The following is a 72,089-nucleotide window of genomic DNA, read 5'->3' as shown; positions in this document are numbered from 1 at the left end:
AATGCTTGACCTGTGGTTACAGTTATTTTGTAACTATACATAACGAAGCATTTTGTAATAATATCATAACAGTTGTATAAACGGAAATTGAATATTATTACGAATCATATGTAACCGACCGTTTATAATAGTTTTCTATTTATAAATTATAACAGTGAAATATTATTTGTTATTAGATATGCATGTTATTTGGGTGGGATAGTTATCGGTTCTTCAGAATTTATTTGTCAATGAATCAGTCATACAATGTATTGAGTATCGATCATTTCAATACTTAACTGATAGGCTTTTTCTAATATTTTGTATTATATTTAAAGCAAAATTATGAATATAACTCGTTTATGAAACAATTTTCTAAAGCTTAGATAAGATACTTAAGTCTAAATTGCCATTTATGTAAGAAAACTTTTTTTATTATTAATATCATATAGAACAAATTTGCAAAATACGATTTTTAAATTATTTAAAAATATTTTGTATTTTTTTTTTTAGTAATTATATTACTAATAATTTAATAATAATAAATATTTTGAATTTTGAATAATTATTGTAATTAATTATTTACAAAATGTGTAATTTGTTTTAAAAGTTAACTAGTGATTTTTATTTATGGATTGTGCGTATGATTTTTGCAAAATATTGATTTGATTTTTTTTTTAACTTTTTATAATTTTTAATTTAATTAATATTATTGAAGTATAATTTATTTATTCAACTATTTAAATATTACATCATTAAACCTTAAATTAATATTTTATTTGGTGGTTTAGAATTATTAAAAAGTTTATTAGATATAATACGCAGACATTTATTCGCGTGAATTGATAATAAAATAGAATTTTCTCATTCGATCATATATTTTTGCAGGTCATACAATCCCCGAAGACTCAAATTGATCATGAAAATATTAACGATACTGGGAATGGTCGTTGCAACCTCAGCTGTAACATTATTGTTTATGAGATATGGTATAGTAATTATTAAAACTTCGATACATGCAGATAACGTTAATCATGTGACTGGTAACAGATCGACCACCCACAGCCGAGATAAGCTTTTAGTAGTAACCATACCACCTGACACCCCCGTAGCACTAAATACGACGAATAGCTCTATTTATCTAAATCAAAAAGATGTGTGGATTAGTCTCCCAAAATCTACTTCAACGGTTTCAGAAAGTAAAGCACAAAAAAACTATTCAACTTACAATTATTTACAACAGGAAAATAGTAGATTTCTACCAGGTATAGAGCTAGTTCAAGCTGGTGGTTTCTTAGCTGGAACATCAACATCTAGGAACGTGAAAAAACCAATTCATTTTCAAAACGCCTCAACCAATATAAATCCATATAATAAAAACGATAACATAATGGCTTTGGAAAAAAATAGTGAGAAAAATGATGAATATTTAACTAGCAATACTAACATGTATCAGTCAAATGGCAGGTAAAAATCTACAAAAACTATGTATTATGGTTAAATTTGGAATTTAGAGAAATACTATTTTTAGTTTAGAGTATAATATTGGTACATTAATATTTTATATACAAATATAATATTATACAAGATAGTGATTGTTTATAGATGTACTGATTATAACTTTTCGAAAATCCTGTAATTATTACAATAAAATTACACAAATACAAATTTTAATACAAAGTAAATATTATTGATTTATATATATTTATATTATCTACTTGATATAATTAAATTAAAAATAATATAAAAAATAATTTATACTAAATAGTACGAGTGTACATAATAAAATATTTTTATTTTTTTTTTACTCAGTACAGTTCACAAAATAAATATTCTATTAAAAATTAAATTAATTTTTTTTTATACGTAATTAGTATGTCATTAAAATATTATAATTTTATTTAAATAAGTTGAATCTATTATTGAATATTTATTTAAGTAGATTTATTCAATTAAAAACTATAATATTATAGTTAGTTGTTATTTAAATTGTACACATAAACTTACTTAATGATTATTCAATAATATAACTATTAAAAAAGTATTTTTAATAGAAACTCTTTTCTAGGCCAATAAATATATTTAATTTAGAATTATTTAAAATATATATTTGAGTGTTTTTATATTTTTATTATATGATTTAAAGTATTGATTAGGTACTTGAAAATTCAAGGAATTTTTATTCATTATATATCTGATTTGTTTAGATTTTATACTAAAGTATACGATAATAAAATATTGAATAGTCTTATAATAACTCGTTATTATAATACCATTTACTAAACACATTTAATGTAGATAAAAATATATTATTGTAATAACATATTTTTTATAAATAACCGTTTGTTTTTAACAGACAAATTAGCCAAAGAAAAATAAATCACAATCATCAATTAAATACAAATACAGCAAAATACACCACAATACCAGAAGAAGACAGTTCACATAGTTATCAAGATGCAAATGATTTAATATACAATGCAGATGATTATGGATATGAAAGTCCAACTTATGAAACTGGATTGATCAACGCTGGTCGACCCCAACAGGCACATCAAGGGTCATTTTGGTCGGGATCGAGTGGTAGTTGGCAACCACCGCCGTATGGGATTGGGGAAGGATATTTAGTTAATCAAGGTCCAAGTCGCAAGCCATTAGATCAACCATCGAGTAGCACAACTAAAAAGGATCATGACTCATTGCTTACAAAAGTAAATAACTTTGATTGGAAAACAATCAGCATGTTGGCATTTTTCAAACTTGGCCTTCTCAAACTCCAGGCAATTGGTTTTATGAACACATTATTTCTACTTGGATCCTCGTTCAAAATGTACATTTTAGCATTAATTTTTAAATTCTTTTTAATGATGAAACTCATTAAGTTCTTCAAGATATTGTTATTAGCACTTTTTTTAATACAACTAATGCCATCGTTCATACAATTACTTTTGATGCCAGGACGATTATTAGATTTGTTGAGGGGAATGACTGATAATAATATGTCATCAAGTCAATCGGGTGAACTATTTCAAAGTCAATCGGGAGGGTTACTTCCGAGTCAATCGGGAGGGTTATTTTCAAGTCAATTAGGAGGATTACTTCCGAGTCAATCAGGAATGTTACTTCCAAGTCAATCGGGAGGGTTACTTCCGAGTCGACCAGGGGGGTTACTTCCGAGTCGACCGGGGGGGGTTACTTCCGAGTCAACCGAGCGGATTACTACCGAATCGGCCAGCAGCCGCAACATCAGGTAGTATACAACGAAGTGGCACGGATAAAGACAATCAAATGAGTGAATCTACAGCAGTCAACCATAATATTGCCGGTAAAACAAACGATTCAATTTTTAAACTCGAAAACACACATTTAACAAACGTACAAGTCAACGAACCAATAAAGTTATCAAATTTTTCAATTAACAATTTTCAAAAGCTACTGGAATCAGAAAAATGTATAGAAAGAATAGCTTGTCGAATTTCTATAGCTGCGAAAACGGGAAACGCACCATATTGGATTAATTGGTGAGTCCTAACCGAACTTTTTGCGCAGATTTTATTATGTTTACCTACATTATTTTATTTTAGGGCGTTACATCATATACATAATTTGATTCCCAACGATAAACTTGAATCATATCTAAAAGCATATAAAGATGTGAATAAAGAACTTAATGCCGAGTCATCAGTTCCGGATAATTGGGCTACATGGTGCATGGAACGTTACCACTGTAATACTAGTGATAATATGTACAACAAATGAGTCAAACGCAAGGCAATAATTATTTAATTTTAAATTTTTATTGATATAATATTTTATAGTCATAGAATTTAGAAGTAGATAAAGTATTATGAACTATTATAATTAATTTAATTATTTTGTCAATGGAAAATCATTTATTTTATCCATGCTGTATTAGTATATTATAGTGGATTATCATTTTTTTTTTAACAACATTTATTGTACAATTTAAGTTTAAAATAAATAATATATTAAAATATTTATTCATGCATACACTATTTGATAACTTTAGTTTTTACTTAAAACTTTTTTATTATTTATAAAAATATGTAGTATAAATATTTGAAATTTGACGCGATTATTTACGTGTTTATCATTACTACAGCAATCATGATATCATGTATCCATTATCCAATCGCCTTTCTTTCACCCTAATACTAAATTTGTATTTTATTTATTATAACTGAATTATAATTTTAATAATAATATATTATTTTATTATATTATATATCTTAAAGAAATGTTTATTAAAAGTAGAACATCAGAATATTTTACATGTTTCGTGAAATTTCATGAATAATCCATTGAATTTATTTACTTGCATTCGTATTTGTAAAATTACTTTTATTTTTTTTCATTAAAAAATATTTTACGTTGGTAATTCTATATTATAACTTCTTTGAATATTGTGATTGACGTTATTGAGATTTAACTATAAAACTTTAAATAAATATAAATTCTTTATTTTTAACTATAACATATAAATGGTTAAGTAATTTATATTTTTAAAACAATATATTATCATAAAAGCTCCAAACTATTTGGTTTTACTCGTGATGAAAAATGTTTAAAAAAATTCTATTCTACACATTATTTATTATGTTCATTAATATAGTATGATTTATGTATATTTATTTAACTTAAAATAAATTAAATAAACATGTGAAATATATAAATTTCTATGAAAATGTGAACGATGTTTGTCTAATTTTAAAAAGTTAAAATATCTATATAGATAATATTTCGACATTATTTTAACTTATGACACTAAAATCCAAATATCAAATCGATTATTAGTATTTGTTTTCTCAGAGTTATAGTTAATGATAAAATATTTTGATAGTTGATATTTAATAAAAAATAATAATAATAATATATGTATTAAATTATAAATATATAATATATCAGAGGTGGCCAAACTGTGGCTTCCGTCATAGACTTTTGCGGCTCATATCCTATTGTAAGATGTACAATATTTTTACAACAAAAGAAATATTTAATATAAATTTATGAATTTATGTTATTTGAAAAAAGTATAATATTTTATTAAATTACAATTCAGAGTTAAAATTTACAAAAAAATATAGTGTTTTTTGATATAATATTTAAATATGTATTTATTTTTATTTTTAATTATTAATTAATATCTTATATTGTTTCGCATTCTACACATTTTATTACACTTTATATCTTATCTAATTTACGATAATTATATATAATATATATATTAATATAATATTTTTTTCATTTCGGCTCTTCCATATATTTTATTTATATATAGTCTCTTCTCGCTACAGATTTATCCTTGGTATATTTAATATATTAATATATACTTTTTATATCATCACCCTTGGCCTTCAATGAAACTCCAAATCATTTTTTTTTGATTTAAGAATAATTTATAATCTATATATAGTATATTATACTTTAGCTAACTATAGATATAAAAAGTATATATTATATATAAACGAGGCTGTCTTGAGTGACTGATTCATAATCAACGCAGAGCCGAATCTATTAGACTTATTAGAGCTATTGATTTTAAATTTTGAGAGTAGATTAACATTATTATTTCACCATGCACTAAGAAAGAATTTTCCCAAATTTTAATTTTAAGAGGTTGAAATAAACATAAAACAAATTTCTTTTATAAATTGTATACCTAGATACATCGAAGAGTAAGTGCTTATAAGCCGTGAGCCTCTAAATCACATTTTTAGGTTCTTTTTCGCATAGAAAATGTTATGCAGCATGCTCCGGAGTTAGTATAGCTACTAATTAAGTATTTTTGGCACTAAATGGAAATTCATCAAATTTGGTTTATAGAGAAGTTTTATAATAAAATTGTTCTCATAAATCTTTAGTTTTATTATAAACTTATTAAAATTTTGAGGGCAAAGCCTTGACAGGCAACTTGCTAGTCTATTTATAAAAGATCATCTGGGTAAAATGTATAATTGATTACGATAACCTATTTATTCATAAGAAATTTAGAAAATATAAATTTTATCTTCAACAATATTTAAAATAATAAAAAAAATAAAAGAACATTTTATGAGAAATAATATTGAAACCATTTTAATGATACCATCATTTTTTTGTTAACTCGCCTGTTTGCGCTGCTTTTTTTTTTTTTTTTTTTTTTTTATTATTATTATTCTATTATTATTTTATTGATGTTTTCGCTGTTTTCGATAAACAGTGTATTTATATATTTTTCAATTAATATTATTATTTTTTTATTGTTTGCGCTGTGCGTGATAAGCGCTCAAATATTTATATTATATTCACATTTTTCCTATTATTATTATTATATTATTATATTATTATGCGTATTATCTTAATTATAATTTTAATTATACGTTCATCGACAATTAACTATTGGAGTTTCGTGCCTTCTGTCACAGAACACGAGACCGACTTGGTGTAATCACTGATTCACCAGGTATCTTCTCGTGCTTTTGTCACAGAACACGGGACCGACCCAGTGTAATTGCCGATGAACCAGGTATAAAAGGCCCCACGACACGACCATCATCACTATTCTCCGTCTTTCTGAACTTGTAGTAAGACCCACCCGGGCAGATTTACGCAAAATAGGAAAGGCGGCTTCCCAGCGCACACTTATCGGACGGTTTGTCACTCGGCCAATGGTATAATAGTCGGAGTTATTCCAGCATTGTATCGATCGATCACCTGCCCTGTGGTGCAATGGTCAGAGTAATTCCAGCATTGCATCGATCGATACACCGCCCGATAAGCCCCCTCCCCCGTCGTGCTCAATCGTGTCATTTCGTCGTTTCGGCGTCTTACGCGCCTGTGTTTTTGTTATAAATAATATAATATACTTTAAATTTAAAAACCCAAATTGTTTTCTTTTTTTTTCTTTTTCTCATCGTTCAAACACTACCGTCAATATGAATTTATTATTAGGTAATCATTTGATCATTTTTATTTTTAATTAATTTTTGTGATTATTACACAATAATGCATTAATTTATAAAATATAAAGGTTTAAAAATAAAATTCATAGTAATATATTTCTTAAAAATACAATAATTAAAAATTTTTATTGATAAATAATACCTAGTTATAACTTATAACTATTTAAAGTTATTGTAATTAATTAGTTTTATTTTTATTTTTCATAATGTTTTATACTCTCTGGTATTTTTAATTTATAAAAGTAGTATATATTCAAAATATAAACTAATAACTAGCAATACAATTTATATTTAAATATTCATGGTTTCAATCATTTATATCCTAAAAAAGTCCGAAATTGCAATAAAAAATATGTAAGATTTGCTAAAAATCTACAATTCAATTAAAAGCTAAAATATATTTTGAAATTATATACTGTGTTTATTTGTATAGTATATAATTAAAATATGTAAGAAAAAATATTTACAGAATAAAAATGTAAACATATAAAAAATGTTTAATGATAAAATATTTTTTCCAATACGTGTTGGTGTCGTTTTCGTATAATTTACAAACAGACATATACGTATGTATAAATATGTATAAGCAAAAACAATTATGTCAACACACGTATATGAAATTATATAAGTAGGTTAAAGTCTTCTAAAGATGGAAAAGATTACGTAATATTGAAATATATCAGTAAGTTTATTTTTGTTAACTTTCATATTATTACATATTATCTTATGTACAATCAATGTCACATCACTTGTGAAGTGTAAAAAGCTCACTTGATATTTACTTGTCTGCTGTCAAAAAAACTTTTATCTTTGTATTCAAAAATTTCAGAGTGTGTCACAACCATGTATCATAAGTATTTATATGGTAATAATAGTGTTATTTCCATGGTCGAAAAATAAAGTTTATTTTTGAATCGTTATACTATATTATACTGTAGACATAATAATATGTAATAACTGCAGTAAGAAGTTGACCTGTAGTTATTTAATAATTTTAATGGTTATTATAGTGTATCTACATATTTTATCCACATTTTAAATATATCAATATACCTAGTCAAAACATTTATCGAAACCAATCGACAAATCTATAAACCGTTAAAGATAATGTATTGACTTTAGTATGTAATTTGTTAACGGTGCAAAATAATTAATCATTAGCTATGGTAAAAATATTTTATGTACATGTTAATTCATTCAAGTGGGGATTAAAAAATGTACAAAAACTTGTATTTCCTTATAAACTAGTAACATAGCATAACAAGCAAACAAAACATCTATAACATAAAGTTGTTCTTATAATATTTTATCATTATTGTTTGGAGATTTAGACTAGCAATCTATATAAAATCATAAATTAATAATACTGTTACATAAAAAAATCAATGGAACTTGGATGATATACTAATAATTTTTCAACCATGTGAGTAAGCCTTAAAAATTTATATAAACAATGGTTTTATTTATGAAAAGTTACTTACAAATAATTATTTTAAATCCTATGAGGATTGCTCATTTTTTATTTTACAATAAAATCTTAAATTCATACCAAAGAAATAAATCTATTTTTGTTATTGTTTGATTTATGTCTCTAAAACTTTGTTGAAAAACATGTATCTATTATCCTTAAACATTACTTTACTCAACAAATTTCATAGTTTTATCAAAAATTTTATAAATTATTGTGGTTAAGAGAAAGAATAAACATAAAAGTAGGTACAAATAATCAAAAACTAACTTTTTTACAAATTTTACGATTGCATTTTATTATTTTTATTATTAATTTAGAATAACAAATTAAACTATACATTAATCTTTTATATGAAATATTTTATAACATTTAAAACGTGTTACATACATAATATTATTAATAAGTAGTTCTATTTATTAAATTGGCTATATTTGTTTTTTTTAATAAAAAATCTTACACAATATGGAAGGGATTATCTATTTATTTTTGTATTTAAAAACTATGAAATCTAATATCTGAAAAATGTCTGGAATAAAATTTTTTTATTTTTATTATTAACTTCATAATATTTAATAAAAAATAAAAAGTATATTATTAACTAATATTGTATTTTATTATCAAATTGTTGTTAATCGTTGTGTTTTTAAATTTTTAGTATGAATTAGTCTCTTTTTTAAATTTATATCGACCGTATAAACACTGAGTGACTATAAACAATATATCTATATCACATTTTAAATCTTTATTTATTCAGTGAAGATAAAAATTAAAATTTGTTGATTCGATGTTTAGGTATATTGTTTTTATGGTATCAGATATTAATTAATAAAATGACAAAACTTTTATTTTATTTTCGTTAAAATGATTTTATAAAATATAATTATTATAGCATTATCAATAAAACAATTGATATTGTATAATAAAATTCTGAATATTTTTTGAATAAGGAATAATACATTATTAACAGTATATTGGTATTTTCTAAATACGAATAAACACTTCTCAGGTGAATATTGCATATCCTACTATTCATTTTAATTATTTATAATAAGCAATAGTGATTTTCATTATTAATAGGTATGCTCTAAATATATTATTTAATACACATTAATTTTTTTTTTTATAAATATTAAAGACATCTACTTTTATTATTTTAAATGATAATGGAAACTTACTAAATACAATTAATATTAAATTTTCACATGATGTGATTGCATATTAACTTTTCTTATTTAGTCAAATTAGTTTTAATAATTATTTAGTATAGGTAATGTAACATTATTATTCTAAGATGCTATTACTCAATTTAAATTAGCATTAAGTGGCTTCAATTATTTACCTTGTATTGTATTAAAATTGCATATACAAAGTGCCGTTTCACATAAATAAATGTTTTTATATTATATAAACATAGTAACAATAATAATAAAGATTTATCTTCACTTATTTTTTAAAATTAACAAATTCTGCCAAAATATTTGCATTTTTTTTTCTACGTATTCCATGAATATGATTTTTTTTTTTTAATTATTTGATCGCTTTGATAAAGGGGATTACAATATGTGCTTAGTTTAGCACAGCAGAAAGACCATGAAAATCATCAGTTTATATCCTCATATAAACAACTTTGAGTATATTCTTTCTATTAATCAAGAATAAGCTTTTATTAGATCAGCATCTACCAAATGTAATCTATCAAAATATCGTTTTTTGTTTTTATTAATTAAGTTGTGTTAGTTAGGGGGGGGATAAAAATTAACAATAAGTTTTCTTCTCATTTCGGTGGACATTTTTCGGTACAATTTTTATTTGGCTAACTATTCTCATCATTCTGATAAATTTTACACAGGCCTGAACCACATCGAAGACGAACACTTGTGTCTTGTATCGGATTAACCGTGATAATTTCGCTAACGGTAACAGCATTAACCGCGACGCTTTTGTACGCCATGTTTGGTCGATCAACATCCGAAACACCAACACCAATCCACGACTTCAATAAAGGTCGGTCAGTGGAGAATACGCGGGTGATATCTGTTGAGCGGATGAACCCAGAAAACCGTTCAGCTGTAGATTACCTGTTACCGTACCATCGATCAATAAATGTCCGTCCATGGTCGTCCACCCGTACCCGAATACCATTGATTGACGGGAGTACCTATGATAAGTAGATTAGTCGAAATTGGTATCCTAATAATCATAAGTTTGACAGCAGTGATGATAGTTTAGTGTTCGATACGCAGCAAAACATTAACAGGTAATGTATATTACGTATTTACAAGTCCTTTTGACGGACTCGTAAATCAAAGTAAAGGAAGATCCCTTCTATATTTTCATGCCAAAATCAAGGAAAACAGTATGCGTTTTGTTAAAGACACCTTGTATAGAAAATATATCATAATTTGTACAATTAATAACTCTATATAATATTTATTTTTCTTATGAAAATTATGATAAATTTCTACCTAGTAATTTTTATTTCTATGGAAAATTTTTATATCATACAATTTTTTATTTATATAAAAATGAAAATATTCCAATGTTTTATGTAAATATAAATAAGGTATGATTATGGTAAATTATAATACTATTGATAAATTTGTTAACAGGCAAAGTAATCTCGCCGATTACTCAAATTTAGAGACAGACAACTGGACAACCAAAACATACGAGCCAACCGGGTATCATGACTTGTATGACTCGACTTATAACATGGTTGATTATGGAAATAAACAAACTGATAATATAGTAGACATAAATGAACTAAATATAAATCACGAAAAAGAATTATACCCACACTATTCAACTATTTACGGCCCTTATAATAAAAGACCATTAAGAAACCAACCGATTATAGATCATCAACCACTGAGTATGGATTATAAATTACCAAGTAACAGTTATCAACCTCAAAGCACAAATTATCAATTTCCAAGTATGAAATTATGTACCTCCGAAAATCACGCTTCCGCAGGATTATATTCTTCCTTATCATCAACAAAAAATAGCAGTACCGTTATCAAATACAAGTAAACTCGATTGAAGATTAGTTGCTTTATTTTCACTCATTAAGCTCGGAATAGTCAAATTAAAATCAATCGCCATAATAAAAATATTATTATTTCTTCTATTCAATCTAAAACTATTATTGATAGTAAAATTTTTCAAATTTCTATTACTTTTCAAATTATTGAAGGTCGTGGTACTTCCATTGTTTTTAGTACCAAAGTTGCTTACTGCATCGACTTTTCCCATGATTTTGTTGGCGTTAATTTCAATTCCAGAACGGATAATCCGATTTTTGACCTCTTCAAATAATTCAAACGCAGGTTTAACTACCACATCAAATCTACCTAATAATATGGTTTCAAGTCTTCCGAGTATTATGAGACCAAGTCTACCAAGTCGCCCATCAATTTCAAACCCTTCGGCTGTTGTAGGATCACAAGCTCCTTCTGCTATTAATTTAAGACCATCAAATACACCAGGATCAGGTACATCATTTGCACGTGCCTTGGGCCAATTACTACTAAACAAAAATAAAACACCATCGAATAAAATTGATATTGTACATTTACCTAATATATGGGATCCTAAGCCTTTAAAGGCATCATATCCATTTATGGATGTTTTTGAAAGATTTCAGAAAAATGTTTGGAAAGAAAAGCTTGTCAAATAGCTGTGGCTATTAATCCTTATGGATTAATTGGTAAGCTTAAATTAACTTTCTATGCTATGTTAGAACATTAAAGTTACTTATAAATTATAATAATATTATTCATATAAGTACAAATTGGCATCAAAGATAATAGAAATAAAAAATAAATATATATATATATATATATTTTTTAATAAGGCATAATAAGTCTTAAATATTGTATTGAATTTTAGGGTAATGCGTGATTGTTCAAATTCAAAACTCATTTCAAAAAAATAAAAACTTGAATCATATTTCAAAACAATATGACGATATACATAATGAAATTGCTTACTAGTCTCAGTGAAAAACCTCTGATAATTAAAACACATACTGTGCTTAGAAAATTATAATTGCAATTGTACTAATTTTACACATGTTACAGATACATAAAAATATTTATAATTTAAAAATTACAATTTATTTTTAATTGTGACTTAATTTGTTATAAGACGTTTTGTATAATTTATTGAGTTAAAATTATATCACTTAGAAATTTATTATAGAATATTAATATGTACTAGTATAATTTGTTAAACTTATATTAAAATTATAATTTGTATAAATAGTAATGTATTCTAGTAATAGTAGTAATCCAGTTTAAAGTATATATTATAATAAAATATTATTAAACAAATATTAAAGTGTGTCGTTTTCCTTACGATTTTGTGTTCATACAATATATCCAATATAAAATATTAAATTATAATTTTTGTAGTGATAGAACATAATAATTTATTTATTATTATCCAATTACAACTTTACATTTAAAATGTCTGTATAGTAAACACTTTTAATAAATGGGAGAAGAAAATTGAAACAGTATGGAAGGACTGACTTTCTCGAATAATAAAAAGACGTAATTTATTTTATCACGTCTTATTTTGTAGCTTCGAAGTAAAATTTATGCCGTATGGCAATAATGGTCAGGGCAACAAGCGTCTGTTTGGCTAATTAAGCAGGTCATGCGAGTGATAGGCTTGAACATGACTGTTCTTATGATCACTCCTATCTCGCAACGTAAGGATATTAATCGTTGGATTAGTACAGGTTGTGGAAACGGAGTCGGCCACCACCAGCGCGTGATTTTAAAGCGGCTACTGCTCGGTGAATCGGATTCAATGCACTGAACTAGATTCTAGTTAAATGACTAACATTTAGTTTTATGTTATTTGTTTCTACTTTATTAAAACCATTCAATATTTCTCCATTAGTTTTTAAATTAAATATAAACCTTAAACTATATATCTAATTTTAAAAACGAAAATAAAAACACAAAAATATACAAAGAACATCTATCTAAAAGACAACCTCAAAATTCTTGTATTTTAGTTTCATTAAAACTTAAATTTTAAACACATATAAAAAAAAAATCTTAGTTATGTATCTTAAATTAACATAAGAAAAAATGTATGCGAGATTTTATCTAAATGAGCCAAAAATTTATATCAATACTAACAAATTAAAAAAAAAAAAAATAGAAAATTTCATATTATATCTATGAAATATGAATATCCAAAAATAATATCATACACAATGGCATATTTAAGCTTTTTCTACTTATAAACAATTTTCAATTCCTCCTAAAATGACTTATAAAACATACTTAAATTTATTCGTAATATTTTTTCTTGTAATTATTTACCAATAATTATACTAATATTTTATTATTTTTTGCGTATTTTTTGTTTTGGACCGTTTTGCGTGTCGTATATCATAACATATTACGAGTATAAAAATAATGTAAATACCTAACTATCTTGAGCTGTTAGTCGCGCAAGTTTATCTTATAATTTCTAAACTATATATTATAATGTATTAATGAATTATATTATATTATAATATATAATTTATGTAAAATATTTATTTTTTTTGCTTAAAAATTAATAGCATTTAAATGTATTAAATAAAAAAATACTTTTGGTAACCTTGTAAAAATAAGATGACTACATTTGCCAACCCCATAATGTCACTACTCTAAGTCGGTCCTATAAAGTCTGTGTCTTTATACGGCTCTGACCAAAAGTGAAAAATTCTCTTATAAATATTTAGTGAAAATATCTTGCCTACGATTAATCATTTTTTAATTACAACAAAACAACAATAATTATTTCATAAAAAAATGGTTTTGCATGAAAATAGACATTTATTATTTTTAATCGTTTTTTTTAGTTTTTATTAAATATTAAGAAAAGTGCTTGGAATTTCTTACTTTCAGCACTTAAATTATCAATCAGTTTCACTTACATCAGAAAAGATATTAATGTGTTAGATTGGAGCATTTTTTACTACTCCAAAAACAGACGACGGACACATAAAAATAAAAATAATTTGCCTATCAATAATATTATTTACTATTCATTGTCTTGTCCACGAAGATTAAATTATTAATAGCTCTAAAGTTATTGAATAATGTTCAAACTGATGGCTCTAAAAATAAAAATAATGTGAGCGTCGTGCCTATCACGATATCAATGACGGATTAAAATTAAATTCGTCAATTTTGTAAAATTTTAATACAAAAAAAAAAAAAAATAATAATAATAAACATTGATACCATAGCGGCATAGACTCATTTACAGAAAATCATTAGTTAATGAATTAAAGTTTTAAATATTAACAGTTATGTAACGAGAAATTTTTTTTTTTTATTTATAGATGTATTTAATCTAGTGTAATAACACATTTTTCAATATTTAAATAATACTCATGTACTCATGTATTTCAGAAAATTCCTTTGAACAAGTTAAAATATAAGAATAATTATGTGGAAGTATTAAAAAAGTTGACTAACTTTAACAAAACATAATTATATAATTATATTACCTATCTTATAAACTTGATATTATTCACTGTCGAATGAAAAAGTAACGTATATAGATATATTACGAGCAAAGACAGCCAAGTCATATTTACATTACATAATTGTACATACCTTTATTTATGCAAAAACAATTTATTGAATATATACATATATCTTCTATTATTTGTAACGGAGTCAAATTATTATTTATTAGGTATGGTGGAAATAATAGACTATAAACTGGTGGGGAGTCTAAAACATACCTATACTAACTCGTATTTTTAAAGCATTTGTTGTATACTATACATGGAGTGAACACAACAATAATATACTATTTAATTATGATTTATGTATTTAGGGAAAATTATGTACTCGAATTTTATTCAAATATCTATTCATAAATTCAATTCAGAATTATATAAATTTAACACACTGGTGGCTGAGATACCGCGTCCTATTCATAAACAATGTAAGTTGCAATTAAATACTTATCTTAAGAATTTTTTTCATGACATAGACAGAACTATTTATTATTATTTTTACGAAATTACGGTAAGTTATACAACAATATTGGACCTCGATTATAAGTATAAATTACAAATATCAACAAACTTATTAACAAATAAATAGACATCAATAATTTTAATTTAATTTTAGTCATGTATTCTATTCCAAATATCTACACATTTCAAAATACCTACATTAAATGTTTATAGTATTGTAAATGCTATTTTTTCGTGTAGTATTATTATGTAAAAAATAATCACTCTTATCAATTTATAAACTAATAATAATTAAACGTAAAATTAGCACAGTAATCGATTAGTTTGATTCAACTTTCTGAGTACTCATACTGTACTATGGTAACTATATAATTACTAACGAAATACGACTACCGCGATTTTTTAATCGTTACATGTAATTATGACTAACTTTGTTTTACCCTACTCGTTGAATATTTGGCTTAGCACGGGAAATGATACAAGGTATGTTTAGATTGATCAGTTACACACATTGTAATAATCTATCCACGTGTGTATTTCTAGGTCCGATTCCGATCGACGAAGCAACTGTTTCGGAACCGTCGCCAGGGTACTGTCGACCATCGTGTTATTTACCGTCGCTATAACATTTGTGTGGGTCTTGTCAGATCGGATAACAGCCAAATATTTAGTCCGTCACACAACTAGGGGTGGACCGGAAAAGCGAGACCATGAACTTGTATCCATGTCAAATACAACACGTCGTGTAGCGCCAGAACATGAACAGATTTTTACTTCAGCGCCGGTAGCAATTCAAGAATCCATTGAAGAACACAGTCCACGTACCGGACAATCACATGTCACTACGCAATCTCAGAACGCTGATATACTTCAAGAAAACCGTTTGATAATTGGACAGCCGATGTCTGAAAATAGAACTCCACCGTTTTTCATACGGGGAAAATCGATAAAAAAAATTCCTTACTCGACCAATAATCGTGACGGCAATACTAGCATTGTTGTTGATGAAAATTTAAACACTTCCAGTACTTCACGAATTCTACGTAAGATAAATATCAGGTAAAAATACTCTTCCACAGTTTTTAGAGAATTAAATATCATTATATTCTATTAAATTTAATTTAACGTAAGTGCACGCACGCGTGTTTACCTACTTAGGTGTTTGTTTAATATACGTACACACACATAAAAAAAAATAAATTTAACTCAGTAAAGTATATTATTTTAGAATATATTTTAATTTTTCAGTATGAAACTTTAAATTGAATGTTTTGCTTTCAATTTTTATTGTTATTTCACAAAATCAACATTTAATCAAATTTTAAAACTTAAAATAAATGATATTTCTTTTATTTTTGTATAATAATACTCTAAATTATTTATTTTGCTGGTAAGCTAAACCGTACACAAATAAATAACAACAATTATCCTATTTACAAATAGATAAAGCCTTAGTCGATAAATACATATTAAATTATAATCAAAATGCATGTGATTTAACTTATAATTCTAGTGATACAGATTCAGAAGAAAATAAAAACTCAGTTGGCAGAATTAATTGGACAATATTTTTCAATAAATCGGACCAAACTATTCCAGGAAGATTGTGGTTGTTGAAAACACCAAGAAATAATAGTTTTGGTCAACTACCTTTCGGATTAAAGACACATAACCAGAATACAAAAGACTTTGAATATAGGTTTAAACACAATGTAAATAGATATCATGAGATTCTAGAGAGACAATTAACGAACTATTTTCCCAGGACAAATAAGTTTAACTTAAAGGCACAGCTGACTCAAGAAACCCAACAAGATAGTTTAATTATTTTACCTCCTGATATCTCTACTATAGAAAATAACACCTTGAGATCATCGCAGAAGAAAATAATAGAAATACCATTAATTAACGAAAACAATTGGCGAATAATTGCTTTAATGGCCCTTATTAAAATTGGATTAGTCAAACACTCAAACTGAAAACAATTGGTTTTATAAAAATCTTATTTCTTAGTCTGTTAAAGCTTAAATTTGTCCTCATGACATTATTTTTTAAATTTATTTCACTATTCAAATTAATAAAATTTTCTATTTTACAATTATTCTTCTTTCCACTCGCTGCAATTATTTTTCTCATAATAATGAAAGCATCTTCGATCTATACGTACACCGTTAATGAATACCTTAAATAATAATGATAATCCGGGTACTTTATCAGTTCTCAACACACCTATATCAAATAATAAGGAAGTATTAATTTCTCCTGAAACGATGTTTTTTGTTGAAAATGTACCTATTCCTTCGAGCGAATCAATATTTATTCCTTCAAATGATTTACCATATCCTGCAGCTCCTACCATTCCGGGTCGATCACCAATACAGAATACTCCTAATTCAAACGTCCTATCTGATATTAATAACATAAACTCTCCTGGTGGATTGCAGTATGAGCCATTAGAAGTTTTAGATCCTACTTTAGACTTATTCCAAAAGGAATTAAATTCTGAAACATGTGTTGAAAGAATAGCTTGTAAAATTGCTGCTACTGGAAAAACTGGAATTATGCCTTTGTGGATTAATTGGTAAGAGCCACCATTACAAATTGTTCATATTATTGTTATTGTTATTATTATTATTATTATTATTATTATTATTATTATTATTATTACTATACCTATTATTATATCAATATAACGTTGAATAAATAATCACATATTAATTTAATGTATTCAAATAAAATTAAATAAATAATTTACTTTCATCTTTTAATTACCATATTATTTTGATCTTATATTTACTATGGAATGAATTGTTTGATTTTAGGATTCTACATCAAGCGTCAAAGCCTGTTCTTAACGATAAATTATTAAACTATCTCAAAGCGTACGGAGATGTAATTGATGAAATTCAAACGAAATCACCAAGTCCAGATAATTGGGAAACTTGGTGCTTTGAACGTTATGACTGCAGTGATACAGATCACTACAGATAATAATATGTCTTTTTATTTTAATAATAGTTGTTAGTCAAAATTTTAATTTATACAGAAATACTAAAATGTATTGTTGTTGTATACTAATATTCCATTAAAAAAAGTATTTATTTATTTATTTATTATTTTTTTTTTTTAGAATAATTATTTGTATAATATTATAATATACTGTTAAATATTATATAACTGCGTATTTACTAATAAATTAAATAATATATACTTTTACAAATTAACATCACAGTTATATAAAGTAAATTAGATATTTAAAAGAAGAATAACAATTTTGATTAATTTGTTTTTTTTTTTTACAAAAATATTATGCTGAAGAATAAATATTTGAAATTTTTACGTACACAACGGCATATTAAAAAAAAGTCAAACCAATTCAAGTTATTATCTATTTATATCACAAAAATTTACAACTATAATATTTTCATCAAAAAATAATTGAATCCATCGACCTATCGTATTTCTTACTAATAATAAAATTAATTTCTCTAATTACAATAAAAATATATGATAAAATACGCTTAATAATATAAGCTGACAGAACATATTTAATTACATTCCTTTTTTTTTGTAAAATTGTAATAATTAATTGAATATCAAATTTAACACCTACATTAAAGTGACATATTTAATGACAAGTTTCACTCGACATCTAATGTACAGCAGAGCAATTACCTACTTTGTTTAATTTTCTTTAAATTTTTTCTTGTCAGATATAAGTGTTATATATTTTGTAAATTACATTGTTTTTTTAATTTCTTTTTCTAAAACAGGTGAACAATTTCAAATTTTATTTAATTATACAAAAAATATTAATAATAATTCGTGAATATAAGTTAATGAAAGATATTTAAGTGTGATATCATTCAATTACCTACCTATATTTATAGTTAATTAACTTATTTGGTACTTTTTTTGTTATTTATTTATTTTTTATTTTTGTAAATTTATAACAAAAAATAAATAAATATTATTATATTTATAATGGAGAAAAATAATCTAAATGTATATATTTATTTAGGCCTGATAATTTGGGAGATAGTAAATTATATTAGATGTTTATAAATCAAATAAAAAAAGTTTCCAACATAGTTTCTAATTTTGCACCTCTTTCAATATTTTGAAAATTGCATTAAGGTTTTAATGATATGAAAAAATGTAACAACATTTAAAATATTATATCGAAACACTATATTTTCATTGTATCATTAAAACCGTATCTTGAATAATTATTTCTATAATTTTATGCAAAAAAGTTATAACAATATGATTGGAAAATTTTAAATTTTAAATTCTAACAACGTTCATTTCACAATTTACAACGAAAATATATTTTTATAGTATAGTTTTCTAGTACTAGTTCCATGAATGTCAATAAAATATATCAAATATAATATTTAATAAAACATAAGTTAAAATTAAAAACATGTTGCTATATTATATACCTACCAAAGTTGAACATCTGAAACTTTATTATAAACACAATATATTATAATATGTAATGTAGCGGAAAATTTAATGCGAAGAAAAATATTTTATTAACATTATAATATTCATACTGTATAAGTCTGCTATTTTTACACAGTGGTTTTAATATTTACATGAACATCGACATATATTCAAAAACTACGCAATGTTTCATAATATAGTATATAAAAGAAAAAAATAAGTTGTGAATCAATTCCGACAATAGATACTCAATAATATAAATGTCTCAGAAGCTATACAAATGATACAACTGCATAATTTTGATCGCTAAGAATATAACTGTAAAAATATTAACCAAACTATAGTTAGTCACCTAGACATTTTAACTATTTCAAGCTTCAAGCTTTGATTATTATCAAATACTGTGAGTTATAATATATAATATAAATTAATTACCAAAAAATTATTCTGACATAAAGATGAGCTATTTTTGAATATTTTTAGCTATATTTTAACACGGTTATAAATTTAAACGAATTATTATAACTTAAATTGAAAGAAATACAATGAAAATATGTGGATGAGATATAGATATATTATAGTATGCTTACTAAGTGAAATAATCTACAAGAAAAACTGTATACAATATGTAATATATTATACCATACACAAAATATTATTATCGAATACTTAATTTCTTTAGTTTAAAACACAGGTATGTATAATATGTATTGTATATCTGTGGTTTAAAAAGTCTCAGACTATAATTTAGTCATACATAGAACGCATGAATGAATTGTAACTATTATATTATATCTAACTAATAATATTTATTCCATTGCCACAAAATTTAAAATTGAGTTGAACTATACCTAAACATTAAAATACTATAACAGTACTTAAGAGGGATATTATAGATTATCACAAATCATATTTTTCTAAATTTTCTAAATTAAATAATTTGGTGTAATATCTTTCGAGTACTGTTATTGTAATGGTCCAATGCTATAGGCAACATTACTGTAAAAATTACGGATGAGTGGGAGTTAATTATATTCTTTTGATTTTTTTCTCATTCATTAATCTATTAGTAATAAAATATATTAAGTGAATAAAACAACTACCACTGTATACAGGATTGTAGTATGACTGCATTTGTTGAAGAATTTTATAATCACTTGTGAAAAATGTACTATATTGTTTTAAATCATTAGAAAATATCTGTATAATTTTCATAAGATACTAATAAATCAATTATGTGAGTAAAAATTTATAACTTATAAAAATTAATTATTACGAAATAAAATAAATATACTATTTTTGGATTTGGAATTTTATATTTAGAGGACCTCATGTGTTGTTTTCGTCTTATAAATGTTTAACATGTCAAATTTTCATCCTGTAGAAACATTTTTGTGATTAGCTTACATATTGTAGTGAAATAATATTATTATCAAACTTATAGGTCAGAATATTATCCATTTCTCTTTTCAGTTTTAAAAAATACTTAAATTTTATTTTTAAGCAAATTATGAACATTTTTAGACATTAATACTTTACATACCTACTCATAACTTGCTTAGAATTTAAAATACCGTAAAAATCGACAAAAGAACACGATAATGTTTTTTTCTTTAAGTTTGAATAATAAACTTCTACTAAACGAAAATTTGCCATTCTATAGGTTTGTAAGACGGATACAGTACATGTGGGTGTAGCGTCCTCTTAACACATAATTTTATAAGCGTTTATATATTAGGTGTACATAGACAAATTATGTATGGTCTACGAGTGATGATGTGATGAAAGTATAACCGATAATAATTTACGATAACTACCAATTAGTACCTATATATTTTATTAATACGATATTCATTGAGAATCCTAAGAATAGTGGTTTTATTATAAAATACATTATTATGATAAATATTTGGTTAACCATCTAAAGATGAATACTCGTCTTAATTATGCTAATGGTAGCGTTAAGAATTAATTTCAATTTTATTTTAAATGTATCATATATTTATTTTTAAATGTATTATTACATTTTTAAGCTTTGATATAGTTAATAAAATTATTTTACAATACATTAAATACCTTTATATTTTTAAGTTAATATCACACAACCATATAATTACAGTAAAATTACTATTTACTATTAATTTTTTTGTTCAACTAAATTATCATCTAAATTGTATATACATAATGTAGGCCTGAAAATGATGAATACGATGTAAGACGAAAATCACTCAAGTATATTCTACAAATATTAATCGTAACAATAATGATCACAGTGACCGTAACGATAATGTCGTTTTTGTACATTCAATCTAGTAATAGCAAAATTTCGGTAACCGTTGTTCCCGAAAATCGTATAGAATGTGTTGATGGTCAGACGGAACGCTACAGCGGTGAGGTTCTAGTAACGACTACAGCTCGAATAACCGAGATAAACGTTACAGATCACCCTGCTGAAAAAACTCAAGAAGCGCTGTTTACAAATTTCCAGAGCTTGCAGATACCAGATGTGACCAGAAAAACTGAACTGAAGGACGAATCGATTAAAGAACTTCTGCAGGTGAGTTACAAAAAGTTTTTAAACAACGGTATTATCTAGAATAACGGTTTTGAAGTCATTCCGTTGATGTCTAATATAAGCACTATTACTGTACAGCCATTTTTTATCGCCAAAGTAAATTCAACGGTCAATAATCACGATTGGTATCCGAACACTAAACATATTTTTAGTAACAATTCGACCATTGGTGATGACGACGAAAAATACAAATTAAAGGAAATCGCACACACGCAAATACATTCATCAAAATACAGGTAAAGCCAACTCAAAGTTGATCGTATAACTTTTTTTATACCAGCTCAAATCATTTATGAAAATATATAGTAATTACATTAATATATTATATACAATTTGAAAATTAATAGACTACAATTTTCATAACGTTTAGGAACTTTCAGACAGTATTTTTTATACTACCTAGTAACTACTACATATATATCGTGTGAAAAGTATCATTCAAACTTTTAGTAGTACACTCTATTCATTGCTTAAGTAAACATATTATTATTATAATATGTTGTTCTAATAATTTAACTAAATTCATAATTACATTAGTTTTGTACATATTAAACCTTTTGGGAATAGTCAGAGTCATATAAGATGTACTGACAACATTTTTTGTAAAAAATAAAATTACAAAAACTACACATGATAAAAAGTTGATTTTTTTTTTGATAGTAAGTTAATAAAATTACTACATACAAATCCATTACATTATAATTAGTAATGAATATCGACAAATCATGTATATATGTAGGCAATTTAAATATAAATGTGTGAATAGGTATCTTATTAATTACCACATTTTTCAAATAAATAAATTACACAAAACACTATTTTTTTATTCTATTTAATTTGTCTAAGTTTTGAGTTGTTATAAAAGATTATACAAAATTCCTAAATCTTGTAAATATTAAAGACTATACAATAAAACGAATGTATACTTACGTTTTACATATTACATATGCAATGAGATTTGTAAATAATTAATTTCATTCCTCAAATGGAAAACTGTTGAAGTAATTGTTTATTTTTATTTTTATTTTAACAGAGAAGAAAAACATGATAAAATGATTAATAACAAAAAATCGATGATAATGACAAATAATATAGAAGCGGTCAAAAATAGAGCCTCAACCGATCAACTTAAGTTATATGATTTACCGTACAAAATTCATGATTATGGCTATACAGAAGATCATATTTCTGCTGATGAAATTGGATGGAAAACTATAGGCCGACCTGAAAATACACAACCAGCAGCGTCATGGGTAGAAGGTATTTTAGATCACCCATCTTATGGTACTCGAAACCACGATGAACTTAGCCTACCGAATAGAGTAATTAAAGGTCATTATAGGCCCATGCAACTGAAAGAAAATAAAATCAATTGGCATACAATCAGTATAATTGCGTTAATTAAATTAGGTTTGATCAAATTAAAGACAATCGGTTTTGTAAAAATTTTATTCCTTATTTTGTTTAAGCTCAAATTGTATATGGCTGCTGTATTCGTTAAATTTTTATTAATAGTGAAACTAATGAAATTTTCCAAATCTCTTATATTACCGTTATTAATTCTAAAATTATTACCAATATTAATGAAATTATTTTCAATGAAATCATCTAATAACATGATAAATTCACCTGGAAACACTTTACCAAATCAATCTAATGGGTTAACTTCAAGTCAATTCGGCAATTTACTACCTAGTGTTACACGGCCAGTTACATTCTTTTCTGATGGAACCACTGGATCAGGCATGACAGATGGAACAACTGGAACAGGTCTGTCAGGTGAAACAACTGGAACAGGCCTACCGAGTGGAATAACTGAAACAGGCTTGCCAAGTATAACAACTGGAACAGGTCGTCCAGGAATAACAATTAGAACGGTTCAAGAGGAGGAAAATAAAATATCATCCTTTAAGACTGATGATTTAAATTTAGTTAGTAAAAAACAAAACAAATCTTCGATTATGTTTGATCCTACCTGGGAAATCATCCAAAATGTGTTGAATTCGGAAAAATGTATAGAAAGAACGGCTTGCCAAATTTCTGTTGCAGAAAAGGCTGGTCTCATGCCCATCTGGATTAACTGGTGAATATTATTTAATATTTTAAAACTAACTTCTGCTTATCTTGTAAATTCATAATTATGAGGACATCAGAACCACATATCTTATTTAGGTCCAAATTTACAATAGACAAATTTGCATTCAGCAAAATCAAATTTAGTATTATTAGCTTTAATATTAGAACTAATTGATCTATAACACAGATTAAAAACAAGAAAATTGTTTTTATATTTCGCATAGATTTTTACTATTGTTTAATTTTTAGGTATATTATGAACATTTTTAAATTTCAGTATTTAGTATAAACTATAAAAATAACTTACTTAAAAATTAAAATGTAATTTAAAAAAAAAAAAAAATTACATGTACAAGCAATGTTATTTAGTCAATCAACCTTTAATTTTAATTATAGGTTAATTCAATTACATATTAAATATATCGTCAAAATATTATATCTGCTGAAATTCAACAGCTGAATGAAAATTTAATATATTGTATGTTTAAGACGAATATAAAACGTAATATTAAAGAATTCTCTTTTTGTTTTTACTGCCCACATAATTACACTATTTTTAGAATGAAATATAAAATATAAAATTAATTAAATATTTTAATTACATTTAATACATTAAGTACCTTAATGTGGTTTTATAAACTTAAAAAATATATTATTTTATTATTATATGAAGTAAATATTTTATTTGACAAATTATTTATATTTTTAGGATTATATACTACGTATCAACATTTATATTTTATTCCTAGTGATAAGCTCGAAATTTATCTCAAAACTTATGAAAATGTAAATAATGACATTTTTAATAAGTCAATAGCTGCAGAAAATTGGATAACGTGGTGTTTAGATCGATATAAATGCCAATAACGTATCAAATGTAATGAAAACAAATAATAGTAACATTTTTGTATTTATTTATTTAATACTTTATATTAAGCATACGTTATTAAGAATATTTTTGTATCAAATGAATGATAATGAATAATGATGTATGTAAACTTATTAATAGGTCACTTAGTAGTGACGTATTTAAGACTTATAATTCAATAGACACTAAATAATATGTAAGGTCTAAAATTCTAAAAATTTTAATTTAAATAACTTTACAACATACAGTAAAAAAATTGATTTTTGATTTTTCTTTGCAGTTCGTTAATATTAAATAAATTGTTAACCATAAATTTCCAATATTCTATACATGTTGAGTAGAGAACATTAAATATGTCCTAAAATCAAATTAAACTAACATAACTACTAGTAAATAGTAATTATTTGTTTATTTAAGATGATAATAATCTATCTTTTTTCATAAATTTTCTGAAGTAACTCTATTTTTAAGTTTAACTCGTCCCCCCCCCCCCCCAAAAAAAAAAAAAAATAATTATTTGAATATTTATAACTAAATAATTCACACATTTTTTTAACAACACGATTTTTTTTTTTTTTTTAATTAATTTAAGACTTTATGAGTATAAGTATAATGATTAAATAAATAAGACTAACACAAATTTTATTATAATCTTAATCATTAAATTATTGATACCAAATAACTAATAATAATAATATAACGTACCTACACAGTATATACTCATATTAGAATATTCTTATAAAATGCCTAAATACATTAAATTACATTTTCATAAATATATTAGAGAGATCTGTCCTTTGCTCGCCTTGCTCCCATCGGTTTTCCTAAATTCACCTAGGAATTTTACTCACATGACCCAAGGATAATCTCCTTTTCCGTCGTGAAATTTAATATCTGTAATTTAAAAATTTTAATTTAAAAATCGTGAAAGATAAAATATAGGTATAGATAATTTATACAATATATTTTTATGTAATTGAGAAATAATATATAAGTGAATTGATTAATTTTAATTATTCAAATTGAATTTATCCACTACGATATCTTTAAGCGAGGAATGAAACATATCAAGATATCTTTAAAACTTAAGTTTTGCTTTTTTGTACAATAGATAGTATATGAATATGTGTTTAAATGTAACTGAAGTGCATGTTGTATATGCTTTTTGTATCCTATTAGATAACCGTAGAACAGGGATAGGCTATTCATTGCTCTACATGAGGGCCAATTTTTTAAAAGTGAAAATCTAGTGAGCCAATTTTACGCTTTTTAGTGGACATTTTAAAAACACTATACTAAACGCTAAAACAATAAAACCAAAGCAATCAACCAGCATGATATGACAGATGCGACTAAACTAATAAATAATAATCTATTAGCTACCTAGTTAACTATGTCCTCATAAATAATATTAGATAAGAATTCATATCTACATTTTAAGGTAAACATTAAATACATTTTATAAATATTATAAAATAAAATACAGAAAAATCCTAACATTTAATGTTTTTATAAAAATAATTTGAAATATAGCACGGCCCGGTTAAAAATAGTATGCGGGCCGCCAGTTGCCCATCCCTGCCGACGAGTACCAAATGATTCTATATCTATATATAATATATGATTATACCTATTAATTATTATTTGTAGTTTGTACACATTATTATAACAATTAATAATTTCTTGATGAGTTATTTTTAATTACGATTATGAAAATGTATATTTTATAATTATAATTTATAATAATAATATAACATTAAATAAAAATTTCAAAAAAAAAAAAACGATTTCTTCAATATTCTTTAGTCTATTGATATTTTAACACCACTTTCCTGTAAAAAATATATTCAAATATTTTTAAATAATATTTTTATTCAATTTGTGTATGTAGGCATATAAGTGTGTATCATATTATTTCTTATATACATACACATCTTTATTATGTGCACCATAAATGCTTAAGTGTACATTTGGAAGTTTTTCTAGTGATTCATTTTCAGCATATTTTTCTGAATTTCCATGCAAAGTAACTATGGTAAGCTGGTCCGATTTTCTTTGACACTCCAGTTGTGCTTTATTTGTTTTTTTGGACTCTACATATTTTTTATCTTTTTCTCTGAAAAATAATGCTACCGTTAAACGTGGTTATTTTTTATATTTAGCTTTTATAATTTAATAGTTATATCCTTTACTGTTACCTAAAACGTTTAAGCAACGTTTTTCCACAGTTATCAAGTATTTTCGATTCAATTACTTCAATTTGAGATTTATTAACATTGTGATTTATATTTTTTTGGTTTGCTAAATTGTCATTTGAAAACTAAAATGTAAGAAAAAGAATAATTATGGCATTATATATTTATTTATAAACCTAGTGAAAAAAATATGTTATTAATTTGCGTTTCTGTAATAGCTTACGTTATACATTACTTATTAGTTAAAAATTCATCCAAAATATATCATTAATTTTAAATAAAAGAACTAATTTTAATATTTTCAAGATATTTATGATTAATTTGTATTCATGAATAGTAGATACTCACTTAACCACATTATTTATAAAATTGTAACATAATATGTTTACAAAAATTCCCGATTTTAGCTATTAATACTATATATTGTTGTTTATATTTACTATATAATATTATATTAAGTAAATAGTACATATTTAATTTATTAAGTTATATTATTTATTAAAAATATATAATAGTATGCAGTTTTATTCATATCTAAATTAGTATTTTATCAAGTTTAAAATATATTTATAAAATAATGAATTGAAGGAAAGATATATAAGTATTTAACTCGTTTTCTTGTGAAATTATATTAGGCATATATGTATACAATCAACTTTTTTTAAATGGTAATTAGTATTAAAAACATATGAGTAACAATCACCAAACTAGAAAAAAATGTGTAAAAATTAAATTTAGTATATTCAGCTAAGCCATTTTTTGAATTACTATTTTTAAAATGTGCTCAACGCAATAACAATGTACCTCTATTGCCTACACGATAAAGTATTCAACATTCAACTAAACAATGAAAAGGATGAAAAAAATGTGAAATGATGACATTTGAAAACTTGTCTTTGTATGTTTATCTTAGTACACATCAGTAGTGAATAATTATTGTAATTAATTTTAAGCCAATGAAAAATTCAATAATTATCTTGTGAGAGTGTTGGTAAAACATATTACATAATTAAAGTCACTCAACCTAATAACTACTGTTATAGTAATATGAACATTTTCAAGTTACTTCAAAACGAATTTACAATTATATTTTGAATTTATATATACGTAAATCTGCTGTAAACAAAATATATTAAATATTTAGTTTCTTGTAAATATAATATACTTGTATATTGATAATAAATAATAATTATAAAAAAACGATTCTGAAAAAATAATCACGAATAGGAAAATGTATAATGATTTATGGTTTTTATTTCATATTAATATAATATAATTGATACTTCATTTTAAAGTTTAATAAAACAAATAATAGTCGTATGTTGTATGCATGTATATAACTTTTAAAATTAATGTTAATTTAAAACTGATCTTACGTTCTGCGTGATTTCTGGATCATTATCTGTACATTTTCTTAATATGTCACAAGTTTTTGTATTGCAGTCAGGCATAACAACATTTTTCTTTTCCTTTTTCCACTTCGTTATTGCTTCTTTTTGTTTAGTTTTAAGTTCTTCAAATTTTAAGAACCAATTTTCATGTTCACGTGCAGCATTTTCGGTTATATCTATAAGTTTTTTTTTTTAATCAAGAATATGTAATAGAAGAACAATAATCATAAAATAATATTAAAAATTAAAATATTTTAAACTATTACTAAATTCAATAAAAATTGATTATGTTTATACATATAATAAAATATTAACATAATATTATTATCTCGATATTTATAAATTCAATTAATAAGCTAGTATGTTTAAATCGCATTACAAATTAATACTATTGTATTTATTTAAAAATAATAAATAATTAAACCATTGTATCTATTCGTATTATCTTAACATCTACAAACGCATTATACAACATCGTTTTAATAATAGAAATGGTGATTTTATTGAATATAGTAAAGTTATATGTACTTATAGTTGTTATCTCAATGTATAATACCTACTAATTTGAATTGTGATACATAATTAATTTATTTCAGTTATTCTATTTAATATTATAAAATTTGCAATAATACATTTTAACAAGTATCTTTAGCTTAATTGTTGGGCATGCCTCATAAATCGGTGAGTAGTTGCAACTTACAAGAATTAGTGCGTTGAAGCAACTATGATATAATATGTATAATTACCTACATATAAAATTATATGTATGCAAATAATAAAACATTGCTCAAGCAAAACCATTCGAAATACAATTCTTTTAGAATTATACAATTATATTCTTGTTTTGAATTTTATTTAAAACATTTGTTCTTAAACATGCTGTTTGTATAGGGAGCAAAATTATTTGAAATTTTAATATACCTTTTAAATTTTATTTTGTAAAATTGTAAATTATATTTTATGATTTGTAATAAATATTTTACATATTTATTTTGATGTAAAACGCCACAAAACTCTTAAAAAAAAAATAATATAGCTTATAGCTGTAAGTAAAATCTTGCATTATGTATATGCTAATAAGCTTTTCAGTAAATAATCTTTTAAAAAGAGCATAAAACATCTTTTTATTAAATTATATGTTCAAATATTACACTTAATAAGTCCCGTATTGAGTTCATAAGAATGTTGGCATTTGATTTTTCAGATGTATGATAATTATATATTTCTTTCTACATTATAATACATTATGTTAAACAATATTTAAATATATTCATAAATTATTACGTGGCATTGCTTGTACAACATGATCTATGAAATCTACAGCATCGGCGTGCTTGGAACGAATCTTTAAAAATGTTTCGTGATCCTTACTAGACCAGCCTCCCGTAAGACCGTAATTACGTTCACAGAAATCATAGAAATCCGCTATTTCCTAAACGAAATTAAATTTTATAAGCTTATAATATTTTATTATCATAATAATTCATAGATAATATACGTGTACACGTATTTAAAATAATATATGTGTACTTTTGAAGAGTATGTATTTTTTGAAATCGGAACTCTTTTGATGGTTTTTGTTTGTTTCTTTTTTTTACTAATAGTATCGACGTTTGGCTTTGAAACTACATCATGCAGTGCTAGTTGCTTCACCCGTTCAATTTCTTCAAACAGCGCCAATTGCTTAAGGTTCTCCTCTCGTAATCTTAAAAATATTATTTTCCTTGATACTTTGGAATATGCTTATTATGCGTACACATTTCAGTTGACTTACACTCACTTTTTTGAGCATCCTTCTTTTAATTTTGACAGCTTCGACTCAAATGTCTTAATATCATTTCGAAATTGTTCAAATCCTAAAATAAATCACATTTATTTTTTATTAGCATCAAGTTGTAATTAACAAAAGTTTATTTTACTAAACATGCGTTTGTTGAATTACCAAAAAATTATTATTCATACTTTATTTTATGTGAATAATTTTGAATGTTTGATTATGCAAATCTAAGATATTAATTATTAACGAATGGATGGATAATTTTTATGAATTTTATCTTTTAAGTACAAAATATACTAATTTAATAAATTTAAATTAAAACCGTGTGATGTATTAAAATGTAAGTGAAATTCAGCTTTATTTTATCATATGATAAAAAATTATTTACTATTAACAAAAACAAGGAATTTTCAACTAGTTAAGGTAGCACTTTTATTTTATCTTGAGAAAATTGTAGTCATTTTTTACAATGAACTGTGAAGATACACTTCTATATTTTGTTAATTCTTACCACAATTATTAACGTAAATTGTTACATACGATAATTTGTTATATATATTTTTTTTTTTGTTTTAACAAAATAAGAACTCTTAAAAACTTTTTAAAAAACGTTAAAAATATATATACTTAAGTATAATATGGCTTATAATCCAAAAAAATAATAATCTTAATGATCACTTTTTATGGTAAGCATTTGCAAAATATAACAGAACTATATTAAGTACAACGATTTTCATATACCTATTATTTTGATTTTATTTACGTCTAACGCAGTCTTTTTCAAATAGGAGAGTTTTTTTTTCATTTCTTGTATCGAACTGGCAAATTGATTTAGATCAGCGTGTCTGAAACACGATAACGTAGGTACACATATTATTGAACACTGGTGTACCTGATATAAAAAAAATAGTACTAAATTTGACTAAGTATTCGTACGACACATGGCATTCGTTTCTGTTATCGAAACAAGTAGATGGATATGTTTACTACTCACCTAGAAGTGTCGAGTTCTTGCTTGTATTTTAACAACTCCCGAGATGTAGGCCATACATTAGGTTTCAAATGGTTTTTAAGGATTTGCCAATGGGCTGTATCCACGGCACGGTCGTCCGACCAAGACATTCTCAGTATTCACTCCACTTGAACCGCGTTTAACGTATTTATTATTATTATTATTATTATTTAAATATAAAATATAAATAAGTCATAATTAGAGGAAAAAAATATCTTATAGTGTATTATGTTATTTTCATATTTTATCGTTTGACAGACCGTCAGCCGGTAGATGATTTGACGTTTCAACAGACCTAACTGTGCGCGTTCAAACACAAATATGCATACTTCCCACCTGCCGGTGTTGGTTGCCGGGTAACATCCAAGGTCCTCAAAAACAATACACATATGCTTACAGACCGAATCTATATCGAATACATAACGTGAACCACTTTATTCATAACTATTATTGCCCGTGTATAATAATACAACATAATATCTATTACATTATTTTATTATACATAAGTAAATATCTACCTACGTACAATTGTACCACAGACATACACACACATATTATATTCATGTTATACTATAACTACCAGATGGTTTTTTTTTATTGACATGGTATCGTAAGTAGGTAAAATGAGAATAATATAAAGTCTATGTACCGGTTTGTGCCATGTTTCCATGGTGAAAATATGATAAAACTGTTGAGGGGTGATTCATTGCATTTTTTTAATGCTATCTCCAACGCTCGATAAATTATACGTATAATAATAATATGCACGCGATATTTATTTATTTTTATTTTAAGCACATTATTTAAAATATTTATGACCATATCTTAGTTAATTAATTTAAAAAAATATAGTTCTAGAATCAAATACAAAAATATATTTTTATTGACGTCTTTTTAAGCATTTATTAATAAAAAAATAAAAAATAATGTTTTATGATTTAAATAGAAAAAATTATAATGTTATTTTATTATTAAAATTACAGATGCTAAATATAAACTATCTACTATTAATTTTAGAGTTTGTACTACTTTTCTGAGAATATTCACTTTAAATATAGGTATAGTTAACGAAAAATCGAATATCAATCTTAAAAATGTATTTATTTAATACTAAACATTGTTAATTTTTTGGGGGGTTTTACGGCATCTAAATTTGAGTAAAAATCAAACTATTAAACATTAAACTTAAAAAAAATTTAAGCATTTCATTATCCTTACCTGATAATGGATGAACCTTTCTTTTATATCTTTAATTAAACCTTATACTGCTCCTATCTAAACATATCCAAAAATCATTTACCTTCTATAAATATTTCCTATCCCACTTAGCCATCCAATTAAACCTTTTCATTAAAAATATCAACTCAAAAAGTAATGTCATGAACATTTTTCCTACATGATTAGCTCACCAATGGTACCGAGAACTCATAAAATCAAATTAATTTTTAACTATTTTAACGAAAAAATTATCATCCAGTAAACTCACTTGTATCATTCAATTATATTATGCTAAACAGTAAACACAAACTATCCGTCAACGAAGTTATTGTAAAAAAAATAAATACATGTAAAGATTGAGTATTTTTATCGAAAAAAAATAAAAATTATATATGTCTTTATAATATTTTATTCAGTAAAAAAAAAACTGCATGATATACAATACTATGAATAATGGGTAGGTATCAATGACGGTGTGATAAAAATATGTATGTAGGTAATATTAATAATATTGAATTCAGTAGAATTTGTAATAAGATGATGATTTGTACGGATGAACTGATTCGTGATGATGGTAATCAATGTCAGAGTGTTCATTATAGTGGTGGGGTGCGTCGATTTTCTTGACTACAGCGTTGAAACCGTGTTCGTGATCGGCTGTGTATTCAACAACACGTGTAGAACCATCAGGTTCTACTAAACTGTATGATCCTTTGACATTACCATGACCGTCACTCACTTCACTTTGGCTTTTGATGTCGTGTGTATGAAGGTCTTTTACACCGTACTTGAAATGATAAGGTGTAGGCGCGTGGGCATAGTGGTCGTGATAATCATTTTCATAACTTTTGTACTCGGGCGGAAAAGCAAAGACCATTTGTCCAATCAAAGCAGCTAACACGACGAACTGAAATTTTAATAATATTTTTATAATATAATCCGATATGTTGAATAAAATACACATATACCTATATCTGATATAATATGGTTGATTGAAACACAATACCTATATTACAGTAGCTATTTGTAAAATATTCAATTGAAAATAAATATTGTCATAATAATTAGTACAATATTTAAGAATATTAAAGGTAATTGATTTAGGATTATACTATTATAATGATTAATATTATTGCACACATTTATTTAAATAAAAATAAAAGAAATATTTGGTTTAATGATTTTTAATAAACATAAATAAATGTAAATAATAATTCCTATCTGTGTAAAGGTAGTAAAAATTCAAATTCTTATGTTATTTATCTATGTTTCTAATGCAGTAATAAAAAATAAATATAAATATCTTACCTTTGTAGTCATTTTGAATGTGTTTTAGATGCGTATACACTTAACAAAATGAGATTTTTAAAATTAATGTATTTTCCCAAAGAACTAACAAATGATTAATATTGAAACTTATTTTTTACAGTAGGTATATATAGTACATAGATCCCCTCTATTATATCCTCAGTGTTCACTCAGATATTTTATAGTTTAGATAGTGAAATTATTGAATAAGAAATGGATACAACATTACATCAACTCATTAAAAAAACACATGAAATATACGTCTTCCTAATTATTAATACTCTTATTACATATTAATTAATTATACTTTTAATTAACAATATCTTAGCATAATTAAAATAAAAAATAAAATAGCTCATCATGGATTTTAATATCAAATGTTATGGTACCATATAATATATCTATATAATATAATCTTATATCATAATATTTGTAGGTATATTTATTATTGTAACTACGTTGTAGAACAAAAAACGAAATAAAGTAATATTTTTTTGCAATAATCTTGTAATATATTATATTATATTTTAATTTTACAAGCATAATACAATTAATTACCTATATTTTAAATTTAATTTTTATCATGTTTTAATATCTTTTACAATAATAATATTATGTTTCTCCATAAATTAACACCTATATATACCAACGTAAAAATTCCTATAAGCTGTGTAAGTTATAGGGATACGATATGTTATATTTTAAAATACTACTAAATATAAAGCCAATTAAAAAATATAAGGGGCAGCAGCAGTCGTCAGTTTTTTAATTGAAATTGGGCGCTATGTTGCAAGTACTGGATACGATTACAATAATCAAATGAGAAGTAACTGTTTTAGCAATCAGTATATTTAGTGATGAAAGTAAGTAACTAAGTATCTAGTTAATAAATAAGTAGGTAACTATATACGTTTGTTATGCAATTTTTTATAACGTAAATAGTTGCGCAGAATAAAATTATTGTACTATTAATACTATAATATATATTAATTATTTCTAACATTATTTAGATTTAATAATTTTATTTATTTTAATTATTATGCATGTGTTATTTTATACATCATAAATTCATAATAAATTATAGAAAAAATAACTATGATATAAATACAAAATTAAATTAAAAATTTCAAAAAAATACAAGAAAACTCAAATTTCAAAACACTTTTTTAGCTACTATTGATTTAATGTGAGTAAAAAGTTTAAAAATATAATAAAATAAATTTTCAAATATTATTAATTAAAATAAAAAGTTAAAATTAATTTCATAAGTATTTAATAAAAAAGAAATTACATTAAATCTGACAAATTTTGAAAAACAAACATATTAAAGAAAAAAGAAATACTAAAAATAATTACATATTAATAATTTTTATTTTTATGAATTATTTCGACAATATTTATGTAATCATTGCATATTTTAGAAAAGTTTCGCAGAGGCACTCAACAATATTACATTGTTTGTAATAATTACGAGTTATATAGTCATTATACTCATTAGCACTAGTTACTAGTGGTCACAGATATAAACGGGTAGGTACACTGGGCTCAGATAAACACACTAAAAATGTATTAAAGCTCGTATTTTTAATACTCGTTAATTTAATGCTCATTTTAATTGTTAATTTAACATTTAAACATTTGGTACATCTTCTTGCAGAATCAGTTCTTATCTATTTTATCCTTTCAATATTTTCCTTTACATATTTATTTTGATGTGTGGCAACTTTACTAAAATATGGTAGTCTACTAAAATAGACAATAGATAAACTATACCATTCGATTCTCAATTATAATGTGTTTGTCGTTTGTGACATTGACATAAAAAGTTAAGCGGTTAGACACGTGAAGTAGGTATATCAGACATGGTTTGAGGAGGCTGGTAGAGGCCTTCTTCGTTGGCCGTTCGAAATGTGTTTTTAATTTGGTGTACATTAAATTGCAATAGTTTGTGTTAATCTATGTTAATATATTGTTATACTATTATTCAAAGTCACAAATCTTTGTCTTTTATTTTTATAATATAAATTAACAAATTTTTGAAAACGATATTATTATTGTGACGACGGAGCGACGACGATCTTCGACTTCCAGCCGCCGAGCGGCGACTTATAGTGTTTTTTCCTAAAAGGCGAAAAGTATCTACCTACCATAATCACCTGAAATATGTTTATATATATATTAATAATATATTAATATATTTTGACATATTTGCTAGCTGCATAACAGCAAAATTGTTGTGTTGACTCAGTCAATTTGACTGTCAAAAAATATATTTTTGCTATAAACTGTGTTTATAAAACACTGGTACCTGCCCCCGCGTTATTAACAAAGGGGTAATAATAAATTTTAATTATATTAACACAAACAATTTATTGAATTAAAATTAAAATTTAAAATATCTATAATTGCAACTAATTTTTAGTATAGGTCTTATACTACCTAGGTGGTTAGGTATCTACTAAACAACTAAAGCATACTTACCAAGTTTAATTACCAATTACCTGCAAATTCGAATTGAATATGTGTCTAAGGTAGGTACCTATATAGGTAGGTAGGTATATAAAATTATTTTTTCCGTTCATGCGGAAGTGTAAATAATTTAATTATAAACGTAGAATGTACACAAATAATCTACCAAAAATGGATTTATAAATATTAAATATAATATAGGTAAGTAGATACTTCTTATATATTATTAGATAGGTTGGTACATTAATATTTATCAGATCATATAAATTTTCTGACCATCCTTAATCTGATAATCAAAACAAGGAAATAAACAGATAACTAGGTATACTTAATCAATGCGTTTTATATTTTCTAGAAATATCTCTAAATTTTATTCCTTTAAGTTTTATTATGATATTATATTATTAGGTATAGATGGAAACCGCAGACTAAGATACATTTCTTAGTCCGTGTTAGAAACTAATAATAATAAGTAGGTACCTATAATAGGTTGTCTGTAGCAAATCGTACTGTTATAAGAAGAAAAAAATTAACATTTTTGGCAGTGACCTCTAGCGGAGTCAGACACATACTGTCTTTATTTTTTCACGTCCATGACGGGCGCAGGTGGTTTATGAAGCTCTCTGTGACAAGTGTAGTTTCACAACAACAATAATCATAGTGTGGTTAAAATTTCAAACATTATCGTTCTTATCAGTCGTCTGTAACCGTTAAAAATTGTAAATTGGAATATTCTGTGATATTACCGAATAGGATGTTTATATATTCATATTGATATAGCCGGTTATCCGATAGTACTTGCTATGAAGTTACTATTTATTACCTATTTAGTATTCGTTTATTGTACTGAATACTGATGTTAGAATCTGTGTTTTTCCATGTCCGCGTCTTCGTTGTCGCTGTAAATTATTGTTATATCCACCCGTAGATGTCAATTCTACCGAACGTGATCGAATCAATTAAAAGGCACCCTCTTCTGACCAAATTTTGATTACAGATATTGATTGAGTCAACAGCCCCGAACCGGTAAGTTTTTCAGAATTTTTTTTTTTTTGTCCTACTCGTCCGCTAGAAAATGATTATACCCGCATCATTAGTTATCGGTTAGTTTTCCTGTTTAGTCATCCAATAGCTTTTAATTTTTTTTTTTTGGTTTGCATTTTAGGTACACACTATGACTAAAACATTAACGACTGCATCAGATGTGTACAATCGCATGTTAGAGTCTTTGAACAGCCACAACAATGTCAAGTATATGCCATATCGCATTGCTCTGAAATTGACCGTCTTACAAAAATACACTTGCTGTAAGTGTAAATTTCTGTATATGCTTAATTATATGTATATTTTGGTATTAGTGTTGTAATGTATTCACAGACTAACGCCATGTCCAACGTAAATGCATTCTGTTCGAATAAAAACAAAACAGCTTGTATTTGTGACACAACGCATTTATGTTGGACACAACATTAGATATAATATATTGTATATACTTCTAAACTTATGTCCTTGCTTAGATTTTATATAATTTGCAAATTACTGATTTAACAGTGTTATTTCTTAATGATACTGAATACTTGTAAGTTAGTGAGTTTTCAAACAAATTTTTGTCATACATAAATTATTATAAACAAATTGTACATTTTATTAAGTTTTTCAGATGGTTTCAAATTAAAAATACTGTTGAAACTTTAGGTACATAATTCCTTGTTTCTGTATATATATACATTACCAGTAGTATTATTTTAAAATATAATAACTATAATTTGTTGGTATCCATTTATCAAAAATTACCAAACATTTAAACACTACATTTTGTTCATGCATATTCATATTAAATACATTTATATGTATTTAATAAAATGTTCAGAAAGTATTTTACTTGCGATTATAATCAGGATTATAATTTATGCTGGTAATTTGTTTTGAATTTAAAATTACTATTTAGGAATTTTCAAATAGGTAACTAACCTTAAACTAGGCTTTTACCTAATATTTTATTACATTTATTTATATAGGTTAGTAATGCATTTTTTTTGAATGATATTTTATATCTTAAAAATTTTTTAATTATTTTTATAGCCAAAAATACTTCTAAATTTATATCCGATTTAATTTGATTCTTTGATGAAATGACATGTTATTTAAAAAAAATCTAAAGTTTAATATTGTATAGATTACAATTTACTCAGCAAAATATTTAGCTTGGTAAATTAATATGAATTAACTTAACAATTAAATAATACAATGTATGATTAGCTAATAATTGTTATTAATAACATTAAATTGCTATCTGTTGTTTAATATTTGAAGGCATTACTTGGCATATATAATTATAACAGTTATTTTCTAGTATGTATTTATAAAGTAAAATGAGTATAATTCTTACTAAGTATATTATTGTTTTAATTTGGTTAAAAATTGACATTGGTTGTTCAAATAATAAACAGGTAAAAAAAAAATAAAAATAGGTAAGCGCAGATAGAAATTATGAATTAATTAAATATGCACAAGTCGTTCATTTAACAAGTTAATCATAAATCTATTCTTACATTATTTAAATTTAATTTAAAATACTTTAAAATATCTAGTTGAGCATAATTTTTAAACATTTTTATTCATAACAAATTCATATCAAATTACAGTTTAATTACAAGATAAAAATAATAAAATAAGATAGTAGTAGGATGAAGTGTATTATAATGAGCATTTTCCAATATGGGATTAATTGTATAGATGGCACACCATGAAGACACACACGGTTATCTACTGATATTGATAATACTGCTGTTTTCATATCTGGCATTAAATCTTTATTTAAAAACTCAAGTCCCGTAACAAACATAGCATGAGCTTGTTTAACATTATAAATCATTTTTAAGTTACTTGATTCATGTATACTAACACTTCCTGAATACATTGTACCCACAGCAATATATAATCCATCTTTACGCACTGCTAATGCTGAAGTAGGCTCAGAAAACAATAACTCATAAAGTATTGTATTTTTTTCTGACCATCTCTGTAAGTAAGATTTTTGTTTAGGACCATTTGCAATTGTATATATGTTATAAATCGGTTTATTTCCAATTATACCAAATTTACATCTTTTAAAAATTTGTTTATTATTATTTGGATCTGGATGAATAAGAGCAGAATGTACATTTGTAACAGTATTCCAATGATAAGCTTTTCCATCTTTTGCAACACTTACTATAAATTTACCATCGGAACTTATATCTATATCATCAATTTCTTTAGTATGACGTTTGTATACTTTTAATGGTGTAGCATCTCTTGATTTAACTATTGGAAAGTTCCAAAGACGAATGCATCCATCTGTACCCCCAGTTACCATTAAATTTCCATCATTATTAATTTTCACGATCCTCTGTAAGGGTTCATCTTCGCTGAAATCTGTTATTACTGAATCTCCTGTTGTTATTTTAAAATTAATTTCTTTATCTGCTTTACCATTATGAAATGTTGGTTCTATTATAATATTAGCCATATATTGTCGACAACTATCATTCTCATTTGCTGCAATATAAATTGTATTACCATTTATATTTGTACAACAATTCATAATTACATTTGGACCGCTATCATAACGAATTATTTTTGTCATTGATATAGTTTTACCATCTCTATTTAACTTAAATACTTCAAATCCATTAGCTATGCCAGTTTTGCTAGAACCACCACCACCAGCCACCAGTATGTAGTTCTTGAGGAATGTTTGAATTGAATACATTGGAAGATTTGTTGTTGTGACCACTTGGGACATATTTATAAATATATTGTAAATTATTTATTTATTAACTTGAATATAAGAAAAAAAAATTCAAATTTTAATATTTTAACATTAATTACACTTTAGTATTTAGCCACCAAATAGATAAATTTATGTCCAAATGTTATCATTTTTATCATTATATATTGATAAGAAAACCAGTGCTAACATTTTAGAAGTACTTTATGTTTGAATAGTAATTAGTTTGTAAAATATAAATGTCTTGCAAAATATGTAGCTATTGAGAAAAATTTTCAAGAAGAAAATGTTTATAAAATTATACATCTATGTTTTTATAAATATATTTTCTTATTAACTACTACCCAACTACCACACATAATACAATTTTGCAATGATAAACTCAATATTTTTTCTTAAAAATAAATATTATTTATATATAAATTTAATTAAAAAAAAAAAAAAAATCAAAAGTATTAAATATTTTTTCATGAATATAATATAACAGTTAATAATTGTATTGAGCCTTAGACATAATAGAAATATATCTAGTTATAAAAATAAATTTGAATTGCTTATAGAATACGTGATAATGCATGATCATTTTTGGAAATACAATTATTTAATTTTTTAAAGATGATTGAAGATATTTGTAAATTTTTAGTGACTACATTTTTAACATAATAATGAGATAAGTTACTAATTGTTTTCAATTATATTTGCATTGACTTTATACATTAGACATTAATTGTATTGTTAGAACTTATAATAATTTATGATTAAAACTTATGTTTTTTATGAATTTAAATTAACTACATAAATAAAAGAATAATTAAAGTAGAAATAATTTTAAAACATTTTATATAGGAGTATAAAATTATTTGGGTATGCCTTTATAGAATGGCTGAAACAAATTTTCTCTTTCAAAATAAAATACCTTAAACACTTAATTCTTATGTAAATGTAATATTGCTTAAATTGTTATTATATTTTATTTTTTTTATAAATTCAAACATGTTATATAGTTAATAATTAATTTTATTGTATTTTAATATTTTACTATCCTCACATCTATTAAATTTAAAGTCTTAGGTACCTTTACTTTAGGATCTATTGTTTGGTTATAACTTATATTTTAATAATTTTTCTCTGTATTTTAGTGGATAAAGTGTCATTGTATGTAATAAATGGTGTTTATGAGCAACATAAAGGAAAAAATCTGAATCTAATCGATAAGGTTAGGTTAGATGATATTGTATCTGATATCTATTTTGCAGTCCAAAAAGAATACTCAGATTTAACCTTTGACGGAGAAATAGTATCTAACGTTTTAGTTCAGTTATTGGGTCAAATATTTTCAAAGTGAGTTTTAATTCATTTTCATATTTATACATTGTACCAATTCATGATTTAAATAAATTTTATTATTTATTAATTTATTTTTTATGTTTAATTATTATTGTGTTTATTTAACACAAAAATATAAACTAAATATTTTGCTTTGTATAGATATTTAATAGACATTCCTCTTTATTATAATATTCGTGTGTTTGGCTTATATTCTAAAATCTAAATATACTTACTAAAATACATGTATGGCCTTAGTTTTAAGTATAACAGTTAATAATAATGTTGTTTAAAATATTTTTTCAGGTATACAAATAAACAAATCAATTTAAGATCTGCTCTGACTGTCATAGCCTGTTTATCATGTGATAGACTTCGTGTACGATTGGGTTATATGTTCCAGTTAAATTGCCTTAACAATGAACTTGGTTTAACAAAAGAATGTTTTAGAAATTTTTTAAGAGACCTCAGTTTATTACTAAACTTTTTATCAGAAAAAAGTGTATTTGAATCCTCTTCAATCAACAATATAATTGATAATTGCTTCCAAAATGTAAATATGTAGTAATAGAATAAATATGTGTAATATCTAACTGTTTTATTTTTTAGTTAAAAAACCCAAATTATATGACAGAAGCTGAATTTATGCGATGGTTTATGACTGAGCCACCAGTATTAGAATGGTTACAAATATTGTATAGAATAAAAATGGCTGAAAATGGTAAGATTAATTAATGAAATTATGATTGGTAGTGCAATTCCTTTCATATTTTAATAAAAATAAATAAATTTTTAAGTCTATTTTAAGTTACACCTTGATTTATGTATCAGTAATTATATAAATTGATTGGTTTGGATAAAAACAAACAAATTTTAGGCAATTTTGAAAAAAAAATTATAGCAACTTACTGTGATACTAAAAGTAAAATAAATGATTTTAATAGTTATAGTTATCAAAAATACATATAAAATATACTTAATGATATAGGCTGACAGACCATCTCTGCTTAGAATCGTTTTTCGTATACAATTATATATAAATTAATACAAAGTTAACACACCCATCACAGTGGTCCACTCATCACTTAAAAGAATGTCGCACCCGCATGTATTGCCTCCATCTTATACATGTACGACATACTAAATTTTTGTACATCAGTTTTAATAATGTGCTTTTAGTTTTGATATTAAAGTGAATTGACCTATTATCAAAACTTAAAGCACATTATTAAAACTGGTGAACAAAAATTTACTATGTTATACGTTTATAAGACGGAATTAACACATGATGTGACATTATCTTAATGTACAGCAGAGTGCTACCCACTTACCTGCTTTTTTTTTGTGGTAGTATTAATGAGGAATTTTTCAAAAAATTACTCTTAGCCAAGATCTGCAAAATAGTTCTAAACACATGATTGTATTGTAATAATTGACAATTTGGACCTAGGTTATTAAAATACTTATAAGTTATAGATAATAAAATACTATAGATTTAATGATATATGTTTTAATAAACTCGTTATATTTATTGTTAAGTATCTGTATTTGTTGTCTTTGCCTTACAAACATAAAATATACCATATTTGTAATCAGTAGTTAAAGTTTTTTTTGTTTTATAAACTAAAATATTAGAGTAATTTGATTCATTATCTAAAAATATTAATTTATTTTATTATTATTTTTTTTTTTCGATGTTTTAATTTTGAATTTTTGAATTAGTTATGACTTATGAATATGGGAAATATTAATATATAAAAAACCAAAAAATAACTATGTTATCTTTTTTTTTTTCATACCAAGTACATTAATAATTTTTAATATTATATACAATAAGTAAAGTAAGTTACTTAACTTAAGATAACAATAATATAAAATTAAATTAAGACAGAAGCCACCAGTGTGAAAACCTGACTTAGAGGTATGTTACCTTTAAGCTTAATATTTGGTCAATTTACTCTAATATGTATGCTAACTATGTAACATTGGAATTGTTGAATGTAAATTTGAACTTAATGAACTTATGTACAATCAAGAGAATTAATTTAAATATGATGTCTTTTTAAATTAATTGGAGCTGGTAATTTATTATAGAGCAAAAACTTGAGTTATTTCCAGTTTCATGGCAGTCATGTACAAAGTTTATATAAATATATAATTAATTGATTTCAATAATCAAAAATTATTTTACAGAAAATCAAATACGCCTCAGAATAGTTAGATCACTATTTTTTATTTAAAAAAAGTAAAAATTTATTTAGATCATCCATTAACCTAGTCTTTATTAATTTTAATAACTTAAGGATAATATATTAAAAAAATTATAAAAATGTGTATTAAATTGATATTTATTACAACTTCTGAAAGTATATATTTATTTTTTTCAAATCAAAGTTTTTGTTAAAAAAAAAAAAAAAAAAATTATCAAAATCTGATTATTTTATGAGACGTAAGAGTTTTTTTCTCTATGACAAGTTTTTATTCTAAAATGTATTAGCTTTGACATCCTTAATAAAACAATTTTTTTTTTCAGTCAATCATGAAGTAAACTGTAAAGTTTGCAAATTACCTGTGATAGGATTACGTTATTTTTGTCTAAAATGTGTAAATTATAATCAGTGCCAAAACTGTTTTTTGATTGGTGCCACTAACAAAAAACATAAATTAAAACATGCTATGCAAGAATATTGTTGGCTGGTTAGTATAATAGTTTTTATTGTATTTATTATTTTCTTAAAAAAACTTTGTCATTTAAGACTAAAGTATAATATAATTGTAATTTTTAGGAAACACCTCAACAGTTATACACACAATACTTAAAATCCTATTTAGGAAGAATTTTTGGTTTAACATCAAAAATTCGATATCTTCCTGTTGAGATGCCTATTGATGTTATTGAAACAAAACAAAAGTAAATATACTTCATATATTTTATTAAATTTAACAAAATTATTTTATGATATCTGATCTTATTTATTGTTGTATCCACTTCTTAAAAGAAAAAAATTGTTATTGATCTCATAGTGAATAATTTTTGTATAAAATTACTACATAACTAATCATTGTCAAACATGTAGCAATTGGTCTATGCATATTAATATACATGGTTATATTGTATGTGTTAATAATAAAATACAATTAAATATTATATTTAATTATTTTTCTTAAATTAATTTTGATACATTTTGAGGCTTTTCCTCATTCTTCGAGGTTTCTCTTTTTGAAATGGTTGGTTTTGTAATAATCATATTTCTATAATCATCTTGTGAGTAATCTATTGTAATTCTGTCAGTAGGCTAAACATATAAATTACAAGATTAGTAATGGTATTTAATAATTAAAGTTGTATAAATAATTAATTGATTTTGAAGAATAAAATTATTAAAACGTTAGATGTTTGTAAACAAAATAATTTTATGTAACAAACTTTGAGCTAGTTATTGTTAGTTTAAATATTTTGTTTATTTTTTCAATATTTTTGTTTTATTTTATTTTGTAATAAAATTTGAAATTATTTTTGATGAAACAGTTAAAATCATTTTATCTAATGATAGACAACAGTTATGATTTTTATTTTATTATTAACATTTTTAAAGATAACATCTATAGTTTAAAATTGATTATTTCCTATAATATTTAATACATTTATCAATTCTAATTAATCTGATTAAGTATTCTTAATGTTAAAATAAATAAAATTAAACTATAAGAAACACTAATTTGTGTAAATAATAATGTTCTATATTTAAAAATTATGTTATTGTTTTGGTTAATTTTGTTTAGCTTTAATATTATTAACCAATAATATAAAAAATTTTGATTACCTAAAAAATTAATTATTTATTAAAATCTATACATTTAAAAATTGATTAAACATAGAATTTGTTAAAAAAATTTGTTTTTACATAAATTAGTATGAAACCCATGACCTGAAACAATTTAGTTTCATTATCTAGGTATCTAAAATTTATAAATTGTATTGGTTTTAATAAATATCATATTTAAAGTGCACAGTAATCATATTATATTCTACATTTACACATTTTTCATTTTTATCCAGTTCAATATTGGAAATATACGCAGTATGTTAATAAATTTTATTTTAGACAAACAAAAATAATTGATTGTGCAAAATTCTATCAAGTGATATCTAGAAATTGAGGTTTCATAATATGCATGTTAATATTTAGATTGACATGTACTTGTTTTAAAGATATATCTTGATATAAAACAGCCCTTACAATAACTCAAATATTCTGCCTAATATGTATTAAAGAATTACAAATAGGTAATTTAATTATAAGTATTTATAATAAATACTCTTTTTCTTCTTTAAAAATAATTTTTTTCATGTTAAATTAATATGGCTTAATTATTTACAAGTATTAAAACATTAAATATTTCTAACTACAGCATGATTAAGTTTAATATTTATTTCATTTTTCTACATCTATAATTTATGTATGTATTACATGTTATATGGTTTTAAATTTAATTTGTAAACTTCTTAATCATTTGATTAAATTTAAAAAAATCATCAAAATCTGGACTTAAATTATTTAACACTTATTCAGAAATGTGAAGTCTCCAATTTTTAGTATACAATTTTAAAATACCTATTTATTATTAAACACTTCTTATTAATTATAAATTTCTATGCATGTTCATGTACAATACTTGTAATAAAAACTATTTGGTGAAAAAAATTCTCAATATTTAAATAATAAATATTATAAAAGGAAATATGCACCAACTAAAATTCTAATAGAAAAAAAAAATATTATTTGTATTTATGTAAGAATAAAGTTAATTGTTATAAAGATTAAATAACCTTGTAAAACTTACAGTTTGTAAAATATTTTGCTGAAAAACATTCTGAATTATGTTTTTAAATTCTTGTTGACTATTAAAAGTACCAGGTATAGTTAAATTTGTTTGTGAATACATCACATCATCCTAATATATTTTTAAAAAACAGAATATATTTAAAACATGTTTTATGATAGTAAAAAAATTGTCTAATCTTACCATTGTAAAAAATATTTAAGTTGTTATTTATTTTTATATTAAAAGTAAAATTAAAATCGAATAATAATATATTATTATTTTCTAGACAAAAATTATTGTAACAGTTGAATAACTATTATTTATAAGCTTAAGTTTACTAGTAGATCTGTTTAAAGACATTGATCCAATTTTAAGTAGGTTTCTATAATATATCATATTAATTGCATTAAAAAAGAGGGAAGGACTTGGTAATAAATAATAATTGATAACTCAAGTGTATTCTTAACTATAACTGAAAATTAATTTAATTGTTCAGTTAAATATTTTTAATTGTTTTATTTAGTAAGTATGTTATTGATAATTCTTATATTTAATTATTAGAATTTTGTTAATAAAATACAATTGTATCATGATAAAGGCAAATAAAAAAATAATACGTAAACTAAGAGATTATACATTTTAGTTTTGTTATAAATTGTCTTAAATGTTTTTTAGTTATACTACTTAAATGATTATTTTTTTATAGTCAAGATAACATTAATTATCTTGTTTTAGCTCTTATATAGTACTTATTTTAGTATAGGTAATAAGTGTTTTTATATTTATTACAAGAAGAAAAACAGCAAATATAATACTAATATATTGATAAATGTTAATTATGTCAATCATAATATTTGTATTTGAATTTGTGATAAAAATAAGTACCTACCTATATAAAAATTAAATGAAAACAAATAAATATTTTAAACAATTTTCAATATCTATTATTTTTAGATCATTATAAATGACTTTGTTTTACCAAATATAATACAACTATTTTCTATTAAAAATAAAATAAATAACCTTGTATAATGTTGTTATTGTAAGACTTTGAATTCATTTTTTTATTTTCTTAAGTAAAATTGTTTAACTCTTGGTAAATGCACTTTAATACCTTTGAACATGATATGCTTTATAATAAACTGTTTTTTAATTTTTTTTAGTGCTGTATGGGCTAAGGAAACCAGTAGTATTTCAAATGATTCCATCGCAGTCAAATCACCTCGTCAAGAATTACAGAGTGTTATATCACAAATAGAAAGAGAAAATAGGTACAGAAATATTACCTTAGTAATTTTTATATTGGTTTTTACAACATAGTTTTTATTACTTAGGTATAATATGTTAAAATTATGCTGAACATAATTTTAAAATCAATACACACAATACACATATATATATATATTAACAAAAAATATAACATTAATGATAGTAATATTTTAGATTCTTTTTTTTCTTTTTTCTTCCCTTTTGAAACCGGGAACGGGTGGGAACTGTTTAGCACTATACTGCCACCCAATAATATTTTTGATTCTAAGCACAGTAACAATGAAAATAATCGAAACTTTATTTAAATATTTATTAATTAATATTTTGATACATAAATACATTATTATTTATTAGTAGTATTATGGTACAATTGTTATATAGTGATACAGTGTGTAATATTATTCTATATTTTTATTATTAAATGTTATTTTATCTCAGTTTCTATTTAATTAATTACTTTTTGAGACATTGAGATTGTTCTGACCAAAGTAGGAGGAATGGAAAAAAATTAAAAGCATTTTATTGAAGTACTGTTTATTTAATAAATTTAGATATGTTTATAATTTTATCTGTTTATACATAAATGAAACATACTATCTACACATTTTATCAAATATAAATATCGCCTAGTATTTTTTTTGATCTTTTATTTAAATATTAATTATATTAAAATATAAAATAACTATTTTACAAAATATTTATGAAAATGTAGATATTTTTTAATATGACAACTAAAACGATAAAATTCAATATTTTTTATTAAATAATTCTATTCAAGTATATTATAAGTAGTTATATATTAGGTTTTGTTATTAAGTACATATTTATTTATAACTAATAGTTTTTACTAATATTAGCCAAATATTTTGAATTCATGCTAAATTATTTTTAAAGCCACTTACATCTATGGCTGATTACTAAATTATTTAAATTAATTATTTGTAAATTAAATAACTAATCAAGACTAAATTATATATTATTACTAAATAATTTTTTACAATTATAATAGTGTTGTAATCAAACTAGTAACTTAATTTAATTTAAAAAAATTCTTAATATTTAATTTAATTTTAATCTTAAAATGTTAATAACTATTAAAAAAACTTAATTTTCGTTAAACTATGGTTTTTATTTATGACATTTTTATATTATTGTGTGATCATTTATCACTTTTAAAACAGTTTTGTTATTGGTTTATAAGGGAAAATATGTACTAAAAAAAAATAGTATAAATATATTTTTTATAAATTCAAAAAAAAAAAATATCCAACTTCTTATTAGTAATCTAAATTGTATACATTTCATTTTTTTATAAAATTTTTTAAATTGCATTAATTGTAATTTTTTATCGAGACCTAATTATTTTATGATAAACATTTAATTTTACATATTATTTGGTAGATTTTTCATTGTTAAACTATGCATGTTTCTAAAATGTTTTCTAAATAAATTATATATGTTGAAAAAATGTTTAATTAATTTAAATATCATCGTATATAAGTAGCTCAAGTAGAGTCAAAATAATTTTAAAATTATACTATGTGTAGAAAGTGGTAGCATAAACGTTTGGTAAAAATTTGAATAGCATCTACAATAAATAATTTTGTCAAAAATTGGTTTTACATACAATTTGCCATTTCTGATTATTTTAAAAAGTATTGTGAATGTTTTCTTTTGATTCTCAAAGTGAAAATTAAATTAAATTTACTATAAGAAACCACCTCTAATATTAAGTTTTAAGTATTTTTACTACTCCAAAAGGTGATGACAGATAAAAATAAAACACTTAATGTAAAATCAATATATTAATTTCTCTGCTCAAAATCTAAAATTTCAATAATTTGTTTTTTGTGGTAAATTTTTTATATGTATTTATATTAACCTCTCTCCCTCAGACATAATTCTTAGTTTCACATACTTAATCAAAAGCATGCAAATAACAAAAGTTGGCATGCCAGTTTCACATAAATTTTAAATGTATGTACCTTATAACATTGCAGTGTGGAGTCATGTATATTTTGGATACTACTCAAACATCAGTATTGTGCCAAGAATTACTGAATTACATTATTCGTTTAGGATTTTTTTTTTTTTTAAAGTATGAAGTAAAAGTACTTTAACTGACGTTTTAATATTGTTCAACATCAAACTTGAATATATAATTGTTTAGTATTCATTTATTACACTTCACTATGGAAAGTTTAATATCTACCTTTGTCTATAGTAACAAAAAAAAAACTTAAAAATTAATTATTTTTTATTTTTTTTTTGTGACGGGGTAGGTGAGAATAGAATTTTGTCTAGTCCAGTACTACATCGTTAAACATAAAATAAAATCCATTTTAGAAATACAATATATTTATTATATTTGATTTGTGGAAAGGTACCTTCATATTAATTAATATATCAGCTTTATAAAAGTTATTTTCTGTGTTAACGGTACTTTTTTTTGTACCACTAAAAAAACTCAACTCTTCAATGTTTATTGTGGTTTCTGGTGGCATATTGTGTCTAGTAGTAGCTTTGAGTCAAAAAATAAAATTAAAAAAATTGATATGAGTACAAATTTGAATTTGTCTTTTTAGTAATTCAAGAGTGGATATTGTTAAAATTAGAATTATTCATAAAATATTTATCATAAAATGTTCTAGGTTTAATACAATTTGTAAAAAATTTTGTACTTTTATAGAGCTATAGACATTTGTAATAATTATCAATTTTTATTTAATAGACGTTGATAAAAACATTTTTCTCGGTCAAAAAGATTAAAATATTATCCAAGTTTCTTTTTAAGTTGTTCTTATATAAATAATAATAATAATAGTTTTAGTTATTGTATTATAATTTAAAAAAAATATTATTCAAAGTTACTAGAAACTTTTCAACATTACGTATGGTAATAGTTTTTATATTTGTTTATTTAAATTACCACCATATACACCTCTTCTACTGTTCGTGGGTATTAAGTGTTGACTAATATTCTGTTAGACATCTGATGGTTAATGATTCTTCAGTATCATTTTTTGCATATCTATGATAAATTAAATTTATATTTTTTATTTCTTTAACATATTTGTTAAATGTGGCCTACTCAATGATCAGACATAAACAAAACAGGTTATATACTTGAAATAGTTGAATTTATACTAATCATCTATGTTTGAAACTTATAAATTATAGTAAACAGCATAACAAGTATCCAGATCATTTATTTATATTTATGGCACTTATAATTTTTCAACTGTAATTATATATATTTTAATTCTTTAAAATTTAATTTATTTGGTTTATTATTGTTGTAAAAATAAACAATGTATAATATAATGTTATAAGTATAAATTATAATTAATAAACTTAATTTATATTTCAGACTATTGGAGATTGAAGTAAATACATTGAAACGAGGTGACTCTCAGTTTGAAGCATTTTTAGACCAACACCGGAGCAAAATCGAAAAACAGTTGATACGTCTAAAACATTTAAAGGTGGTTAACATATTAATATATTAAAGAAATATGTGTTTGGTTACTATGACTTAAATTTAGTATAATGTAATATTAAATTACAAATTATATCTATTACACGTTCAATCAATGTTTTTTGAGCGTCACTTCGAAACTAACAAATTATTGAGAGATATTTTCTATCGTAACGATAAACGTGTTGATTTTGCATTGGTGTGTTTATTTCATGTTTACAGGTTTAAAGGCAATTTTGATAGCAGATAAAATGCTTCAATATATTTTTTGATAAGAAAGTGAAATTAATTGGTACTTTAAGGCGTTAAATGTTTACGCGAAATCAGTTATTGAAAAAAATAATTGATTTCCCTTTTTTGTTATAATTCAAAAATTAAAAACACTGTAGATATTTTTTAAATTTTTACCAAATTTTAATGTTAGTCATGACTCATGATTAACCTAATCTAATTTTGACAATACGTGGTACGAGTTAATATATAAAATGTTAACACTTTTAGAACTATTGCATATTTATAGACATTTATAATTATCATTATTTATTTAATTTTTTTTTTTTTAATGCCGATAAAAGTTTCTTCTTTTAGTCAAACATCAAGTATTTGAACTGTTTTGAAGATACGATTTGAAACAGCACAATCCGGAAGGATCGACCGTCTCGGGAAATGAAAAGGGATAAATTATAACGTATATATATTATCACATCTTGTCTTTATTGCTTTGATGTAAAATTTAAATCGTACGTGTACAGTAATTGGGGAAGCGAGCGTGTCGGCCGGGCTATTTAAGCAGAAGAGAGACTATCGTACACGACCTTCGTAACGAATCAGTCCTATCTTACAGTGCTAGGATAATAATTATCGTTGGGTCTGTACACATTTTTGGGACGGAGTCGACCACTGGCGGCGCGTGACTTTTAAGTGGCGGTATTTGCACAATTAGCCCGTGGGGGGGGGGGTGGGGGGGCGTGGACAGCTTTGATGTCATGGCGCACCGACTACCTGCGCCCCTGGTACTTCCCCGGGCCATACGTTCTCCGTAGAGTGGTTTGACCGTTCTCGTCGCTGCTCAGGTCCCGCGGCTTGCCGTCTGCTCGCTCACTCCTCGGTCTCGCATCAGTTGACCGGATATGCCGAGTATCGGTATCTGGTGCCGATATTACTTTTGCTCCGTCGTCGGCTAGATCGGTTACTGATTTTGTTGGTCGTCGTGTCTTCGGAGGTCTTCTGCGTTGTGTTTAGAGGTTGAAGTTTAAAAGAAGACCGAATGAATAACAAAAGTGCCCGGTATAATAATATATACCTATGACCAACGGTGATAAATGATAATAAACCGAATAGTAAACCACGAGTGTGCCCGTGCTTATTATCGATGCGGATTTTGTTGCTGTGGGGTCACTTTTGGATTTCTGACTTCCCCTATCCACGATCGTACTTCGCTATAGTATGTGTGTTGGTTGGGTGAACTTAAAACTCGCTTACTCACCCTTAACAGTGCAGTTTTCTTGCATACTGTGTTATGTTTGGTGGTCCTGAAAAGGACCGTTTTCTTGTTGTGGAGGTTTGTACCATGGCTAAATACTTAGGTATGGCAGTAACTCTGTGATACGTATGTCATGACGTCAGCCGGCAGGAACTTTTATCACAGTTCTAACTAGTTTCAAGATTTGGCCGATAAAAATCCTTGCCGGCTGACGTCATATTATCATATAATAAATTAAGATTTGTTTATTATTCAATAATGAATGCGCTTATAGAACGGATTTTAGTATTATTGCTGTCATACTTAAGTATTTAGCCATGGTTTGTACCGTTACAAGTTTTAACGTGATTTTTCAAAAGATGTTCCGGTATATTTAATTTATTTTGGTAGCTGTATGGTTTTAACAGTATAGAAGAACTTGTTTTACGGTTAGAACTTTTCTACAAGTTAAGTATTAGTCTGGTTTTTTATGCCTCATGAGGTAACCGTGAGTTAGCCAATTATGTTCCATTTATAATCTATGTATTTTGAAAACGTAACGTCTTTTTGTAATGGTTATTGGTCAAAAACTTATCGATAGTTTTATTTCATTGAGTTTTATATGAAGGGATTTCGAATGTTACAACTGTTGTGACATCAGATCTTGTATGGCTTCTTAAATATCATTTAGAGAATAGATTTGGACTTAAGTCGCTTCAGCCGAATTCATGACTTAGCATAGATATAAATTGTCTTGTTGCCAAGAATTTCGATATAGCTTAGCGATTCATTTTAGCATAAAGTTTTGATTATTAAGGAAAGAAATTTGATTTTTATTATTGTGGATATGGCATTAGGTTAGGTTATATTGTGAATACAATTTAGAGCTCTCGGGGAGTCGCTTAGCGTGAGGGTTTTGTCTATTATATTTTATTTAATTATTTCGATTGTACGAGAAATTGTGCAGGCTTTTACTGCGTAAATTGAACAGAAAATTGGGAGTTTAAACATTTTTATTATATTGTTAAAATATACTTGATTTAGATCCGTCTTTTTATAACTTGATGTACCTATTCCTAGTGGTCTTCTAGTAATAAATGAACAATTTCCTTATTAACGTAAAAATATAAATACACTTTTATAAAATAAGAAAAATATGATATTTAGTAACTAATTATGTCGAATGATGAAACAAACTAACAAACTTGTAGTTATAGGTGGCTTGTAAAAAACAATATTTTTTTTTAGAGAAATTACCTATATTTTACTAATAAATAATAATTATTATTGTTCTGTATATATTATAGAACCATTTGAGTGGTACGTTCGGACGTGGTAAGATGAAGCGTATGCAGAGCACACCTCTTATCGTGTCAAGACCAAATTGTAAAGATAATGGAATCGCCGCGGTCAACCTGAGTCCGATATTTTCTGCCGAAGCGTCATCGCGCACTACTAATAGTTGCTCTGGTCTAAGTGCGCTTAGCACGTTGTACGGCGAAAAGATGGTCGGAGAAGGCTTAGTCTCTGAACCAAATGAATTTTCTTACTGGTTGGGCCCGAAAATTGCTTCCGCCAAGAACCGAGAATTGGACGGGACTTATATCGAAAAACCAGATCACAACGACAAAGAAAACGATCCTGCAGTGGCTGTAGCCGTGCCAGCTAGATCCGAGTCCCAACCGCCATTGTCGGTTTTATCCGACATTCTGAACAGGCCGTCAAGTGCTGGTGGCGACGACCCTAAGTCTCCCGACAAAATTTCCATTACGGTTAACAAACAGTCGTCAGTATGGCTCAACGCCAGTAGAGACTACGCCAGAGAGCCAGTTGACGACAAAGACATGGACGAATTGCACACCGAACTAGATAAGATTTTGGACCAGTTACAGAAACTCGTAACGTAGATAAATAAAAAAAAACATCTAACTTTTATTTTTTTTTTCCTATTAAATTTAATTTTGCACTTTATAATATTGTATAATATATATATATATATATGCATTATACTTAGTATAATAACGTATTACTATATTTAAAATAATTTTATTTATTTATATTTTATTGAGAAAATACATATTTTATGAGTAAATTGAAATACTTTCAAAGTACATATTTTACTATTCATTTTTTATAAAATTTATATAACTATATTTTTTATAATATACAATTGTATTTAGGTATTCGTATATTTATTTAAATGCTATCTTATAGTAATACGTCACAACAATATATATATTAGATGATCTATTAAAAATGTTCTTAGATATGTACTAAAAAATTACAAGAATTTAATGATATTCACGCCATGTGCGATGGTTTTATTTGTTTTAATAGTATGTTCTGTTAATTTTGTTGTTGATGGTATAGACGTGGTGGGGATTGTTTTGGTAAATCTAATCAAAAATGATCAGTCGAATGTTGAGTAATTTCATGAACTATCATGCATTGTCATGGTATGTTAATCTGTGTATAAAAAAAACTGCCAATCTGAAAACCTTAATCACTGCATTTACAGTATGCGCTAGAAAACGATAGGTAGAGTATGACGTTTGAAACCTACAGCAAATTATTTGAATTTTACGCAAAGAAATGCTGATCAAAAACTGGTTAAATATATGTATCTTAATTAAAATGTTATCTCAGTAACAGTAGAATTCAATACATTACACTAATTTTATTATTATAAAGGTAGTTGTTGTATATATATTAACTAAAAAGCATTTTTATTTTTACTACAAGAAAAAAAGAGTGGTAAAAATGATTGACCTTGGGTGTATAATAAACACTATAGTTACCGGTTGACTTTAAACCTATGTTTTATTCATGGTCGCATGATTCCATACGAAAAATTACAATTCATCAAATACGTCAGTGAGTTTTCGCTCTTCGACGTGATAAAAAGTGCATAATATTTTCATATTAACAGTCGCTGCTAGTCTTTACATGAGTTTATGAAATTTATTTTAAGGTAAGTTAAATTATTTTATGCATAAACTATGTTTTTCTGATTACAGTTGTTGTCTTTAGACTTTAAAATAGCCCATGGGTAGGTATACCGAATTACATGTTTACATATTTTATTTTGTTCAATAAATAATATAACCATGTTATAAAGTTATTTAAAACAAAATATGCATACCTATTATTTATATTTATGCATTTGAGACATATACTACAATAGAGCAACGTTGAAATTTCTATTTCTATTTTGTATTAGTATTACCTACAGGCTACAATATAGGCGTAGCAATGTAATTAGAATATGTAGGTACAAAATCGTAATACCTATTTCATTTAAGTTAATACTGCGTATTATAGTTTAAATAACTAGTTATAATGTATTAAACAACCTTTAAAGATAATGTGTAGAAAAAGTCAAAAGCTGTAAACATGACAAATGGAAAATTATTGATAAATTTTAATGTTTACAAACAATTAAGTATATAATACTATAGGAAGTACTAAATCTCTTATTATTTATTTTATACACCTACTTTTTATAATATAATTAATATAAAATGTTGCTTATAAATATATATATATACGAGTATATACCTATGTCCTATATATATATTTATATTGGTACATTACAAAACATTAACATGACATTTAATGTTAAAGCTTAATATGTATTATTGGTTTTTTTCTTTGAAAATATTTATATACCTACCTCAAATTTTTTTGTCTTAATGGTACCGGTATCAAAATACATAGTAATGACTAATGGCATAGAACCGTAAAGATTATTTTTATAGTTTCTTCTTTTTTTTTTTCGATCTATTTTATGTATATTGGATAAAATGTATTGTCCCGGCCTATAAGATTTATACTATGTTATACTGCAATTTAATTTATATGGAACATAAATATTTGGATATTATATTACCAGCTAATTTGTTTCCTACCTACTTAAAAAAAAAAAAAAAATAGATATATTAAGACACTGAACCTTACATTATTGTTTATTGTTATACTTGAATTCAAATTTATTAATTTATACTCTAATTATCTAATTATTAAATGTCAAAATTCAGTCGTAGGTACTATTACCTATCTGCCTTATTAATATTTGAGCTGTATTATTAATGTTAATAAAAGCAATAATATTACACTTATTTATTAAAAAAAAAAAAAAAACTGACATAATTTAGTTAGGTACTTATTATGTATAATTTGTTTAAAACTCTTTAAGGTAAAATAAAATAAACGATATCTACCTAAGAAATGATAAAAATATATCAAAAATGCTAATGCATCATAAAATAAAATTGTACTAATATCAAAAATGTATAAATACTGAATACCTAATATATCGTCTGTTTCATTCTCATCAAAAATATATTTTTATACAGAAAAACCTAAAAAAATAATATTATTTACAATAGATAAGTTCATTATACTATTAAACGGGCATATGAAATACATATATGCCCGTATTATTAATACTTGTACAAATCTACCTATAATCTATGTATAAGTATAGTATCGATTTCCTAGTGATTTGTGTTTGTTCAGTCACTAAAAAAATGAAAAATTATTGTCAATGTCCTTCTCTATATAGATAAGAATTATTAAATTTTATTTTAAATAAAATCTAAACTAATTTCTAGCTTTGGCTCGGGATAATTCTAAGCAAATTATTAGACCAATTATTGTTTTTAAAATGCGATATTAGTTACATAATTTAGTTTCCTTCGATTTTAAACTAGCTTAAACTTTTCTGGTGTTTGCAGCATTTTAAAATCTCATAGATAGGTACATGTCCCAGACACTCAATTGTTGCAATTTATCAATATCACATCCTTAATTGTAAATTATTATTATTTTTTTAAATAAAAGTACCTATGTACCTACTTATAATTTAAATATTTATAAATAAATATTAAATATTCTGAAAGTTAATTTTATTTTCGTAAAATTATTTTCTATCATCATATCAACATATAAAATAATTAATATATTGCGCTATTATATTGATCAGATTTCAAAAAGAAAATATTTTTAATTTATGGTTTTGATCATACTCAATTGACATTGAATTTAGTTTTTTAAAGCTACTAAATAAACTTGATATTTGTGGTTTACCTTGAAAAACTTAGGTTGATATTATTATAAAAACCGTCTAGCTGACCTGCTACACCAAAACCGTTTACATACCTACGTTGAAAGTAGTGAATTTAGGTTTTGGTGGTACGTATACCTTAGACAGTTAGGCTATACATAATAAATTATAAACAAATAAGAACATAATATTTACAATGACTTTATATGTTATAGGTCAGATAAAACTCACAAACATTATAAAAAAAAATAAATAATATTTATTTATCAGGTATCTATTTAACATTTATTATTACGTAATATTGTACATAATATGCAAATAAGTGAATGAAACGTAGATAAATGACGATACAAAATGTTTATATTTGTTTAGCATCCGCATCCTAAATTATAAACTAGTTAACTATAGTATATTCGAAAGGAGTAACAGGTAGGCCAGCAAGGTCGTGTTGTCGGTAGGAGAATTTTCTTGAAAAACATATGATTTAAACATTATACAATACCTACTTAGTTTAGTATATTATATATTTTATTAAGTTTTAAAATTAATAAACTATTATACTTCACTATCTGTGTAAATTTTACTGTATGTACTTGGTTTTCAAACCATAAACTAATAGCCTTGTTGCTGATATTTCTATCGATCATCTCGATCATCAAGACATTAAAATAAAAATAATAATAGATAATAAAAAAAAAAACAATAGTTGATAAATAATTAATACAGGCTATTCAACTGTATCGTCGTTAGGTTATTAACATGTATAAACCTAATTATGTTAGAAGTAGGTAACAAGGTAACCTTAAAAGTTGATTAAATTATGATAACGTATAATTATTAATTATTATAAAATAGGTAGATACATTAACTATTTATTAGGTAATAATTAATTTTAATTTTATGATACAATATGTTTTATAATAATACAGTTCGTTTTTTTTAAATTGTTGGATTCTGTTCATTACGTTTATTTGACTTAGTTTTACACTGTTCAATAATCGTAGATAAAAATAAAGCCGGTTGATTTTTATTTTTTAGGTACGTAAACAACTATAATAATCATTATAAGAATCTATATTATATTCATGTAAACATGTGCATCCAAATTGCATGCCAAAAAAATAAACATACATTGGTACGTTCAAATTGCATGCCATCTCTTAGAAGGGTGCGTCTAAATTGCTTGTCCTGTATAATTTTATTTTATTAAACAAAATAATTGAACTTATTTTTTTTTTTTATAGATTTTAGATTTAAACAGCTCTGATTATTAGCCTTTAGCCGGTTTTTTTTTTTTTTTACTTAAGAGGGGAGTACCAACTATTTTTGAAACACATGTTGTATATAATATTATGTATCGAGGATGTGTCACTAAAAATCCAGATGGTTATCCATACTTAATCAAATTTAAACAATAAGTAAATACTGCATATTAGCTATATTCGGTATCTACCTAATCATTAGATAATGTTAACTTATCAAGTTATAATAGTTATGATAGTTACTCGTTTTTTCTATACGTCGCAATGGAATGGACGAGTTTACAAATATAACCAATAGATAATCAATGCGTTTTAATATTGCTAATCCAAATTATAATTATAAAATATGTCAAAACTGACATTTTATCATGAAAAAAAAAAAAATAATAATTTATACATGAAGTATGAATCACAGGAAATCCAATGGAAAAATCTCATTAAAAAAAACTTTAAAAATATTTTGCTGTGCGGGAAAAAGCTCATGGTTGTTTTTATGTTGGATTTTAGTTGACATTGTGTTGTAATTAGCTAGCTTAAGAAAATTAAGATTTTTTTTTTAACTTTAATTAATTTTTTTTTAAATGTTTACAACAAGCAACTAAAACTAATCTATACCTACACGTATAGATAAATATTAACTTACTAGATATAATAATTAATAGGTCAGGTACTTTCAATATGTTAATATTTTTATGAATTTTGAATAATAAGATGTATTTTTTTTTAGAAAAATATGTATCTTAAGATTAGGCATATTATCATTATTTATTATTATTTTTTTTCAAGGTTTTTTTTGTCGACTACCATCAAATAGGTACAAACAATTTTATAGTATACAATTTACAAAATAATATATATAAAATTAATTATTTGTTTATTATTAATGATAAACAATATAATAATAAAAACAGTGATTAAAAATATAATCTCTAATAGAATGTAAGTAGGTATGCAAAAATAAAATAAAATGTTTTTATAAAAATAATTATAACCATGATAATATGGCCATGACTGATAGATGAACATCTTAGTTAACTCAGTCGTTATAAAAATAAGTAGTTTCGATACTATAATTATTTTAATTATAACAATAATACCCATACGAATAGTTAACCTTCAAAGTATTGTGAATTATATAATAAGTAGCACACAATTTCAAACTTTAGATAATAATGTCCCATATAGGCTTTTGCAAAATTAAAAAAAGAAATTATATTATTAAAAATCAAAATATTATATTTTATTTCTTCATCCCAATTATTATCAGTTTTTTGATATGCTACAGGTACTTGATTATAATCTTATCGAACATGAAGTCAATAAAACAAACTAGTAAGAGGTACTAACTATTGTCCTAATTATTACTATTTCGGTAACTCAGAATCTTTATCACGAAGTAAATATTATACATAATATATTAATATTATGTATTATTATGTTATTATATTAATGTACGATTATCAAGTACGGTGTTATTGTGATTCTACAAAAATATTGAAATGAAAAAAATATAATCGTTCAATTAAATTTCATAAAAATACGCTGGTTCTCGCTGAGTAAACTCGTGTATGATAGTGATGTAAAATATCATAGTACGAATAGTTCTAATGTCAGTTGGATAGGCGTTTTTTTATTGTGGCATATTTAACTACTTTTAGTATGTTGATAAAATTCATTAATAAATGTAAATTTTATGAGAATTAATAATATATATTGTTTTATGACTAAATCGTTCTAAACACGGCTATACAAATATAATTTTCGTGCCCGACCATGGACTAAAAATTTAATAAGCGAACACTGTAAACTGTTATTATATTAAATCATTACTATTTTAAATAGTTTTTAAATTATGGCACCGAGAACTAGTAGTTGGCCTGTATGGAGTGGTATATTGAGCACGGACAAAAATATAAAATCGGCTGACGATTGGATTGAAGCACGTCGAAAGGAAGACGGCGCAGACGAGTTGTGGAGAATTCACGATGGGTTGTATAATCTTGAAGAATGGATTCAAAAGCACCCCGGAGGATCACAGTGGTTAGAAATTACAAGAGTAGGTACCTTCCAACTTACAATTTTTTAAGTATATTCAAACATATAAATAAAAATAATATTTAATTATATATAATAAGTTAAAGTAAATGAATAATAATAAGTAGGTACTTCAAAAGTAAAAAAAAAAACAATTTTAATTTAATATTTTGAAATATATTAAATCAGTGAATATTTCCCTTAAGCTTTTATCATTTATTTATGCTTGTTATTATTGAAACAGGGATCATTCGATAATGTTAGATAACAAACATATTGATTTAATTGAAGCAAATTTGTGATGAATAATTTATCAATTAACATTTTATTTATTTATTTATTTATTTATTTAAATCCATTATTTATTACATAAAAGTATTACATAATAAAAGACATTATCTACCTTTTGAAAGCAAAGCTTGTGTTGAAGTTAGAGAGTGACAATTTATTAACAATTAATAATTAAATGATAGAAATACAAATATAAGAATAATAAAAATAAAATAATGTATAAATATTAACGGTTTGTAAATAGAATAATTAAAATAACTATTCTAAGTACAACAATAACCAATTATTAACAGACATTTTAATATTTTTGTGTTTGTCGATTATATTCTTTTTAATATGAACAGGCATTGAATTAAAATAAGTAGGACCCAGGTAATCCACGAATTTTTGACCAAACGATTATTTTTAAATATATCACTTTAGCATCATATGCTAAATGTTTTATTTTTATTTTTTCATTATTTAAATTTCTCTAAAAATCTATATTTTTACTTACTCATAAGATGTCAGTTGTTTTAAATAGTAAATTCATCGGTAACACATTAAATAATTTAAAATTTTGACTCGTTGAACCTTCAAGAGTAGGTTTCGGTAAACATATTCGAAAAATTTGTCTTTGTTGTATTATTTAAGGTTTTTTTAGCATTAGCAGAAAGGCCTCCCCAAATAAGTAAAAAAAATTTAGAATTTAACGATATGAGAAATATTCCAAAGTAATTACTGACGTATTTACAACAAAAAACGAAATCGAGTTTTATTGATAAGCTATAAAAAATAAATTTATACTTGTAAATAAGTTACTCTGTTAAATATATCACTACAGAGTAGTTTTATACATAGTTTTCTGTACCAAAATATATAGGGTACTGATATCACAGAGTTATTTGAATCACACCATATAAATGGCAAAGCTGCAACGGCGGTGATGCATAAATTCTATGTGCGACAGGCAGAGTCGCCGAGAAAATCGCCTTTCACATTTAAGCCAGACGGATTTTACAACGTTTTAAAATCTAGAGTCGCAAAGAAGTTGTCTTACGTGGACAGCAAAAATTATCATCTAAAGTCTATCCTGGTTGTTGACACATATTTTCTCCTCGCACTAGTTTCGTGCGTCGGAGTGGCTCAAATAGAAAACTTTTTCTTAGCACTGCTGACTGGAATTATTTTGGCACTAGGGACCGTTACTGCCCACAATTTCACGCATCTTAAGGACAACTGGAGGATGTATTATGTGCAGTTGGTTCTATTATCTGTACGGTGAGTACTGAGTTGTACAATATATTATTAACTAGTCCGTTGTTATAATATGATAATACTTACAACTAAAAAGAGCCAACACATTTTTAACGTTATGTATTATTATTTTTATTTGTAGTGAATGGAGAATATCGCATGTACTTAGTCACCATATATACACAAACACTGTACAAGACTTAGAGATGTCACTTTTGTATCCGTTTATCCATTGGTTTCCGACCAATGACAAACCGTTTACTGTTCGCTTGTTCCCTTATCTTACGCCAATTATATATCCTTTTATTATTCCCGGACAATTGGTTATAAGGTATTTTGTGTTGTTTATAAATAATTTAATTATATTGCAAATTAATTATCATTTTACATATTATATAAATATTGTTTTAGAACTTTCAAGGGTAATAATGACAAAGCTGATCTTCTAATGTTTGTTATACCTGCAATATTGATGTTTTGTGGTCAAATGGCCATAAGTTCTATAATTATTGCGTGGATTGTTATAATTCTGACAAGTAGTTTTATGTTTACATTCATTGGGTTTAGTGCTTCTCATCATTTTCCGGAAAACTTTCATGATGGAGACATAGTCAAGTAAAAATAATATTAATTACATTTACAACTAAAATTATTATAGAATATAGATCAATTTTTATCAGATATACCTTACGTAGGAAGAAATATTAATAACTATGATAATATAGTTATGTTATAATTTTAAATAGTATGTCATAAATATGTAAAAAATTTAAAGCATTTTACTGAAAATATAATATACTTTACATAGGTAATTATTTAACTATAGATAAATAATTATAATATATTGAGATACATTATGACTCTTTATATTTGAATGTACAATATATTATGCAAAAATTAAAAAAATATATTTCTGTTATTTTTATTGTAATGTTATGTTCGATCAATATTGCCGACCAATGTTCGTTATGGTGTATAATCTGTGTAAATTGTTATTACTACAGTAGTTATTAAGTTTGATAATGATATTAGGTGGTTTGAACTTTGAAGTGACATATTATTATTATGAATACATTTGAAATGTGTCAATTAATTTATAGCGACTTCTAAATAATTATCAATATGTTATTATCATTTAATAGGTGTTTTTTCGATTTAATAACGTCTTATAATAACTTGACTGAATTTAACCTCTGTAATATGCTATTGTACCTACAACTAATGATACTTTGTAATGTTTAAAGGATATCAAGAGACTCGAGTACAAACAACATTATAAGAACTATATTGTTATTACATGATTACGGTCTTTCTTAATTTCTTCTATTAATAATACAAAATAAAAATTATAGTAGCCTTCTTTTTTTTTTTTTTTTGACAATGCTCTTAAGTTGTAATTTATTTTATTTTTCAGTACCTGATAGTTATAGTATTAGAAATTGAATTAATTGTAAAATTGTACTATTTTCTCAACAAACTTGTTTTATCTGAATACCTATACTGTCTTGTTTTTTTTTCTAGTGATGAATACATCGATTGGGGAATACATCAAACGATAACTAGCGCAGAACGAAGCGAACCGGTCAATAATATATTTTTAACAATAGCTACATTTGGCGATCATACATTACACCATTTGTTCCCAGCTTTAGATCACAGTTTAATACCAGTATTAAAAGACACTTATGAGGATACATGTAAAGAATTTGGTTTGGACCTAACACCAAAATCATTTACAACGATTATGTGCGGTCAGTTTAAACAATTAATACGCGTTACTCCTAATAATCCGAAGAACAATAGTATTGTTCATTGCACTGACATAAAATTAAATAATATCTAAATATTATTAAATGAAATTGAAATGCATATTATTTATAATGCATTTATGCATGATATATAATTAAGAAATAAATAATAGATACAAGACATAGATATACTACTTACTAGTCGATAATATTGCTATTTAAGTCTATTAATGTAGCAGTATCATTGACTGAATAGTTATTTTAGTATTTAAAAACATTACTTATCATACATTTTTTATTGTATAATTTAAACGATAATATTATAGTTATGTAAATTGAGATGGTTACTCATTTATTATTATCATTGATAAAATTAGGCAATACCAGTGGCGGATTTAGGATTTTTTTATGGTGGGTGCTATTTTGTTAATAATAATAGTCCTAAATTACTTATTATGTGCAATTTGTGCGTGGTCGCCGACCGGTGTTTGCTACTCCACGGTGTGGGGCGCGCATTCCGGTAGTCCGTATCAAAAATTTGCCACTCAGCAAATTATTAGTAATTTTTAATAAAAATACGCGGAACGATGGGTGATTTAGTTCCCAAACACCCTCCCCCCCTAAAACCACCACTGGGTAATACAATTTTATTTTTCGTATAAATATAAGAAAATAACTTACTGAGGCCAGTGGTTTTTATTTTAATTATTTGTATACCAACTATTTAGTATTTACTATACATTTAGATGACTATAGAATTTTTCAAAAAATTATTAGTTTTTATGTACTTAAAAAATACGTATGTAAGAAAATAAAAATTAGTGCTTATAATGAAAACAAGCTCTCAATACGTTCCAATAAGATGTTTAGATAAACTATATTATTCTATATTATTATAAATAACTATATGTACTACAACTATAAGCATTACAGTTATTATTCAAAAATATTTCTTATAGTTATGTTAAGTTCTACTTATAAATCACATGAATAATAATATTGTGTGTTTTATTTTTTATTTCAATTGTATATTACGATTACTTACTACTTTTATTAAAAGAAAATGTTTATAAATGTTACCATGTGTTTTAATTTAATAAAATTATTAACTACGTAGGTAAATATTATGTATATATTATATAAATACATGTTTAAAATAAGCAATTGGATACAATACCAATATTTGTAAATATTGTCAATAATATCATAAGAAAATATGAAATATATCAACTAATAAAATTACTTAATAAAAAAATAAAACATTTAATGTTCACAAGGATTAATATGTATATATGTATTTTGTCATTATTTATTAAAATATGTTTGATATATTATAGTATTTATTATTTATTATAAATTATAATAGCTTTTTTATGAACCTATCCACAACTAAATATTGTATGAGTTATAAAAATAAAAATAAATTAAAACTATAATACTCGTACTATCTATAATGTTTTCAAACTATGAAGGCTAGATTAATTTAGCTTTCAGAGTACTAAAAAAACAAAGCACTATACCTAGTATTTAAATAACGATTTATGATTATGATATACAAATGTGTAGGTACCGAGTATGAAGAGAAAGGATTTGGACGATCTATTTCGTCAATATTGTGTAAACATCATAGTCAATTGTTCATAAACTAATTAGGTACTTATTATTATACATTTATGACGTAATTAACTATGTTATAACTTATAACATACAGATAATATCTGTAATATTGCTTAAAATATAATACAAATAACATGGCTCGTGTATTACAAAGTTCTAGGAAAAAATGTTCTTAAATTTTTGCCACTGGTTCATATTTTTAATGACAACATTTTCCATCTATACCTATATTAAGATTATTTTTATTTTGGAATGTAATAATATAAAATGAAATTTATTTCCAAGTATTTCTTTAGTGTTGTATAGTTTTTAATATTGATTAATCATCTCTTTAATACAATAAAAATAACGAGTAGGTATTCGTTACAACAAAAAATAATTATAAATTTAAAGAATGTAGATAGTATACTTAATAAAAAATATTCCTATAAAAAAATAAGCCTGGAGACATATTTTTTTCGCTATTTACTTTACCTCATATATTTTTGTTAAATGTCGTATTTTATTTTTAAATTTTGATTTTAAAAGTCATATATTACGAGTATAATAACCAAATAAAAGACCTAAAAAAAACAAATCATCTAATATATAAAAATTGTCCAATAAAAAATATGTAGAATGTTAGATATATTATTTTGTATCATAAATCATGGTTCCTAGTTATGTATGTTAAAAGCTAAAATATACATATATTCTAATTTTAGTCAAGCAGAAAAAAAATGTAAATTCCCTGTTTAGGTACACTGTACTACCACTATATAGAAACGTACGCGTAAATCATAAAATTTACATCAAAAACAAATTCGGCAGAGTAAAACTATATAAAAATATACGGAAATACGATTAAGTTTTTTGTTAGGTACTAGAATATAACGTGTTTGTAATGTATTCGACCTTACATTTTCGTGATCATTATTCGAATATTTATATGTACCTACCTATATAATATTATACTCAGTTAAAATATATTATTTTTCTTATTAGGTACTCTTATAAATTCATTAATAATAGGTACATAAATATATTTTATAATCTCAATTTATCTAATTATATATTTATTATTGTTTACTTATTTGATCAAATAATTGGCAAAACTATGATGTTGTTGTATCAAACTTGGTTACTCATATAAACAAACATTTTGTGGTAAGAAATATAAGAATAAAGCACTTTTTGAGTGTTTTTGAATAATCTTAAAGTAAAACCATCCATTTCAAAAAATTTTGAGAGTATGTCATATTGATTTGTTAAAATATTGTCTCAAATTAATTTAATATTAATTTAAATTTATGTATGTATATATTTTTTAAATAGAATATAAAGTCAAATTTTAATAAAATATAAAATTATTATACTCTGCGATTACTCAAAAAATCATATAAAAACGATTGTGTTTAATTTATGTTGTACGTGGGTCCAAAAGTGAAAACAATTAATATTGTATTAAAATCATCTTAAAATCTTCCTCAAAATGTTTTATTGTTTGAATCATGTTATTATTTTTTTGGATTACCTATTCGAAAAAAATATCATTAAGATATTAAAAATATTATACTTTTTTTTTTGTAGCAATTTCAATGGATTCAGTTTATTTTTTATTCACTATTTATATAATTTATAATTCTCAGCAGTAGCGTGGTGAGCAATTTTAATTAAAGGAACCATAAATATTTTATCTATCCACCCACCCATCCAACTATTCACAACAGGATGTATAACAAAATTGTTCGCTTCGCTCGTAACCATTGCCGTGTGTGAAACATACATATAGGGTAAAAAAAATACATTTTTTTTTTAGATAGATATTTGTGCTTCTCTACAAAATAAAAAGTACTTCAATAGTTTATATACACTTTGTTTTAAACTAAGTTTGTAATAATATGAGCATACCTTATAAAAAATAAAATTTAGAAACTTTAAATTTTAAATTTTTGCATCATTTTATTTTGGTATGAAGTTAAATGACAATTCAATTTTTAATTTTCATAATTAGTCATACGTACAATTAGGTATACGTATAATATCATATGATTATATGGTTTATTCTAATATTTTAATTAAATACAAGTTATAATAATATTTAAACAAAAATTACTTTAACACGTCTCGTGTAAAAAAACATGAATAGATAAACTCTTACTTTATTACATTTAAGTGTGTACACTTTCTACACAATACATAAATAACAATTAATTGAAAATATAATCATATGATAGTAATAATAATAATAAATAAAATAATAATTTTATGAAAGTATGCAAATAAAAATTTAGTATTAAGTTGTATTATTACTTAAACAACAATTTTTTTTTTGTAGTACTGAGTATGTAAAAACATATTTGTTCAAAATGTTTTCTGGATTTAGGTAAAACTATATCCTTTTTACATTTAAATCGAGTTTTAATTAATTTTAATTCAAGAACGATCTTTCACTTGTAGCAGATGTTATTGAAATAGTACATAAATATTTATATGCTAAAATTTTCAAGTTCATAATTTAATAGCAATACATTTTACAAATCTACCATTACCATCATCATCCACACCACCAAAAATCAACGGAGCTGTGACTCAAAAAAAACTTCCTCCTAAATTATTTATTGTAAATTACAGAGTTCAAAGAACAGTTAAAATAAATAAAAAAATTAATTTATCTACCTCTTGTAAGCTAGTTTGAGATGGTGGTAGAAAATTACAAATTCTATTAATTAATATAATAATCTAAAAATATGAAAAAAAATATAATAAACATAATATCAAAGTTTCAGCACAATATAACAGTAATATACCAATATCGTATACATTTAAATTATAAAATACTAATCTAATTTAGTGAATAACCAGTTAACAATCATTTTGTTGAGATTTGACTTTTTTAGATTCTTAGAGTTGGCTTGCATGCTTTTTTAGATTGATTGACAATGAATTGAAATAAAAAGGACCAAGGTATCTAACGAATTTATGACCAAATGTTTTTTATAATAAGTTATTTTAGCATCATACTCTATTTTCTCTTGTTTTCAATATCCATTCATTGATCATATTTTATAATTACCTTTAGTTGTTCCTTCAAAGTTTTTCTTACTAAGATAGATCCTAATTATTAATCTTTGCTGTATTATTAGTGGCTGTAATGCATTCATAGCTGTACCTCCCCAGACTAACAGACCGTATTGTAGTATTGCTTGGTATAAAACAAAATAAGTTATGCGTAAAGTATGTACTGGTAAAAAAGTTCTTAATTTATGAAATTTATAGAAATACTTTTCATTTTAAGCTGTATATTTAATGAATCTTTTCATACTGTTCTATATTACGTCGATATTGACTTATACAAATTCTAAATTAATAAAAGCAAGTAGTAATATTATAATATGTCTTATTATATGACACGAGTATAGATGTAATTTGATATTGGAAATATAAGAAACATTTATAAAAAATGCTAATAAGTCAAGAAAATTGAGGTGTATGGTTACAAAAGTTTGTAAAAAAAAAAAAGAATTAAAAAAAAAAGAAGATACGTATTATTTATTTATATCATTTAATATTATATAAATAGGACTACAGTTATTAGTTTTATAAGTGTTTTGGTAAAAAAAGCCACACGGTGAGTTATTTTTTAATTCTATTTTATTAAAAAAAAAAAAAAAAAATAGTACCTACTATTTATATGAATAAACCTATTGAAACGTATCATACGTCATTTAGTGTATACTGTTTACGAAAAGTTATTTTCTACGAATTTTATGGCTACAATATCGCTTCCCTCTTCTAAAATATATACTTATACTTTCTTTTGTTTATATAGCTCTCAACATAGATCATTTTTACTACTTCAGTCCTATATAGTGTATATTATTTATGAACAAATATAATACATATAGACAATCACCTGTTTATTACACACGACGTTCATTTCCGCTACTTATATTTTTTTGGCCAAGTTAAAAGTCATCAGTGATTTATTTACGCTTTATGAGATGATGCCTAGAACATTTATCCTATCTAACCTAATCTATACTTGAATTTCATTATTTTTTTTTCGTCTTCAACATCCACTATTTTAGTTTTACTCGCAATTGCAACAGCATCCCCACCATAAGTCGTCCATTCGAGATTTTCAGAATTTTATTATAACAGTATATAATCCTATTGATGCAGTGTAATAACTTATTACATACACTAACTCGATGCAAATATACTAAATTATAACTAGATGAACTTTATTAATTTATTTTCTAGATACAGTAGACGCCAGTAAGACTCACGGATATAAGGTTCAGTCGCTTATTAGACTCAAAATCGTCTGGAACGGTCCGGACGTATCCAAATACATTAAAAAAAAATCAGTTTTAAGACTCAATACTTCGGTTATAAGACTCAAATTTTGTAAAATAAATAGTATAAAATAAACTTTTTTGGTTATAATTTAGAAATAAATTGGTTTTGAAAAATGAAATAATATTCGTGTTGATTATTTCTAGTTGTTGGTACCTTATAACGTATAATAATTTTTATCGCAGATAAAAGTTCACATTTATCGCAACGATAATTATAACGATTATAATTTTAGTTTTTTTTTTATCGGGATTATTAAATTTATTCATTAATAAAGTATGTAATATGTAATATGTGTTAATGTATTAAAATCAAAGCAAAATATGTAGTAAAATTAAATTTATAAATACGTAATTAATTTTTTTTTTCCACTTCGCCTATAAGATTCATTTGGTTATAAGACTTACTTTATGCTGGTCCCAAAGTGAGTCTTATAAGCGACGTCTACTGTATTATTTATATCTACATTCAACCTTACAATTGAGTATCGTATACTTAATTTTGAAGAGGTATAGGTAGAATTAAGCGTTAGGCATATAATATGGATTGGGTGTTATCAGTGGGAGAGTTGCAAATAATTCTTAATAAGCGTTTCATTTAAGGTATTGGATAAGTACCTATATATATATACATATAATACAACAATACGAACAGTCATACATTTATATAATTTAATAAAGTGTATGCATCTTCCCATAGTAGTTAATTGGAAATTGTACTTATAAATTATTATTTACTTTGAATCAAACTTGAAATTAAAAAAAAATTAATATTGTCAATAAATAATATTATAATATAATTTGATTTACTTAATCGATGCTTCAATAAAGTATAATAATATACTGTAGCAGAGTTATACGTATGAATTGTTTAAATAAAAAAATCTTTCATTTTGAAGCGTGATATCAACTTACCATATGATATAGTCCGATATAAGAAATCGTTTATTATTTTTGAGTCATTAAACTTCTATTGATTTAATAAATTATTGTACCTATTTATTAAATTTCAAACATCATATATGAATAAACTAAATATAGCTAATAAATAAAATGTTGTCAAATATTTCAATTTTATAAAATTATTTATTAATTATAATATGCCTAACACATATCGTCATCATTAAAACTATTCAGATAAAAAAAGTCAATAGGACATTTATCTATGTACACGTGATCCTATTTCCATCTACGCGTACAACTCTAAATATTATAACGGACTATATGATTAGCTACAAAATACAAATATAAACTAGTACACTAGTTTATACACCCTATATTTCAAGTAATACTCATTACCTCAATTTTTTCTGTATTGATGTTATTTTTTCCAAACATGACATTATAATTGAAATATTTTATTCTTAATTTTATTTCGCACACTGGTTTAAAAATTAAACTATATGAGTTTTACACGTATTCTGTTTGTTAATATAATTGTGAGCATTTTTCGAAAATACAAGAAATAATTTCAAAATTAGATCCAGAAACTTCTATGGTTATTGAAAAATCTCAGAATATTATGCAAAATGAAACATTAAAAAATAATTGAATTTTTATTTTAGTGAACGTACATATAGTTACAAAACTAGAAACAAAAAATATGTAT

General features: G+C 24.6%; 5 protein-coding genes across 7 annotated transcripts; 2 read left to right on the top strand and 3 right to left on the bottom strand.

Annotated features, from left to right (window-relative positions):
- Positions 1-26,070: 26,070 nt before the first annotated feature.
- On the bottom strand, positions 26,071-32,027 carry LOC112596707 (coiled-coil domain-containing protein 112-like). Of its 2 annotated transcripts, none has more exons than XM_025342481.1 (9): positions 31,741-32,027; positions 31,488-31,591; positions 30,750-30,825; positions 30,500-30,674; positions 30,254-30,401; positions 28,955-29,145; positions 27,582-27,703; positions 27,314-27,499; positions 26,071-26,277 (listed from the first exon to the last, which is right to left on the bottom strand). In XM_025342481.1, exons 1-9 carry the CDS (start codon positions 31,866-31,868, stop codon positions 26,271-26,273), a joined length of 1,137 nt encoding a protein of 378 aa, XP_025198266.1. In that variant the 5' UTR covers positions 31,869-32,027; the 3' UTR covers positions 26,071-26,270. The 2 variants fall into 2 exon arrangements, with proteins under 2 accessions (XP_025198266.1, XP_025198265.1); XM_025342480.1 differs by lacking the exon at positions 26,071-26,277 and adding an exon at positions 27,191-27,215.
- A 1,340-nt stretch (positions 32,028-33,367) lies between these two features.
- On the bottom strand, positions 33,368-34,393 carry LOC112596706 (cuticle protein 8-like). The gene is made up of 2 exons (XM_025342479.1): positions 34,285-34,393; positions 33,368-33,883 (listed from the first exon to the last, which is right to left on the bottom strand). The coding sequence occupies exons 1-2, from the start codon at positions 34,294-34,296 to the stop codon at positions 33,494-33,496; spliced, it is 402 nt and encodes a 133-aa protein (XP_025198264.1). The 5' UTR covers positions 34,297-34,393; the 3' UTR covers positions 33,368-33,493.
- A 2,990-nt stretch (positions 34,394-37,383) lies between these two features.
- Positions 37,384-54,860, top strand: LOC112596676 (dystrotelin-like). Its single transcript, XM_025342437.1, has 10 exons — positions 37,384-37,779; positions 37,919-38,060; positions 41,665-41,866; positions 42,158-42,404; positions 42,461-42,572; positions 44,385-44,548; positions 44,638-44,762; positions 47,842-47,949; positions 51,318-51,432; positions 54,195-54,860. Exons 2-10 carry the CDS (start codon positions 37,928-37,930, stop codon positions 54,792-54,794), a joined length of 1,806 nt encoding a protein of 601 aa, XP_025198222.1. The 5' UTR covers positions 37,384-37,779; positions 37,919-37,927; the 3' UTR covers positions 54,795-54,860.
- On the bottom strand, positions 39,345-40,628 carry LOC112596677 (prolactin regulatory element-binding protein). The gene has a single exon (XM_025342439.1). It carries the CDS (start codon positions 40,538-40,540, stop codon positions 39,404-39,406), a length of 1,137 nt encoding a protein of 378 aa, XP_025198224.1. The 5' UTR covers positions 40,541-40,628; the 3' UTR covers positions 39,345-39,403.
- Positions 54,861-55,758: 898 nt separating the features above from the next.
- On the top strand, positions 55,759-65,236 carry LOC112596722 (cytochrome b5-related protein-like). Of its 2 annotated transcripts, none has more exons than XM_025342507.1 (6): positions 55,759-55,858; positions 61,057-61,270; positions 62,402-62,799; positions 62,918-63,106; positions 63,187-63,390; positions 64,297-65,236. In XM_025342507.1, exons 2-6 carry the CDS (start codon positions 61,067-61,069, stop codon positions 64,616-64,618), a joined length of 1,317 nt encoding a protein of 438 aa, XP_025198292.1. In that variant the 5' UTR covers positions 55,759-55,858; positions 61,057-61,066; the 3' UTR covers positions 64,619-65,236. The 2 variants fall into 2 exon arrangements, with proteins under 2 accessions (XP_025198292.1, XP_025198293.1); XM_025342508.1 differs by lacking the exon at positions 55,759-55,858 and adding an exon at positions 58,899-58,990.
- The last annotated feature ends 6,853 nt before the right edge of the window (positions 65,237-72,089 follow it).

Source organism: Melanaphis sacchari, unplaced genomic scaffold (genome assembly GCF_002803265.2).
Source record: "Melanaphis sacchari strain LSU unplaced genomic scaffold, SCAv2.0 Contig33_pilon_pilon, whole genome shotgun sequence".
Classification (NCBI taxonomy): domain Eukaryota; kingdom Metazoa; phylum Arthropoda; class Insecta; order Hemiptera; family Aphididae; genus Melanaphis; species Melanaphis sacchari.
The sequence above is the reverse complement of the archived record's forward strand: the minus strand, read 5'-3'. Positions and strand labels throughout refer to the sequence as shown.

Coding starts and splice junctions, on each gene's coding strand:
- LOC112596707 (XM_025342480.1), bottom strand. CDS start 31,868: ATGTCTTGGTCGGACGACCGTGCCGTGGATACAGCCCATTGGCAAATC. Junction 30,826..31,487: donor AAATAAAATCAAAATAATAG/GTATATGAAAAT, acceptor GATTTATTTTAG/GATTTGAACAATTTCGAAAT. Junction 27,500..27,581: donor ACGTTGCTTAAACGTTTTAG/GTAACAGTAAAG, acceptor ATTATTTTTCAG/AGAAAAAGATAAAAAATATG.
- LOC112596676 (XM_025342437.1), top strand. CDS start 37,928: ATGACTAAAACATTAACGACTGCATCAGATGTGTACAATCGCATGTTA. Junction 41,867..42,157: donor TTGGGTCAAATATTTTCAAA/GTGAGTTTTAAT, acceptor ATATTTTTTCAG/GTATACAAATAAACAAATCA. Junction 42,573..44,384: donor AATAAAAATGGCTGAAAATG/GTAAGATTAATT, acceptor TTTTTTTTTCAG/TCAATCATGAAGTAAACTGT.
- LOC112596677 (XM_025342439.1), bottom strand. CDS start 40,540: ATGTCCCAAGTGGTCACAACAACAAATCTTCCAATGTATTCAATTCAA.
- LOC112596722 (XM_025342507.1), top strand. CDS start 61,067: ATGGCACCGAGAACTAGTAGTTGGCCTGTATGGAGTGGTATATTGAGC. Junction 63,107..63,186: donor CCCGGACAATTGGTTATAAG/GTATTTTGTGTT, acceptor ATATTGTTTTAG/AACTTTCAAGGGTAATAATG. Junction 63,391..64,296: donor CATGATGGAGACATAGTCAA/GTAAAAATAATA, acceptor TTTTTTTTCTAG/TGATGAATACATCGATTGGG.